The sequence below is a fragment of the Aplidium turbinatum genome, chromosome 10, assembly GCF_918807975.1.
Source record: "Aplidium turbinatum chromosome 10, kaAplTurb1.1, whole genome shotgun sequence".
In the NCBI taxonomy this organism is placed as follows: Eukaryota; Metazoa; Chordata; class Ascidiacea; order Aplousobranchia; family Polyclinidae; genus Aplidium; species Aplidium turbinatum.
The window spans coordinates 16,392,244-16,446,888 of NC_137481.1; the positions used below are offsets into that span (position 1 = coordinate 16,392,244).

A 54,645-nucleotide genomic window follows, 5' to 3' on the forward strand; every position below is an offset into this window, starting at 1 on the left:
TTAGGCTCAAGAGGCTGAAAATCTAAAGGAAGAGACTCAAAATTTACTTCTGAAGCGGGAATAGAAGGCCAGAAGTCTTCTGTTTTCCACAAGAACTTCGGAGCTTTTAGCCATCGAGACTTCAACAACTGAATTACAGATAGGCCGCGAGATGCATCGTCGGCTGGATTGATATGAGAATTGACGTGCCTCCATTGGGAAGGCGTAGTTTGTCGATGAATTTTTGCCAAACGGTTTGACACAAAGGTCCTAAATCGTTTGTTTTCATTATTAATACTCCTTCTTACCGCACTAGAGTCAGTCCAAAAGATTGACTGACAGTTTGAATAATCAAGTTGAGAACGAAGCCACTTGTCGGCTTTAACTGCCAACACCGCTGCTACAAGTTCCAGTCTTGGAATACTTTCTGATTTGGGTGGTGTAACTTTAGCTTTGCCACACACAAAAGAACAATGAATAGATCCCGTATCGTCGACCAGGCGCAAGTAAGATACAAACCCGTAACCTTGAACAGAAGCATCCGAAAAGTGATGAAGTTGATGACTAACAACTTTACCAAAGTTAAGAGGTTTAAAACAACGAAATAAATTCAACTTACCAAGATCATGCAGTTGCTTAAACCATGTTTGCCACTCAAGCACATCTGAATTCCGCAGTTGATCATCCCAGCCAAGTTTTTGCTGAATGATGTTTTGCTGCAGAATTCTAGCAGTCAGCACGACTGGAGCAATGAAACCCAATGGGTCATACAGAGAATTAACAGCAGATAGAATGGAACGTCTCGTAAACGTTTTCAACTCAAAATTGTCTGAAACCTGAAACGCAAACTGGTCATTGGAAACGTTCCAAGAAACACCTAGCACACGTTCCTTCAACGGACTGTTGAGATCAACATTCATAACAGATTTCGCTCTATCATTTTCAGGAATAGTTTTAAGAACTTCCTGACTCGTTGAAATCCATTTTGTAAGGTTAAAGCCACCAATTTGAAGCAACTCTCTAAGCTGTTTGACTAAAAGAACAGCGTCATCTACAGAAGTAGCAGACGTTAGACAATCGTCAACATAAAAATCATTTTTAACAACATCACATGTAGCAGAGTTGAAGTTTGAACCGAACTCTTGTTCAGTTTGCCTCAGACAGAAGGTCGCACAACAAGGCGAAGATGTAGCACCAAAGATGTGTACCAGCATACGATGGCTGACGGGAGGTTTAGAAAGATCTCCTCCAGGCCACCAAAGAAAACGAAATGCATCTTTGTCATGTTCTTTTATTTTAACTTGATGAAACATCGCTTCTACATCTGCTACCAAGGCAATTGGCTCTCTGCGAAAGCGTGTCAATACACTAACAAGGCTATTTACAAGATCAGGACCTTGCAGCAAGGCATCATTTAAAGCTACCCCTCTGTGCTGAGCAGCGCAGTCAAACACTATTCTGACTTTGTCTGGTTTGCGGGGATGAATCACTGGATGATGTGGCAAGTACCAAACACGTTTTTGCCCTTGTTCATCATCACTACTTGATTCGTTTACAACCTCTGCATGGTTGTTTTCTAGATACTCCTGCATTTTTGACGCATATTTTTGCTTTAATTGATCGTCACGTTCAAAGCGTTTCTTCAAAGAATTTAAGCGCTTTGTTGCCATCAAGCGACTATTTTCAGGCAAACTTACGTCCTTCCGCCAGGGTAGCGGTGCGTCATAGTGACCATCAGTGCGTGACACCTCTTCACGTAGCACTTTAAGAACATGTCTGTCTTGCACAGACGATGGAAAAGAAAGCTCTTCCGGTTTGAAATCTTCAAACCAAGACTGTTGGATGGCATTGTCCAATTTTTCATCTGAATGAATAAAATTAGATAGAATGTTGTTTTGATTTTTTGATGATCCCAAAAGTGACCAACCTAAGGGTGTTTTTATTGCACTGGATTCACCATTGTTTCCTTCTCTCTGCTCTAAAACTTTATGAGCCTTTAAAACATCGATGCCAATTAAGATTGAGACATGGGCGTTTTCTAAAGTTTCAAAATTTAAATCTTTCAAATAAGGAAATTTGGAAACATCGTCGCAAGAAAGATTAGGATTTGGAGACACTGGTATTTTGTCTATGGCGTAGGCTTGCACTGTTTCAAAGTTGACCTTTTCATCTAAAGAAGAAATTGAGACACTGACTCTTTTACTTTTAATAGTATCTAAGCTTTTATTTACAGTGCTCAGCTTTATTTGGCTGGGCTCGCCCTCTAAGTCAAGCGACGCGATCAAACTGTGATCGCAGAAAGTTGCATCCGATCCAGTGTCGAGAAAGGCGTAAGTTTTAACTTCTTTCCCATTAGCCCTTGCTTTAATAGGAACGACGTTAAAGAAACTTTTATGACCTAACACTGAATCGGAAGAAACAGAAGTTAAAAGCAACTTACCTGTGTTGACTCGAGTGACATCAGGAGACGCTTTACTAGAGACGTAGTGCATCAAAGAATGGTGATGACCTTTGCAACCCTTTTCGGTACATGTACTCTCAAACCTACAATCTGAAGTGGCATGTTTATTGAAACAATTAAAACAACGCCTCTCTTTGTTTAGAAAATCTCGGCGATCCTGTAAAGAAGTTTTGGAAAACTCATTACACTTATAAAGTATATGATTTCCAGAGCAAAAGAAACACTGGCGACCGGCAAATCGCTGTCTTTGTCGTGTTTTGCCTTCAAAGGATTGTGACGCACGATTACCACGGGTGGCTGAAACCGTAGCACAAGTTCGCTGACTGCTGATTTTTTGTCCACTACGACCAAAAGAATTTACGTGGCGCTTAGAACTTTCGCTTTCAATTTTAGTAGGATAAGCATTTAAAAGTTTTGCTTCATCTTCTACGAATTCGACGAAGTCCCGAAAGGTAGATGCCCTTTGTTGTCTGCATTGAATTTTTGCGTACTTTCTCTTCCAAGAGTTGTTTATACACGGCGGTAACTTGTCAGCAAGATCATCTAAGTAAGAGTTTAATTCGTAAGAATGTCCATGGCTATCTAAGGTTTCGTAACACTTTCTCAAAGCTGTGGAGAAGCTATGCATTGCTTCTTTGTCGAGATGTTTGATTGCAGAGATTTTAAGCAACTGTCGTTTAAAAGATTCTGCTATGACGCGCGGCTGCCCAAACAAGTCATGCAAAATTGTTAACGCTTTACTGTAGCCTTCTTCAGGCGTTTTAAGTGAAGGACAGTGACTAATCGAGTTATGCGCTTTGCCAGTTGTGTATAGAAGTAAGTAACTCAGTTTTTTGCTGGGGCTTCTATCTGCGCAATTTATAGTTTCTTCGAAATGACGGAAGAAAGAAAAATAGTCTTTAGGATCCCCTGAAAATTTGGGGCATTCATATTTTGGCATGTTCATGCCAGCGCTAACGGCAGTAACTATTCCTGCTAGAATAGCAGAGTCATTCTTCATAGAAAATTGTTCGTTAATTTTAACATTTGGCAAGGGAAGGTTCAGTGCTGGAACACCGGGATTAGGCACATCGGCATTAAAGCTAGAACACCCAGGATTTATATGACAAGAACTGGAACGAAACATTGTTGACTGTACCTTGTTTGGGTTGAGATGGTCGAAGGGTTGAGATCGAATGTTTCGCAGAGAACCTTCTTGGGAGTTGACCTCCCAGACCTCGGCTTCTAACCGGGCTGCTTCCAGAACGCGACGGTCTTCAGCGGCGGCGAGTTCGGCCTTCAACTTAGCTTCAGCGGCAGCTCGTTCGGCCTTCAACTTAGCTTCCCTTTCTTCTTCCAGACGACGTTGTTGATTGTGTTTTACCGCCAGTTGCGCAAGTTCCAACTTGGCTTGCAGCGTCTTTTGTTTAGAACTCCTGCAAGATCTCGAAGTCGTCGTCATATGGCTACCGGTTTTAGAGCCATTTTTGGAACGTTGCAAAACACGAATTATATCAATAGAAGGAGTATGACCAGGCCCGCAACCAGCAAATATTTTCGGGGGGGGCATTTAATTTTTATCAAAGAACAAACATTAAAAATGATGCATTGTGTCATTTTTATGTTTATGTCCACGCCCATTGATAGAGTGTGTGGCACTACCATGTTACGATTCAGTGATCATAACTTATGTCAATCACGTTTTTGTTTAGTAACCTACAGCATTAAAGGAAACTAGCATTTGTAACCTTTTTTCATTTAGCTATGACTACCCAAGGAAGAAAATTACGATAATACAGTAATGTGTTCAGTCGATTACAAATGAAATACAACATCTGTAGGCTACGAACTGCATTGGCACGACTGGAGTCATAAACTGACTGGAGTCTACAGTATGGCTGTACGTGTACGACGTACGTTCATAGTACATTTCATACTGCATAGAACACTTAAAAAATTTTCAAAAAATTTGGGGGGGGGCAAATGCCCCCAATGCCCCCCCCTGGTTGCGGGCTTGAGTATGACCACTCTCGTGTTCATCATCCTGCTCTCGCAACCAGCCTTCAACAAAAGTCAAGAATTCGTCTTTACCACGAGAATAGTCATCTTTACTAAAAGTACAAGATTCCAGAAGTGGTTTATCAGCAGAAATGTCAACACAAAGTGCCATAAGAGAACTGAACAAATTATCTAAATCAGGAAGACGAGCGCGTACCGTTTTTGCGCAATGGGGAGTCTTCATAAGGTTATTGATTTCAAGATAGAAATCATTTAAATTTTTAACAGCAGTTTCAATAGTTTCACAGGCCATTTTGCTATAAAATTTCCCACTTCTTAACATTCAAAGAGTTTTAAGAAAGAGGAAAAAGCGATATAACGATACTAAGTAAACTTCTTCAAGAGATCAACGAGAACTGCCAATCGTTATTCGAACGATGACAAACGAGTCGCAACTCTGCGACCAGAAAATTTCTTACTAAAAGAAATAATTCTGTACACTACCGGTTTATACTTACGACCGGATCAATCGGTTGATACCTCCGTCAACCGAGAAAAACTTTCAATGTAAGATCGTATAGCGGTGCGGGTTGTCTGATGTTAAAACACCTGATCTACACTGAGGTGATTCCACTTGAACTTGTCTGCTCGCATACCACCAACAAGCTGGGATGATTGTTCTATGTTGGAAAAACGCGCAATTGTCTTCGAAGCACTCAATTTGTCCTCGTCAGGTCGCGGTTTTTCTCTGGGGAAAATAACCGTGACTTTACGAATACGAAAACGTATAATAATAATAAACAGTTACCACAATATACAAGTAGACATCATACGTTTGGTATGTTAAACTTCATAAGAGATGTACGGCTGGTTAACAAATGAGACAAACTATGAATAAAATGAAAATCATATTTACCGGTTGTTGACAACCCCTTTTCCAGAATGCATTTACAAGGTGATACGCCTAAGCATTATATCACGACTAAATAGAATAGAATTATAGTTAACAAATACTTCAGAAAGTCTAATATAACCTTTCTTAAATTACGATCAGGAGTTCATTTCAATAGCTCAGTTAACAAATACAGTAATCTATTTCTAAACTGCTAAACAATTCTATCCATTAATACGTGTGAAATTGACACAAAGGAATGTTCGCGTAGCTGAGCTATTATTGCTGAATTAGAGAAATAACGCAAAGTTCTTCTATTTAAAGCCATGAATTAGGAAAAAGGCTATTCCTGATGCTGAATGTAAAAACGTTATAGTTGCATAAAAAGGCCGTTCGTTGACGTTAATGCTGAGTATTTCACAATACAACGAATTTTTAAGAAATTGACACAAAGGAATACGTTTACAAACAAGCGAACCCATTTAGCATAGAATCAACGTCAAACTGTGCTATGCCAACGTATACACAGATGTAATCTCACAATAATTAATCAACTGGAAGGAATCCGACAACACAGGCTATTTTCGATGCGTTGAAAGTTAAAAATAACACTATTTCAAAATATGGGCGCCACTATATGACTAAAGGAGGCATAGACTCCTTTTTAGTCTGAAAACTGTCAGAATCTAAGATAGTTAATAGACTTGTTTTTTCCGGACGCTACAGACAAAGGGAGAATTTAAATGTTGTTTCTATAATCCAACAGACAACCAAATTTCCAGATAGGAAAATTTTGATTTCGCTCACACAACTTTTATATTCACAAAAGTGATGTTACAAATAGTGCTAGTTCACATCGTAGGGTTAGATCTTGAGAAAAGTCACCGAAAAAAGTCTAACTTTACAGTGTCGCTTAGCCTAAACGTCTGCAAAAGAAGAAACACGTCGCTGATGATGAAAGCTCAGATGATGATGACGTTGTGATGATCATGGCGGATAGCAAAGATGACGGACTTGAGAAATGTGACGATGAATTTTTGGATCTAATTTATTTAGGAGGTGTGGATCCAAATGCCTTGCAAGTGGGGTCATGTGGTCTTGCAGAATTTAAAATTGAGAAAGCTCCCAATCCTGCATTCTATGTGGCTCAAGTTGAGGAAACATCTAGTGAAGATGTGGTGGTTAAATTTTTAAGGAAAACTAGTAAATTCGACAACAAATTTGTTCATCCGCAAGTCCCTGACTCCCACCCTGTTTCTCCACTTGGTATTATTATATTTCACCATTCTTTCAAAGTCATCTTCGAAAGGAACAACACTTCATACCAAGGACAGCATAATATTTGCCGTCAAGTTTAGAGATCTTGATATTCGCTAAAAGATCAAAGATATTTTTTCACAAACATGTTTGAAACATTGCATTTTTATAGTGTGCTGACTGTTAACATCATTTTCGTTGTTTGAGTTTGTTATTATTGTAATAAAACTAAAAGACAAACTTCAACAGCAAAATTTGTGTGCATTTTTTGTAGCCTACTGCCTATTTTACCCCAAGGACAAGGTGTCCCACTTCTCCTAACACTGTGTCCCAGTTCTCCTGCACGTGTCCCATATAGGCCTATACTCATTTGACTCACTGCTTTCAAATTGATGAAAGGCATCAAACTCCACAAAATAGGCTACAAGTGCTAGTAATAAAATCTCAGAAAGCAAAAAATCGTGATTTGCGTTTTTCTGAACTCTTAAAATTTTGTCCCGCTTATCCCCAGTCTCCCCTACCCCCTAATTTTATTTTTCAATGTGCTACTAAATGGAACATAGACGTTTTTTTCTCGGTTGAAATCTTTGATTCAACAGGCCACAGGTTAGTAGCCGCCAACAAAGCAGCAATAACCCAACTAAGAACGTTGTTTTTACATCAACTTTGCTAGCTTGGAAGATTTCATACTTAAAAGAAGTGTTGTTGCATATAATTCAAAACCGCATTTGCTTTAAGCCTCAACTTGTAATTGATGTTTCTCTGGACATATTAACGCAAGCTGTTTGCCTTGTCGATCTTGTCTAATGAACAAGACAGAAGACCAAAATTTGTAAAAAAAAAATCTAAGCACGAGAGATGGTGCTACTGAGGAAAGTGAAAAAACAAGGGAGGTGATAAATCATTATAATGTTCTCGTTTTGTCGCGTCTACCTTTTTCTAGATCTCTACTATGTTTGGCATATATTGTTTTTTTTTGTGATGATCAGAAATAAAAACAAACTGAAAAGCTCCTTTTCTAGACTACACTGTTCTTCTTTGTATCAAACTTCGCATGAACATTTTATCTGTTCTTACTGTAAACCATTTTACGCGTTCCAGGCTTACTGAGCAAATCTGACGGAATCGACCAATTTATGTACGGTATAGCGTATTAGAAAAAAAACTAGGAATTCTACAAAACGTCACGTTAACGGTAATTGATTCTTTCTCAGTAACCAACCATCCGAGCACATTAACCGCACTTTGTTTGCAAAAGCACAGCAGCCCACACTGAAGCTCAACAGTAAGAGTGTAACTTACCTGCCAGGCCTACTAGTAGGGGTGTTCAATTTCGATAAAGGTGATATTCGAAAATCGTTTTTCGTATCGGACATATTCGAAATTATAGCCGCCCTTTCGGCTGAACGCGGTTGAAAGCAACGCGAGTGGCGCGAAATCTGTCTTGTCGCATTTTGCAAGCGAAAAAGACTTCGACGCATGCGCATCGTCGATCACGTGACTATCACACGCTCTCGCGGGTCCAACGGCCAGTCCTGCACCAGGGATGCCAGGTTGGCATTTTTAATGCCAAATTTCTCTTAAAGGGGCAGACAACCCCATTTTCAAATGCAAATTGAGAGTTGAAATACATAAAGGGGATATTCAAAAACACGTTGCACTTGTTTTTATGAAAAAGTACCCATTTGTTCTCGCGCAATCTTAAAACAAAGTTTTGGTTTTGCAATTCGAACACACGCCGCCTCAACTGTTGTCAAAATAAAATATTTGCTTACGTGACGTCATAACCAGACTTTGGCAAAAACATTTTGCTGGTTTAAGGTGTTGAGTGCAGCTGCAGATAAGGTTTGAAGCGTTGCAGCAGTAGATAAGATTATCACAAGTAAAAATTTTAGCTCAGATTTAGTTTATTGTAGCTTTGATACTAGATTACATCATTTTAGAGACCATACTACACATTTACACTAGGCCTTGCACTGTTTGCAGGAAACAAGCAAATGCGATTATTTTGCTTCAGTGCTACAGAATGGTTTTGATGGGATTTAGTAACAAGAGGTTTAGACAGTCAAGGGTTGTAGGGGCTTAAATTTATTTATTTTTCATCTTTAGTCATGTTTGTGTACTATCAGACATGTTTGTAGGCCTATCAGACAGGTTAAACTAATATGCCTACCTCAATATACGGTACATGCTTTCCCAGTGCCATACCTTACTTGAATAGATTAAGCTAAACCTGTTACAGTTTTATACTCATCATGACAAGTCGATGTGTTGTGTATGACTGTTCAGTGTTCATCTGGTGGTTCTTCATACAAGAAAATTGAAATGGGACAAGTTTGTAAACACCACAAGAGTATGGCCAGGAGCAACAGAGACCAGCATAATAATGCCGACTCCATTTCAAGGAAACAGATTTTCAAAATCTTCAATTTAACATGGGACTTGCCACACAGCATTAAACCGCAATGCATGCCCTTCAATTATTTTCAAAAAAATCCATTTCAACAACTCTGCAACCTTTGGAGTCAAGGTCCAGTGGGGAGACAACTCCACAACAAAATTCCAATCCATCCATACGACCGGCTGTCAGGAAACGTCAAGTTCTTGAAGTAATTTTGAGTTAACAATAATGTTACTACATGTTTGTTATAAAGTACCGTACATAAATTGGGGAATGGGGAGTACTGTACCATCCTTGAGAAATTGTTTTTCATATATGATAATTTAGAATACCTTCCGGCTAAGCATATTACATTTTAGTTGCTGGCATAGCGATTCCTATCCTAGCTACATGTAATTTTAAAATGACCTATCTATAACTCACCAAGTATATTAACAAAAACAAGTCCTTGACAAACTGGTGTTTATTTCATTTACTGGCTAGCACGATATGCAACGGTAATGTAACAGTACATAAATGTGAGTTTTCTTTATTAGCCTACTGTCTTGTAATCTTGAGTTGTATTGTGCTGTTTTGTAATGTGCTTTTTGTGTTCATAGTTGTCCTGGTATACTGATGGGTCAAGCCAAACAAAAATCGTTATTTGTTATGCCGCAACACAATACAACATATCGGATTTTCGTGTTTGTTTGTCAAAAGGATGCCATGAAGCCAAGGAGTGTGGCAAAAGGTAAGAAATTTTAACTCTATAATAAACTAACATATGAAATAACGGGTGGCGATGATGTCGTCCCCTCATACATCATACATTGCTTGCTGCTTTTGAGAATCATGCTGCCAAAATGAGTTTCATTTGTAAAACTGCTTGTGTCTTGGTTGGTTTTGAATCTTTATCCTCGGACTGGCAAAGCCTTGATTGGTTATTCCTGGTAGTTTCGCATACTTGTGGAGGCTCTTGACACAGGGCTGGTTACCGAGATTAGCAAAGTTGAAGTTTTTCGATTGTTGAAGTGTTGTTGCTGGAGAATTCACTAGGTGCCACTGAATGGGAAGCAGTCCTGAAAGTGCGTTGCTCAAGCGCACACTCCGAGAGTCGAACTTGAGCCGGGCGCGTAACCACTGAGCTAACGGGGCGGGATGGGAAGGCCTATTATTGGTCAACATTTTTGTTACGGATTTGTTATAATAGATGTAATAAAAGATAAGTTTTTATTGGCTTGTAAGTGCAAACATCATTTTGGTCTGCATTTCTTTTATACTATGCATAGACAACTTGTAACTGCATTTCTTTTATATAATACTATGCATAGACAACTTGTAACTGCTATTCATTCCAACAAGAATAGCAGCAGGTCTACCGCTAGGTTTCGGGTTAGCTATCCGAAAGCAAAGCATAAGGAATGAGGCTATTCTCTAAAAACGATCAAAGAAAACCCCACTTACCATAAGTTATCTATACACCATAATTTTATGAAATTAGCAATATTCCAAAACTGCTACTTTATAATATGTGTACTGTGTAGTTGTAGTATGTGATTACCCAGTCAGCAAAATCAATCATTTTTACATTGATTCAACGTTTTGCAGACGTTGAAACAATGTAAAAATGACGGATTTGACGCAAATTTTGTCATTTTATTATTCATTTATTTGACGCAAAATTCGTCATTTTTACATTGATTCAACGTTTGCAAAACGTTGAATCAATGTAAAAAGGACTGATTTCGTTGACTGGATAAGCATGTGCGGTAAAGTGAAATGTGTGCAGCAATCATTGTGACTACCATACATTTTTATTGATTTAAAATGCATTATCTTTTTTAAAGATCATGCCAAGAGCCTTTTGAAGATTGCATTGTGTGAAAGGGAAACATTGGCAGAACACCGAGAAGAATGGGAAAGCACACCTCTTTCCATGCATTTATGCTTAGACGTTTGCATCCAGATGTTTCTGATGCAATTGCATCTTATTTTTCACGGTTTTCTAACCAAAACCCGTCTTAAATGATGTAGCAAATGCAATACCTAAACGTGGGCAATCATGTTGTATTATATTCATGTAACCAAAAGTTGCTTTTAAATACGTTATAGGCACATTGTCTACAGACAATTTGTTCGGTGGATCTGGGGTTACCTTTGTCATTCAATCCGTGTGCCTCTGCCGTCATGCGTTGTTTCGGCTGTTAGGTCGAAATTTTCAAGTGAACATAGAAAATATGTTGGATTTAAATTATCCTGATTTGAAATAAAAAGAAGTCACAATTCAAAGTCTGCTTCAAGAAAAGCTTTGCCGTGTGCATAGAGAGAGTGATTTTTGTACTTGTACACTAAAGTATACCTATCAGAGTTCTTGAGAAAAGGTTCCTAGTTCTTTATAAACTAATATTGTGCTTACCTGAAGCTAGTGGTTTGGGGTTTACTGCCCCTTTAAGAATGAAGATAGCTAGGTTGTGCAATAGCAGAAAGTGTAGGCTGAGCTTTGTCGCAGTTTTAATTTTATCCATTTTTACCGAATCCATAGGTGGGGGCAGGGCCGTAGCCAGACCGCAGAGCAAGGGGGGCAACTTTTTAGGGGGGGGCCGAAAAAATTTAAATGGGCAAAATCATTATCATTGTAGCTGTTGCCCGAGAATGTTGAGATTTTGCCAAGGGGGGCGAAATTTTTTTCAGGGGGGGAGGCCCCCCTTGACCTCTGGCTGGCTACGGGCCTGCGCATATTTCTGTGTGAGGCAAATTTTTATGCTGTATTGATACATAAAACAATAGATGAACTAGCGATCGGCAGCAGGAAAACACTTTTTGAATGCAAACCGCAACAGCTTCGCGATAAATAATCACTAGAACGAGTTGCGATGCTACAATCCAACACCAGACAACAAAATCTGTCATTTTTACATTGATTTAATGTCTGCAGACGTTGAATCAATGTAAAAATGACTGATTTTGCTTCCTGGGACATAGCAAAAATCTACCATTTTGTGTCGATTCAATGTCATCAGATGTTGAATGCACCCAAAAACAACATAATTTGCTTACGTAGACGGAGCGTGCGTTTAGCTTTATGCGCTTGCAAACATACTCGATGTCGCTTTCGAGTCGAAACCTCTGCACTCTGCAGTGAATCGCTCGCTGTGAAAATGAACTTGAAGTGTTTGGGATCCCAGCGACCTCGGCTCCAGCGGAGCGATCGTTTTCAAAAGCTGGCCTGACCGTCACGAAGCTGAGATCCCGACTGACGGGTGATCATGTCGATCAGCTTGTGTTCATAAACACCAACTTGGACCTGGAGCTGTAGACGTTATTTTGTGTTTTTTTTTGGAAATTTTCATGGCTGTTTTTAGCGTTTTCTAGCGAATTTTCATGTCGTTTCTTTCAATAAAATCACATTTTGCAGTTTTTGGTGAATAGTTGTAATATTCAAAATCGAAATTCGGAAATCGAAAATAAATTGAATTTCGAATATTGAAATAATCGAAATTGAACACCCCTACCTAGTACCTACTAGCCTCTACTATTTTTCAAGCTTTGTGGCCTAGCCTATGCCCTTTTCTGGTCAGCAAACTGCTGGAACAAAACTGCGATTGATATGAACACCAATCATTGCCACGCTGATATATTGGACCAACAATTGCACTTAGGAAGAAATGCTCATAGAGAAAATGCATATTTTGTAGCAAGGTTCAGGCAATACCGCAAATCAGGTCATGCAATGGACGGAAAATTGGCAGTACAATACACATTACACAGGTAAACATCACCAAGCAAAAATTTCGATAAATTGCTAGTACGCACAATAGCTAAATAAACATTGAGAAGCAACACAGCATAATTATTTTAACCATAAAGTGACACCGTTGATATGCTTCAGCCGTTTACCACTGCCAAGTGACATGTTTCAGGTGTTTTTTAATTAGACAACTTTCTTCTTAAATTAAAAAACAGTTTCCAAACATTTTTATTTTTACTCTGAAAGCAAAAAATGAAGATTACCAATGAGTGATGATATTTTGTTAAAAAGCAACGTAGTCCATATTTCACATGATGTCTATTCACATATTTCACATGATGTCTATTCACATATTTCACATGATGTCTATTCACATATTTCACATGATGTCTATTCACATATTTCCCATAGTCAAAAAGCAGCCTAGTTAATTTATGCACTTTTAACAGGAAATAGTTTTATCAATTTTAGACCTCTTTGTAAAGCTGGTTTCGATTATTATCACAAGCTAAAAGCAGCGCAAGTAAATTGTTCGATGCGGCACAGTAATTAAAGAATACACAGTTTCGTGTTTCCTCCTTCAGTTTGGAGTTTGACGAGACTGCCACTTGCAGGTCGCTTCTCTCCGTTGGCCCAAGTACAAAACAACCTACAATTGTATGAATGTTAAATTTCAAATCACACGACCATGGTCCACCAGGATGACTCAGTTGATAAGCGCTTTAACTGATACACGAAGAAATGCAAGATCAAGTAATGCTGGTTCAGCTGTCGGGATGTGCGCTTGAGCAACGCACTTCAAGGTTAGCTCTCCATTCAGCGACATTTGGTAGATGGAATAATTCTCAGACAACTAGACTTCAACAACAAGGGTACACTTCACTCTGTCGGTTTCGGAGACCGGCCTGCGTCAGTGCTTCAAAGCCTCCATAAGTCCATAATCATGCAAAACTGCCAGTTCTCTTTCTCAGTTCAAGAACAAAGACTTTCCCAAGCACAACCAATCAAGCTGCCACGGCTCATAAAATAACAAATAAATGAAGAAAAAGAAAGTAACGTCTGGCAAGGCAACAACGTTGTCCACAGTTATGTTTGGTATAATCTGGTTTTGTGAACATCATTTCAAATTGTTTTGATAGTCCCCAGTTTTGATGCACAAAATAACGTATTGATTTTAGACATATTATTATTAGACATATCAACACATTGTTGATTTTAGATAGCATCGAACGAACGAAATTATATTTAGAACGAGGGTATCAACCCAAACAAAAAGATTCGCCATTTTTACATTGATTTAACGTCTGCAGACGTTTAATCACAATAAAAATGACGGATTTTGCTATCTGCAAAACGAGAGATATTTAGAACCTTCTTAGCTGTATGCTGATTCATTGATTTAAGAATGTTTTCGAATTATCAAGTATTGCTGCCCAGTACCCAGTTTCACAAACCTTTTTAGATGAAAGACTTGTCTGAATAAAGTACTGTGTAGCAAAAACAAGATGGTTTCACCAAGTTTTCACAAAACAAGATTGCTGTTAAATGCTGCAGTATTGCAATTTTGTGTTTTAGAGTTTTAAAATGACAAAAACAAAACCTTACTCTACCTTGGGCTGGAAAGAAATACAGTGGGAAAATTTAGTTATCACAATTCACATGTTGCACCTGTGACTGTGTCCAATCGTTGCCTAATTTTCATTGAAGTTGTTTTAACAAGTTTCGTCGACATCCAAATATGCAAACTTGTTTAAACAACTGAAACACTCACACCATAGCCATGTGACAAAAAGAACCACCTTTTCATCGTTTCAACGTCGCTGGGCATTGAAACAAAAGAAAAAAAAATTATCACGGTGTTATTGTCGACACGTGGCTGGCCTGGTAACTACTCTAACGAATTACATCAAGCATACTGGAACACAAAGTGAATAACCGCGAAAGTTTTGATGCAACCTTTAATAAATACATACTGCTAGTTCCAATTTAACGTAAAACGACATTTTTAGCAATTTTTCATTCATTATTCCACGGTGTTTGTTAAAGTATATATGTTTTTGTGCTAACAAAAATCATGCAAGACATACATCAAGCTGGTATGTTTGATCTCAGACCGCAAATCTTCCGTTTTTCACATTGATTTTACGTCTGCATACGTCAATTGTTGAAATGGATTTGGCATTGCAGAAACGCATACATAAACCAACTCACATAATTATCAATCGCATGCGCAAGGGCTCTACGCAAATGCTTTTATCAAAAGAAATAGATTAATAACTTGTAAAAAAGCACGTTTGAGCTGCGACAAATACTAAAGAATTTGTGGTGACTCACTCTGCAACATATTCCAATGGAGTCCAGGAAGAAAAATCTGCAGATGGCATATTTTTTCGGTTCATTGGCGTATCCAACGTAATTCTTTGAAAAAGAAAAGAGGATAATTTTATTACATCCAATAAAAACATACAATTCACAACTAAACAGTATGCAAATAACGGAAGCATGATTGTCGCACTTTTGTAAATAAAAAATAAATACTTACGGCAAAATGCATATGGTGGACGACTGTTCTGGCAAGCCACTGGATGGAGACGCGAGACTTTTACAAAGCTGGTGAACTGCTGCTTTTGCCATCCCATAACCAATCATTCCTACAGAAAATTGACAAATGTGTGAACGTAGTGCACGCAGTTGTCCAACCAAATTTTAAATAAGAACCAGGATCATTTTTTTTTTTTAGAAAAGCCAACATACTGCATTTGGTTTTAATGCAAACATCACAAAAATATAAAGCTATCCATTGGCAAATGAAAAAGGATGGGAAAGATATTGTAGGGGGAAGATGTATAAGGAGTGGAGATGGGAAGTTGCATTTCAGCCCTGAAAGCTGAGAAGTGTGGAAGGAACATATGGAAAATGTTATGAATAAGGAGAATGTATGGGATCATATGACAGAGGTTGATCTGGTGGAGGGTCCAGTGGGAAAGGTGACTCGTGATGAAGTGGTGGAGGCAATGGGGCAAATGAAACTGCATAAAGCAGCCGGTCCATCAGAAGTGAGCGTAGAGATGATAAAAGCAAGTGGAGAGTTGGGAATTGAAGTAATGCTACAACTTAGCCAAAGGGTATTAGATGGAGAGGGAATGCCGGAGGAGTGGAAGCATAGTACTGTTGTTCCACTGTTCAAGAGAAAAGGGAATGTGAGAAGTTGCAGTGCATATAGAGGTGTAAAACTACTAGAGCATGGAATGAAAATTGTGGAGCGAATACTAGAAAAGAGGTTGAGAACATTGGTGAAATTAAATGATATGCAGTTTGGATTTATGCCAGGAAAAGGTACAGTGGATGCTCTGTTTATATTGAGAAGAATGCAGGAGGAATACCGAGAGAAGCAGAGAAAACTATATATGTGTTTCGTCGACTTAGAAAAGGCATTTGATAGAGTACCAAGGAAAGTGATGGAGTGGGCAATGAGGAAAAGAGGTATACCAGAGGTATTAGTGAGAGCTGTGATGTCTATGTATGAGGATGCAAGAACAAAAGTGAGAGTTGGATCAAATTATTCAAACGAGTTTTTTGTGAAGGTTGGTGTACAACAAGGATCAGTTTTGTCACCTCTGATATTTGCTATTGTGGTTGACGTTGTAACTGAAGAAGTGAGGGAGGGCTTATTGAGTGAAATTTTGTATGCAGACGACCTGGTCTTGACAAGTAATAGTATGGAGGGACTGGAGAGAAAGTTTGAGAAATGGAAAGAAGCATTTGAAACCAAGGGTATGAAGGGGAATCTTGAAAAAACAAAAGTGATGGTGAGTGGAGCAGAAGGAACAGTTGTTGAGAGCAAAGTAGATCCGTGTGGAATATGTGGCAAGAAAGTGATGAGAAATTCAATGCAATGCAAGGAATGTGGAAAGTGGGTACATGCAAGATGTGCTAATGTCAAGAGAGCCGCAACAAGATTGGCGAAGTGTTTTGTTTGTGGGAAATGCAGTAAAGGAAGGAATGAAGTGGAAGGCCATGATGATGAGTTCTGCCATGGCATCGAAACAGTGACAGACTTCTGTTATCTGGGTGATCGGATAGATGGAAGTGGTGGATGTGAAGCAGCGGTGACAACAAGGGCAAGATTGGGCTGGGCAAAGTTCAGGGAATGTGGGGAAATGTTGTAGGGCAGAAAATTTTCACTAAGGATGAAAGGAAAAGTATATCGGAGCTGTGTGCGGCCTGCAATGCTATATGGTAGCGAGACATGGGTATTGAGAGAGAGTGAACTGGCAATCCTGAGAAGAACGGAAAGGTCAATGGTGAGAGCAATGTGTGGGGTCAAAACGAGAAGGAAAAAAAGGACTGAAGAGTGAAGAATTGTTGGATATGCTAGAGATGAGAGAGACCATAGACCAAATGGCAAGGGCAAATGGAGTAAGATGGTATGGACATGTGATAAGGAGGGAGGAAGGAAGTTTTCTTAGAAAGGCACTAGATCTAAAGGTGGATGGGAAGAGGAAACGCGGTCGTCCAAGAAGAACGTGGAAACAACAAGTGAAGGATGAATTTAAAAAAGTCGGACTGAAGGAGGAAGATGCAAGGGACAGGGTGAAATGGAGAAAAGGGATAAAAACAATTGCTGCGCGGAAACAATCGGCCACCCCCACTAGTGGGGAACAAACCGACGATGGATTATGATGATGATGATTGGCACATATCATATATGTTACAATTTATTTTATTAAAACTCTATAAATAAATCGAAGAAGCAATAGATTGAGTTTCGTTGGTAGCAGCATGATCGTTGTTAAGCATGTATCTACATTTGTGAGGTAATTTTAAGAAGTTGTTAAAGCAAATCAGTGGAACGTATCACTGTATGAGTCATGTATAGATGTATTGTATTGTATTGTATATGAATGAAAATCATCTGTTTTCTTCTTTTAATAACAACCTATTGATATAAAGCTAACCCATTGAGATTAACAAAAAAAAAATTGTTGCTATTTGTTCATCTAAAAACACTATTTTAAATCTTTGATTTTATCGGCTTATATTTCATATTTGTGCTGATACCAGATGTCGCCTCTGTAGCAGGAGATGCTCCTGTGAGTGTCAGGACTCCACCAGGTTTCAAAAACTTTGCTGCCAAGCCACCAGCTATGGTTGAGCTCCATACACTTTGCTTCCACATCATGTCGCAGTTCTTAATATAATCTGTAAAATTGTTCAAATATATATAGTTTATAAACATACTGCGACTATACTATACACATCACACAAGGTATTGGCAAGAAGTCAGATGTTTAGGCTAGAGAATTGTAACATTATCTTAAAAGTGCTGTATGCGAATTAAGATAAGCTGAAAAATAAATTTATATATATAAGAAATAATTCCTTTTTAATATTGTAATAATTTCAAATTAGAAAAACACACTTGGTGGAAAAAATTGGCTCTAACCAACAAAATATTAAATAATTTAATAAACAAACCCAGACAGCAAAATCTGGACTTTGCTGTCTGGGGAATACTCATTTCATTGACTCAGATCAGGGCTCAGATTCAGAAAACGCATACTTTCTGTCTCTAATTCTAAAAATAATTTTACAAACTTTCTTATATTTTTTCAATTTTCTGTACTACCGGTATACCTAGCAAACTTCCATGTACACCAATTAAGAAGCGTTGCTTTATTGGGCAAAGTTCAGGGAATGTGGGGAAATGTTGTATGGCAGAAAATTTTCACTAAGGATGAAAGGAAAAGTATATATATCGGAGCTGTGTGCGGCCTGCAATGCTATATGGTAGCGAGACATGGGTATTGAGCTGGGTTTTTTTTTTTCGCTGAGACTTTTCGGTCATTTGTCCGAAATGACTTGAAAAAATTCGGTCGATTTTATTTATTTCGATCATTTTTAGTCATTTTTGGTCATATATAGTCAATTGACTATAAAAAACAATGAAAACTATTAATACTACAAAAAGTGCTCAATGCCAAGCAAAAAGGCAAAGCAGAGCGAATTAAATCAAATATAGTTATTACTATCTGAAGCCTTTACAAATTGTTTCACCTAACGGATCATCAGAAGGTCTTATTCAAATAGAATCTATTTGAATTCTATTATTCTAATTCTATTTATATTAATCTAGTTGATTCTATTTGAATAAGACCTTCTGATGATCCGTTAGGTGAAACAATTTGTAAAGGTTTCAGATAGTAATAACTATATTTGAGTCAATTGACTATATATTTTTTCGGACATTTTGATCAATTTGACTATATTTTTTTCGGACATTTTGCTAAAAAATCGGTCAATGACCGATAAATGAGCGAAAAAAAAACCCCAGGTATTGAGAGAGAGTGAACTGGCAATCCTGAGAAGAACGGAAAGGTCAATGGTGAGAGCAATGTGTGGGGTGAAAACGAGAAGGGAAAAAAGGACTAAAGAATTGTTGGATATGCTAGAGATGAGAGAGACCATAGACCAACTGGCAAGGGCAAATGGAGTAAGATGGTATGGACATGTGATAAGGAGGGAGGAAGGAAGTTTTCTTAGAAAGGCACTAGATCTAAAGGTGGATGGGAAGAGGAAACGCGGTCGTCCAAGAAAAACGTGGAAACAACAAGTGAAGGATGAGTTTAAAAAAGTCGGACTGAAGGAGGAAGATGCAAGGGACAGGGTGAAATGGAGAAAAGGGATTAAGACAATTGCTGCGCGGAAACAATCGGCCACCCCCACTAGTGGGGAACAAACCGACGATGGATTATGATGATGATGCTTTATATAAAATTTGAAACAACACACAACTTACTTTGGCTTGCTGCATTTCCACCAGCCCATCCACCAGCCACACAAAACAAAGCGTCAAGTTTGTTGGTTCCTAAAAGAGAGCTTATGCCATCTTCCACTTCTTGCTGTTGCCCAGTCCATGAAGTCAGATTTTGAATCACAATGTTATGGTCTGCATTGTCATTTTTGACCAGATCAATTGAAGTTACGACCTTAAAAGAATAAAATATTGAGTTAGTGAGCTTGTGGCAATAGTGCACACTTTTAAATCAGTAAGAATAAATAAGTTTGTTTCTCGGCAGCCGATTTGTAACAAGAATTGACAGCGATAGACACCGTGTTTCGCCCATGAGGCTGGGCTCGTCTTCTTAATAAAAATGACACTTAGCATTAAGAAAATGGCATTAAGTTTATTTGTCATATCCAGGCTTACACCAGCATTAAGTAACGAAGTATACACTGGACCTCCATACAGTTTAATTAAAATTCTAGAGCACTGAAAATATTGTAATGAAGTATAACATTATACTAAACAAATTTTACTCTCAAAATGTGCAGATGAGCAATGCATTTGAAGGACAGCTCGTACCACCTATGAAGACATTTAATAAAATCACAAGATGGAGATTGCAAAAACTTAAAAGTATTAACACTTTGACACCAATGACAGCCTTCACACTTTAAACCTTGGTGAATGGCTTGCATCTGCTATTTGAAGTCACTACATACAAGCATGCAAAATCTCCAGAAATGAGCATTTAATGTCTCAGTCAATGAATATATAAATGTTCCTATAACCTAAGCAATTGAATCCAACATTCTTTCATGTACACAATTTTCTAATTTAAAAATATTTATAGACCTTCACAACCCACATGCTTATTTGCCTTGCAAGAAACAACAATTGATCTTCCTAGTGCACCACATCCTCCATAGACTGCAATGTTTAAAGCCATTATTGTACTTTAACTTTACTATAATCTGTAAATACATGTTTTTAACATTCAAGTCAATAGCTAGATCAGTGGTTGCCAACCTTTTTTATCCAGTGGACATTTTTGTCGATATTTCAATTTAAATCCCCCCCCCCTATATATTTAGTTTGTTAAAAATTCATTTATATTAATATTGTAATCTAAGTCTTGGAAGATAAAGTAAACTTTTACTAGTAGTAATACACTTTTTAGCCTGTAGGCCTAATATACATTCCTTTTCATACTAAAATAATTTAATTAATGAAGAACGTTGCTGAAAAGTATTTTATTCAAAGAATACATTCAAAACTTTAGAGTCATTGCAGGCCTCAAAGTTTGTACTTTTTTCCGGCGGTCAAGCATGTCCTACCGGTCTGGCCCTTTCAGCGGACATTTAATATCTCAACCGGACATATGTTTTGCATCTAGATTTTGCACAAAATCACACTACAGTATTGTGTAGTCGTGTTTGTAGAAGGTTTTCTACAACAGAATAACTCTGCAATGGTTGATGACTTAATTAACCGACCCTGAAGTATACTGGAGCAGATTAAGGGTGAATAAGGTTGCCACATTCGCCTAAGCACGTGCGAAACCCAGCTGAGACTACCACCGTCATTCTGGCAGAATAGTTTTTCCGCTTTCCGCCTAAAAAAGTCATCCGTGAATAAGTGCGAGGCATAAAGTGCGACCTGACATACCTTCGAAAAACCTTAAATAAAACAATAACTCGCAACACGTGCCACTTAAATTTTACATGCATCGGATTCAGTATTAAATTACCTTTGCAGGGATGTGCACCAATAGGTGGGCATTTGGAAGGAACTATCAGCAGAACGCTCCAAAGATGGAGGATATATTTACAATAAACATTAAAATAATATGATTTTTGCATAATTGACACCACTTCAAACATCTTCGAATAGAACTATAATCCGCAACACGTGCCACTTAAATTTTGCATGCATCGGATTCAGTATTAAATTACCTTTCTAGGGATGTGCACCAATAGGTGGGCATTTGGAAGGAACTCCCAGCAGAACGCTTCAAAGATGGAGGATATATTTACGATAAACATTAAAATAATATGATTTTTGCATAATTGACACCTCTTCAAACATCTTGAAATAAAACTTTAATCCGCAACACGTGCCACTTAAATTTTGCATGCATTGGATTCAGTAGTAAATTACCTTTCCAGGGATGTGCATCAATAGGTGGGCATTTGGAAGGAACTCCCAGCAGAACGCTCCAAAGATGGAGGATAAATTTACAATAAGCATTAAAATAATACGATTTTTGCATAATAGACACCACTTCAAACATCTTCGAATAGAACTTTAATCCGCAACACGTGCCACTTAAATTTTGCATGCATCGGATTCAGTATTAAATTACCTTTCCAGGGATGTGCACCAATAGGTGGGCATTTGGAAGGAACTCCCAGCAGAACGCTTCAAAAATTGGAGGATATATTTACAATAAACATTAAAATAATACGATTTTTGCATAATAGACACCACTTCAAACATCTTGAAATAAAACTTTAATCCGCAACACGTGCCACTTAAATTTTGCATGCATCGGATTCAGTATTAAATTACCTTTCCAGGGATGTGCACCAATAGGTGGGCATTTGGAAGGAACTCCCAGCAGAACGCTTCAAAGATGGAGGATATATTTACGATAAACATTAAAATAATATGATTTTTGCATAATTGACACCTCTTCAAACATCTTAAAATAAAACTTTAATCCGCAACACGTGCCACTTAAATTTTGCATTCATCGGATTTAGTATTAAATTACCTTTCCAGGGATGTACATCAATAGGTGGGCATTTGGAAGGAACTCCCAGCAGAACGCTCCAAAGATGGAGGATATATTTACGATAAACATTAAAATAATATGATTTTTGCATAATAGACACCACTTCAAACATCTTCGAATAGAACTTTAATCCGCAACACGTGCCACTTAAATTTTGCATTCATCGGATTCAGTATTAAATTACCTTTCCAGGGATGTGCACCAATAGGTGGGCATTTGGAAGGAACTCCCAGCAGAACGCTTCAAAGATGGAGGATATATTTACGATAAACATTAAAATAATATGATTTTTGCATAATTGACACCTCTTCAAACATCTTGAAATAAAACTTTAATCCGCAACACGTGCCACTTAAATTTTGCATGCATCGGATTCAGTATTAAACTACCTTTCCAGGGATGTGCATCAATAGGTGGGCATTTAGAAGGAACTCCCAGCAGAACGCTCCAAAGATGAAGGATAAATTTACAATAAACATTAAAATAATACGATTTTTGCATAATAGACACCACTTCAAACATCTTCGAATAGAACTATAATCCGCAACACGTGCCACTTAAATTTTGCATGCATCGGAATCAGTATTAAATTACCTTTCCAGGGATGTGCACCAATAGGTGGGCATTTGGAAGGAACTCCCAGCAGAACGCTCCAAAGATGGAGGATATATTTACGATAAACATTAAAATAATGCGATTTTTGCATAATAGACACCACTTCAAACATCTTGAAATAAAACTTTAATCCGCAACACGTGCCACTTAAATTTTGCATGCATCTGATTTAGTAATAAATTACCTTTCCAGGGATGTGCACCAATAGGTGGGCATTTGGAAGGAACTCCCAGCAGAACGCTTCAAAGATGGAGGATATATTTACGATAAACATTAAAATAATATGATTTTTGCATAATTGACACCTCTTCAAACATCTTGAAATAAAACTTTAATCCGCAACACGTGCCACTTAAATTTTGCATGCATCGGATTTAGTATTAAATTACCTTTCCAGGGATGTACATCAATAGGTGGGCATTTGGAAGGAACTCCCAGCAGAACGCTCCAAAGATGGAGGATATATTTACGATAAACATTAAAATAATACGATTTTTGCATAATAGACACCACTTCAAACATCTTCGAATAGAACTATAATCCGCAACACGTGCCACTTAAATTTTGCATGCATCGGATTCAGTATTAAATTACCTTTCCAGGGATGTGCATCAATAGGTGGGCATTTGGAAGGAACTCCCAGCAGAACGCTTCAAAGATGGAGGATATATTTACGATAAACATTAAAATAATATGATTTTTGCATAATTGACACCTCTTCAAACATCTTAAAATAAAACTTTAATCCGCAACACGTGCCACTTAAATTTTGCATGCATCGGATTCAGTATTAAATTACCTTTCCAGGGATGTGCATCAATAGGTGGGCATTTAGAAGGAACTCCCAGCAAAACGCTTCAAAGATGGAGGATATATTTACGATAAACATTAAAATAATATGATTTTTGCATAATTGACACCTCTTCAAACATCTTGAAATAAAACTTTAATTCGCAACACGTGCCACTTAAATTTTGCATGCATCGGATTCAGTATTAAATTACCTTTCTAGGGATGTGCATCAATAGGTGGGCATTTGGAAGGAACTCCCAGCAGAACGGTTCAAAAATGCTGGAGGAAATTTTTGCGATATTCAAGAGAATAATACGATTTTTGCATAATTGACACTTTTCTAAACATCTTCGAATAGAACTATTATCGGTGTGATATACAAGGTTTTCCTACCGCGCCATTGAGGCAACCTCATGCGGTCGCTGGGTTTTTTGTTGAGGCAGGACCTATCGCCAGTAGCCATATTCTACCTGCCTGGTGTGAATCTGACTGAACAATGACGACAACCATGCATAGATACGTGACAATTAATTGTGTCAGGATTTACATTAAACTTGCTATTGGCGAGGTTGTATGCAAGTGCACTTTCTACTAATGATTCCACATCGCTCTCATTTGCAGTTTTTACAATTTAGGCCAGGGTTGTTGCCGGGGAAATATTCCATTCACTAGGTGCAGCTGAATGGAGAGCAGTCCTAAAAAGGCATTTCTCAAGCGCACACCCCGAGAGTTCAACTTGCGCCGAATGATCTTGAGCCAGGCGCGTAACCACTGAGCTAACGGGGCGGACAAGCATATTGACCCCATAACCATGAAATTTTGGTTTTACACTTTTTTTATTAATTGGTACAACTAAAAAAAAGTAACTTTAGTGACAAAAAAAAATCGCTTTTGTAATGAGTGATAGGCGAGCATTTATTGATTTTTCTGCTATAGCGAATTCAACGACTGCTTTCGCAATTTCGCTGTAATTGACAAAGACTTCAACATAGACCATTAGGCTACTCTGTGCAATGGAGAAAAAACATCAAGAAACGCTTAGAAAACAGTGTAAAGGTGAGTAGACCAGACATTTCTCCATCATTGTATGGCAAAATTGTTCCTACTTTAGCATATGTGGAGCGATGATTTTCCTTTTTGAAATCAATGCTATATCCAAACATAAATTTTGCAGACGCAAACATTGTATATGCATATAGGTCCAATAAATGAAATTGTACTTAGATGCATTAGAGTTAGACATTTGAATTCTTCTTGAGATTTTGAAGTGATATAACGTAAAAGTTTGGGTTCGTTGTTCGAATATGTTATTAGAATTCGAATATGTTATTCTTAATTATGAAAATTAGCATAAACTTGATGTTTAAAAATTAAAGTCATATATTGTCATATACAGGGTGACCCAAAAAGATTCGTACCCATGAAAATTTCAATTGTGACTTTGATTGAAAAGCTATTTATTTCAAATTACAACCACACATTATTCAGTTTATGAAAGACCATTGACCAGAGTTTTAGCTTTTTCTGTCAATTTTTAGTCAATTTATGGCTTTTCCAAGATGTGTTCCAAATGTGAAAAAATCGAATAAAACATGGGTACGAATCTTTTTGGGTCACCCTGTATCTCAAAAAATAAAGTCATATCTTTTGATTTTTTAGATCATAAAAAAGCCCTTTATTAAAGCCCTTGATTAATGATGTAACAAAAGCAAACGTGCTTCCAACTTCTTATCAGCAACAATGATTCTAGCTAATTAATTATGTGAAAACAGATAAAAATGAATATGAGAAATAGCTCGCGGCACCCCAGAGTAGGCTGTTGTAAATGGCACCCAGGTTGAGAACCACTAAATTAGACAATGGAGAATTAGTTGGAGCGAAGTTTTTCGGTAGATCTGTAGGCTATCCTATTCATAACAGCGGATTAAGTTTGGTGCAAAAATAGTAATTCTTGAAATAAGTTGGTTAATCAGCACAATTGCTATATTGGTGAATAATAACATATTTCGAGAATTACTATTTTTGCACCAAACTTAACCCGCTGTTGTTACATGGAACCCTTATTGTTTAAAAGTTGAGTACATAGGCTAGGCCTACCTCTTAAAAGTTTCAATTTGCATAGCCTAAACCAAAGTATAGGCTACTAAAACGTGTAAATGTTGATAAACAAGTTAGCCGATCTAAAATGCAGAACTAAGTCTGTGACTCGATAAAGACACAAATAATAATGATAACTATAGACATGTTGGCGTAGCATGGTGACTTTAGAAATTGAGAGCACAAGACAATGCTTTCAGATTAGTTTACTGAATTATCATTGACATCAGTTAAATGCAAAAATAGTAAATGTTTTAACTCATGTGTCACAAATAGTCTCCTCACCACTCTTGTTTGAAATTTCTATAAATGTGTACGTGTCTATTCACGTTTTGTATCGTTTACGCTTTTAGTTTGTACGTAAAAATACATGTATCCGCAATCTTGTATTGTTTTTACCATGTCACTGTATGAAATCGATCGAACTAATTTGTCATCAAATTTCCAAACCGCATTGTATTTTTCGATGCAATAGCAGATATAATGGCCATTCTCCTTTTCCTCACCTAAATGTGCAATGACACTTACGAGTTTATAGTTATATTGAAGCCCGTGTGCATCTTCAAGAGTTAAATTTTTGTCTGCTTTGACTTGTCTTTTGGATTTGCGCAGGCCAGTATTTCTAGCTAAACACAATACTAGAGCTTTGGGTAAACGTAAAAATTTTGTATTTGTGGTATGAATCACCATTTTGCAATTATTACAAAGTGAGAGTTCTTTACTATTGAGAAACGTTTTAATATAAAGCGATAAAAAATTATTCTCCTGAATAGAATCATACATTGGTAACATCAGCAAGACTTCTTCGCTTCTTTTCTCATCAAGCCTACTTTTTCTGCCACAAGAATTGCACTGATGAACTGTGACGTATTTCGATATCGATGTCACGTCACAGTGCTTCAATAGCAATGGTAATGATGACTCGGCAAAAAACTCTGCTGGATCATGTTGACGCCCCAATGGAAATTTTTTTTTAATATCATTCAAAGCATTTTTAATTTGTTTTTCCTCTACAGTCGCATTACCAACAAGATTACGTAATAACAGAAACATATTTTTGTCCAGTGTTTCAATATGTTTGTCGTTTTCATAATGCAACATTGAAACATCACATGCTGCTATTACACATTTAAGTGCTTGCAATACAGCATTAAACCAGCAAGAGTTTCCTACGTTCATCAAGCCCAGTGGTAAATTGGCATTACATTTGAATGCATTTATTAAATCAGAATGAACATTTATAGCATTTGAAACAATATAATAAATCATCCAATGTCGATAAGATGTGAAAAAATTAAGATCCATTTTTGAATGTTGAGATTTCAGATCCATGTCGCTGCAAAGAATATCAGCAGTTATGCAAACTGCCACCCCACAAGTATTACTGTCCGGTTGCATCACGATATGTTTAGAACTTACACTGTAATTCCCTGTGTATAACTGATTAGTTACCAAGAAATCTACTAGGAAATCTGCACCATCATGTAGAAACTTTGAAAAGGCTGTACTCATTTCTTTATTCGAAGAATCGTAACAATGTATGAATTTATTTTGGGTGGAAAAGTGTAACAAACGAAAGTGGCCATTGCACAAGAAAGGAAGGAGAACGACCGGTAGCAATTTTTCCTCAGTTTTTGTCATCGCTGTTTTGAAAAATTTCACGGACTTTATTGGGGATTTTTGCAAAATCTTCCCTGTGGAGTCGCAATCTAAAACCCCTATGGCGTTTCGGTTTCTTGGTTCACTGGCTTTTAGTAAAAAGTAGGCGTCTACGAGACGTTTGCTTAACCAACCAACTGCAGAAGAATTTTGGTAATGCTTGGCAAGTTCGTTCGTAATTTTACTGCAAGGATTGTTACATGCTGTGAGTAAATCTAGCCAAGACACTTCGTGGTTTTTATCGATTACAACGGCGGTATCCGACAAACAGTTACGATTTATTGCCAAACCGTTCCATACCCAAGTTGAAAATTCAGCCATGTATTCAAAATCTTTGGCTGTTGCTGTCCAAAAGTCACGAATCTTTGCATAATTGCATTTCGAGTGGGCAAAAGCAGTCGCATTGCACATAGAAATTGTGGGTGCGGACTCGCTAACAGCATTGACATATCGAATATGTTTTTTAGATTCATTTGTAGTATAAAATCCATCGTTCTGCTGGGAGTTCCTTCCAAATGCCCACCTATTGGTGCACATCCCTGGAAAGGTAATTTATTACTAAATCCGATGCATGCAAAATTTAAGTGGCACGTGTTGCGGATTAAAGTTTTATTTCAAGATGTTTGAAGTGGTGTCAATTATGCAAAAATCGTATTATTTTAATGTTTATCGTAAATATATCCTCCATCTTTGAAGCGTTCTGCTGGGAGTTCCTTCCAAATGCCCACCTATTGATGCACATCCCTGGAAAGGTAATTTAATACTGAATCCGATGCATGCAAAATTTAAGTGGCACGTGTTGCGGATTAAAGTTTTATTTCAAGATGTTTGAAGAGGTGTCAATTATGCAAAAATCATATTATTTTAATGTTTATCGTAAATATATCCTCCATGTTTGAAGCGTTCTGCTGGGAGTTCCTTCCAAATGCCCACCTATTGGTGCACATCCCTGCAAAGGTAATTTAATACTGAATCCGATGCATGCAAAATTTAAGTGGCACGTGTTGCGGATTATAGTTCTATTCGAAGATGTTTGAAGTGGTGTCTATTATGCAAAAATCGTATTATTTTAATGTTTATCGTAAATATATCCTCCATCTTTGGAGCGTTCTGCTGGGAGTTCCTTCCAAATGCCCACCTATTGATGTACATCCCTGGAAAGGTAATTTAATACTAAATCCGATGAATGCAAAATTTAAGTGGCACGTGTTGCGGATTAAAGTTTTATTTCAAGATGTTTGAAGAGGTGTCAATTATGCAAAAATCATATTATTTTAATGTTTATCGTAAATATATCCTCCATCTTTGAAGCGTTCTGCTGGGAGTTCCTTCCAAATGCCCACCTATTGGTGCACATCCCTGGAAAGGTAATTTATTACTGAATCTGATGCATGCAAAATTTAAGTGGCACGTGTTGCGGATTAAAGTTTTATTTCAAGATGTTTGAAGTGGTGTCTATTATGCAAAAATCGCATTATTTTAATGTTTATCGTAAATATATTCTCCATCTTTGGAGCGTTCTGCTGGGAGTTCCTTCCAAATGCCCACCTATTGGTGCACATCCCTGGAAAGGTAATTTAATACTGATTCCGATGCATGCAAAATTTAAGTGGCACGTGTTGCGGATTATAGTTCTATTTGAAGATGTTTGAAGTGGTGTCTATTATGCAAAAATCGTATTATTTTAATGTTTATTGTAAATTTATCCTTCATCTTTGGAGCGTTCTGCTGGGAGTTCCTTCCAAATGCCCACCTTTGATGCACATCCCTGGAAAGGTAGTTTAATACTGAATCCGATGCATGCAAAATTTAAGTGGCACGTGTTGCGGATTAAAGTTTTATTTCAAGATGTTTGAAGAGGTGTCAATTATGCAAAAATCATATAATTTTAATGTTTATCGTAAATATATCCTCCATCTTTGAAGCGTTCTGCTGGGAGTTCCTTCCAAATGCCCACCTATTGGTGCACATCCCTGGAAAGGTAATTTATTACTAAATCCGATGCATGCAAAATTTAAGTGGCACGTGTTGCGGATTAAAGTTTTATTTCAAGATGTTTGAAGTGGTGTCAATTATGCAAAAATCGTATTATTTTAATGTTTATCGTAAATATATCCTCCATCTTTGAAGCGTTCTGCTGGGAGTTCCTTCCAAATGCCCACCTATTGATGCACATCCCTGGAAAGGTAATTTAATACTGAATCCGATGCATGCAAAATTTAAGTGGCACGTGTTGCGGATTAAAGTTTTATTTCAAGATGTTTGAAGAGGTGTCTATTATGCAAAAATCGTATTATTTTAATGTTTATCGTAAATATATCCTCCATCTTTGGAGCGTTCTGCTGGGAGTTCCTTCCAAATGCCCACCTATTGATGTACATCCCTGGAAAGGTAATTTAATACTAAATCCGATGAATGCAAAATTTAAGTGGCACGTGTTGCGGATTAAAGTTTTATTTCAAGATGTTTGAAGAGGTGTCAATTATGCAAAAATCATATTATTTTAATGTTTATCGTAAATATATCCTCCATCTTTGAAGCGTTCTGCTGGGAGTTCCTTCCAAATGCCCACCTATTGGTGCACATCCCTGGAAAGGTAATTTATTACTGAATCTGATGCATGCAAAATTTAAGTGGCACGTGTTGCGGATTAAAGTTTTATTTCAAGATGTTTGAAGTGGTGTCTATTATGCAAAAATCGCATTATTTTAATGTTTATCGTAAATATATTCTCCATCTTTGGAGCGTTCTGCTGGGAGTTCCTTCCAAATGCCCACCTATTGGTGCACATCCCTGGAAAGGTAATTTAATACTGATTCCGATGCATGCAAAATTTAAGTGGCACGTGTTGCGGATTATAGTTCTATTTGAAGATGTTTGAAGTGGTGTCTATTATGCAAAAATCGTATTATTTTAATGTTTATTGTAAATTTATCCTTCATCTTTGGAGCGTTCTGCTGGGAGTTCCTTCCAAATGCCCACCTTTGATGCACATCCCTGGAAAGGTAGTTTAATACTGAATCCGATGCATGCAAAATTTAAGTGGCACGTGTTGCGGATTAAAGTTTTATTTCAAGATGTTTGAAGAGGTGTCAATTATGCAAAAATCATATAATTTTAATGTTTATCGTAAATATATCCTCCATCTTTGAAGCGTTCTGCTGGGAGTTCCTTCCAAATGCCCACCTATTGGTGCACATCCCTGGAAAGGTAATTTATTACTAAATCCGATGCATGCAAAATTTAAGTGGCACGTGTTGCGGATTAAAGTTTTATTTCAAGATGTTTGAAGTGGTGTCAATTATGCAAAAATCGTATTATTTTAATGTTTATCGTAAATATATCCTCCATCTTTGAAGCGTTCTGCTGGGAGTTCCTTCCAAATGCCCACCTATTGATGCACATCCCTGGAAAGGTAATTTAATACTGAATCCGATGCATGCAAAATTTAAGTGGCACGTGTTGCGGATTAAAGTTTTATTTCAAGATGTTTGAAGAGGTGTCAATTATGCAAAAATCGTATTATTTTAATGTTTATCGTAAATATATCCTCCATCTTTGAAGCGTTCTGCTGGGAGTTCCTTCCAAATGCCCACCTATTGGTGCACATCCCTGCAAAGGTAATTTAATACTGAATCCGATGCATGCAAAATTTAAGTGGCACGTGTTGCGGATTATAGTTCTATTCGAAGATGTTTGAAGTGGTGTCTATTATGCAAAAATCGTATTATTTTAATGTTTATCGTAAATATATCCTCCATCTTTGGAGCGTTCTGCTGGGAGTTCCTTCCAAATGCCCACCTATTGATGCACATCCCTGGAAAGGTAATTTAATACTAAATCCGATGCATGCAAAATTTAAGTGGCACGTGTTGCGGATTAAAGTTTTATTTCAAGATGTTTGAAGAGGTGTCAATTATGCAAAAATCATGTTTATTTTAATGTTTATCGTAAATATATCCTCCATCTTTGAAGCGTTCTGCTGGGAGTTCCTTCCAAATGCCCACCTATTGATGCACATCCCTGGAAAGGTAATTTAATACTAAATCCGATGCATGCAAAATTTAAGTGGCACGTGTTGCGGATTAAAGTTTTATTTCAAGATGTTTGAAGTGGTGTCTATTATGCAAAAATCGTATTATTTTAATGTTTATTGTAAATATATCCTCCAATTTTTGAAGCGTTCTGCTGGGAGTTCCTTCCAAATGCCCACCTATTGGTGCACATCCCTGGAAAGGTAATTTAATACTGATTCCGATGCATGCAAAATTTAAGTGGCACGTGTTGCGGATTATAGTTCTATTCGAAGATGTTTGAAGTGGTGTCTATTATGCAAAAATCGTATTATTTTAATGCTTATTGTAAATTTATCCTCCATCTTTGAAGCGTTCTGCTGGGAGTTCCTTCCAAATGCCCACCTATTGATGCACATCCCTGGAAAGGTAATTTAATACTGAATCCAATGCATGCAAAATTTAAGTGGCACGTGTTGCGGATTAAAGTTTTATTTCAAGATGTTTGAAGAGGTGTCAATTATGCAAAAATCATATTATTTTAATGTTTATCGTAAATATATCCTCCATCTTTGAAGCGTTCTGCTGATAGTTCCTTCCAAATGCCCACCTATTGGTGCACATCCCTGCAAAGGTAATTTAATACTGAATCCGATGCATGTAAAATTTAAGTGGCACGTGTTGCGAGTTATTGTTTTATTTAAGGTTTTTTTTCGAAGGTATGTCAGGTCGCACTTTATGCCTCGCACTTATTCACGGATGACTTTTTTAGGCGGAAAGCGGAAAAACTATTCTGCCAGAATGACGGTGGTCTGAGACTTGCTTCTCTGTGACGTTTCTTTTTAACAAACGATCAATGTAACGCAATAATCCTCATTGTTAAAATTAGAATACATATCCTGCCGAAAAGTTCAGACAACTTTATTTTAAGGCAACATTGAAAGGCATTGAAATGATGTAAAAATGGCTACTTTTGCCATCAGCTTGTTAAACACGCCACTCTAATGTGATTTTTAAAGCAATTGCCTGTACTATTGTTGTTTCAGCTCTCCGTATTTGTTCGCGTTAAACAAACAATTGTAACAATTCAAATTTAAAATATAGTTTTGCTGCATTAGCTCAATTTTTGTCAAGAATTTTGCGGCGATCATTTACAGTATGACCGACCAATGAGTCGGCTTCAGCAGACACTCGGGGTCATTCCAGAGGTCATGTCCGCCGGATATTTCGAGGCCTGCATTGCATTTAACAGTCTGTGTGAAGCTTATGATTCTTTGTTTCGCCAACTCATGAATGCTGGAAGAGTATTGGAAAGAGCACAACGAATATCATTCTCCATGTCTAAGCTGTTTCTCTGTTTTGTTTTCATTTGCAAGAGTTGAAAAAACTGATTTACATACATAAGTGGAAGCAAATGGAAAGATACTTCTCTGCCACTTTGGAATAGGAATTACACATTAATGGCCCAAATCCAGTGATTGATTTTTCTCTGAATCTCGAATAAGTCTCTTGCAAGAATCCGTTTTGAGTTCTAAAAATTTATCCTACAATTTATCGTTAAGTTTTTCTATCAACAATAGGAATGAATTTTGTATTAAATCAAGATCATCGTCATAAATGTCAGGAAAACATCGAATGAATTCCAGTTCTGATGCTGCTGTGAGATGTTGCAAAATCAATTCTTTTTCCAACTCTAGAAGAACTTGTTCTTTGCCGTCAACAACCAGCACCGATGATAATTCTTTAAACATAGTAACATGTTCATTGTTCAATTATTCATTCTAACTTTTCTCTTTCAATTATCAAGCTTGCAGGTGAAAGCTTCCAAAGCATCTTTAAATAATGCTGAGGGGGAATGGTATTTGCTCTTGGAAGCGCCACTCAAGCCTGGGTGGTCGAAAGGTAAAGGCCAGACAAAACGTAGTCCCCCCACGACCAGGACAGCAGAGCCTTCTAGTACCTTAAGACAACCTCCTAATGACAGTGACATAAATCAATTGTAACTCTCTTCCAACCTGACTTGAGCCAAAAGGAAGCAATACGGTACCAGCCTACAGTTTGTAAATTCACATGGTATCAATATGTCAATAACTCATGGATACAGATAACTCATGTTGATGCGCAATCTGCTTTGAACGGAGATGGCGATTGAATAAAACCATATATTGGTGTTTTTCCCTTGCATTTTCAGATTTAGTTTATTCAATGGACAATCAATTGAATCAACCAAATAAGCAAGGAATCTAATCCATCTGTCATCATTCAGCAATGTTGCCACTCCCTTGTCATGGAAAAGTACTAGATTTGACTAAAAAAAACAGTAGATTCACAAAAAAAAAACACTAGTATCATAAATACACCATCATTTACTTGCATAATGTACAAAAATGACAGAAAATGGCGTCAGTGAGTGTTAAAAGTCCTTAAAATGTCAAAATATAACTGAATTTTCTTGAAAGTGAGCCCTGAAGTCATGGCTGTAGGAGAGTAAAACATTTTGGGGGGCGAACAAACTTTGCCCAAATTTGTCATTTGCAAATATATTGCCAAAAGCGCGATATTACTCACAATCTCTGAGGTAGTGTAGTCTAAGAACGCCAAACTGATCAAATGTAAGCCTACCATTTAAGGTAGGCTACACTACCTACTTTAGTCTACTTTGAACATTTTGCACATTCCTTTGTGTGTATTCTTTAAAGTATTTATGCTAAATATCTCAAATTTAGTCATCATTGGGTGTTACCAGACAAAAAACTCGCTGTCCATTTTGAAAAGCAATACAAACACATTGATGCAGCCAAACAAAAAATAGGTGGGGCTACTTTTAAAGGGCGGGGAAACCCAAATTAACTTTGCGAGTTTTTTGTTTCAGCGTGATGTCATTGTGTACAACATGCGTTTTAGCAATAAAAAAATCCAAATTTTGTTGCCCTCGTCTCGCTAGGGCCGCTTTTGTTTGATACCCGTTTGCGAGGTCTCGTTGCGCATCAAGCTGTGATTCTGTTCGCTGTGACTTCACAAGGTACATATAGTTGTGGACAAAAGTTTAAGACCAGACTTGATTTATGACGATTTTTGCATTACTTCAAAATACTGCATCAGATATAAGATGATGCATAAAGATGATGCAACTGAAACAATATATGATGCAGTATTTTGAAGTAATGCAAAAATCGTCATAAATCAAGTCTGGTCTTAAAGTTTTGGCCACAACTATATGTACCTTGTGAAGTCACAGCGAACAGAATCACAGCTTGATGCGCGCGAGACCTCGCAAACGGGTATCAAACAAAAGCGGCCTTAGCGAGACGAGGGAAACAAAATTTGGATTTTTTTTTTTGCTAAAACGCATGTTGTACACAATGACATCACGCTGAAACAAAAAACTCGCAAAAAGTGAATTTGGGTTTCCCCGCCCTTTAATACTCATGCACACCAACATAGCGCTAAATCGCTAAAAAAACACTAGATAGCAAAAAAAACACTAGAACAGTAGATCTAGTGGAAAAACACTAGGAGTGGCACCAACTGTCATTCAGCAATAAAACAAATTCCAATTTTATATAAAGGTCAAAAAATAATTTAAACCCTGGTCACAACGGTAAACCATAATCTCTTCGTGGGAAAATTGTAACATAAATTTCCCGGATCCGCTCGTCTGTATGCAATGACCGAAAGAAACACTCTTCTGAAAACTTCTATTCAAGAATTGTATTTCTGTAAAAATAGCCTAAAGGCTGTCGAAGAATGGAACAACACCGTACCCACTAAAACTTGTCACTACAGTACAAATTACTGAGATAAAAGCGGAAATTTCGTCCAGTTGGTAAACACAAACAAAATCGTTCCAATATGCGACTAACTTTTCAAGCAACAGTTTTAAGAATGAGAGAATAGATTACGATATTTCAAACGCACGTAACCACCTTCTGTGACGTAATAATGATAAGCATTATGAAGCTATTCAAGCACCTGTTAAATTTGGCTTACACCAGTGCCGGATTAAGGGGGGGGGGCGGACTGGGCTGAAGCCCAGGGCCCCACTTTTGGGGGGCCCCACCTCAAAGAAAAAAATCTACTAATTTTTTTAGTTGCACAGCTGGAGATTGCTGCTTTAATTCGTATCTCAAACAAGCAAGGGCGGCTCACCCATATGTGCTGCGGTGCTGCAGCACCCCTGCCCAACCCCACTTATTCAATTTTTCTTTGTTTTTTTAACAAAAAAAAACACATTTATTTGATAAGTTACTTTCATATCCGAAAATGGTACGGATTACGGGTCAAAGTTATGATAATGCTGCCAATATGAGTGGCAAGTATAACGGTATTCAAGCTCTTCTGCGCGAGAAATGTAGTGTAGCTCATTATGTCCCTTGCACAGCACATTCACTTAATTTAATCGGTAGCCTAAATGTCCTGTAGAAACATGCCGTTCTGCCGCCGAGCTTTTTGAATTGTTGCAAAGCCTTTACTCATGGCTCGTCTTGTCTACTCATCGTTGGCAAGTCCATCGAAAATTCCTAGATGGTTTGCCTGTTTTGAAGACATTATCTGATACAAGATGGTCAGTTAGATGTGAATAATGATGCAGTTCTTCTTCTATCGAGTCTTCTAAAGTTCGTTGATACACCACAGATTGACACATTCTTCCGCAACGGAGTTATAGGCCTACAGTGACAGGTCCCACCTACTGCACCGGGTGGCAAGCCGAGGGCAAACAAGAAGGTGATCCGCTGCATAGGCGTAGCCAGGGGGGCGAAAGAGGCCATGCCCCCCCCCCAATTTTCCAAGTTTAGATTCCAAAGTTGAGCCCTTTGTTGAAAATATAATAAAGTTTGTAGAAATTTATATCGTTTTCCAAGACATCTGGCTATTAGGCCTAACACCCCCAAGGACTTGTTTTAGACACACAAAAAGACACCAATAAATTTTGCAAATCGTAAATCGCGCAAAATTTACGCGATTTACGTTTCTTTGAACTAATTTGTGGAAGCAATTTCAGAATGGCTTAGGTTACTCTGTTGGGTTTTTGCGTAGTTATTGAGTTTTTGTGTAGCTGAGTTTTAGTGTTCTCTAATTTTAGCCGCAGTTTTTGCCCGTTTGTGTGTAAGAGCTATCTTTAATAAGTTAATAGCTGTTTATCTGCTAATAAATTTCATACAAATATTACCCTAAAAGTGTTTTCAGAAAGCGCTATAATCCATTGTTTGAGTGTAATTTTTCAAAAAATTTTCGGGGGAGCATGCCCCCGGACCCCCCTAGAATACGCGTGCCTTCGGCACGCTCATACCCCCCTACCACTTTTATTGCTTCAACCCACCAGGATATGCCACTGCACATCAAGTGGCGATGGCTTTAAATCAAACACTTTGTTGTTCTCTTCAAAACATCAAATACTTGGCCCCCCCAAAAAAAATTTTCTGGCTACGCCACTGGTCCGCTGTTTGGGGCTCGGTGCCACAGATACATGTAACTGGGCCCGTGTCAATAGCCCCACTCCACCATTAATTATTAGCGAAAAATGTCACTTGATAAGGGTCCCCACTTTCAGCTCAGCCCAGGGCCCCATAAAACCTTAATCCGGCTCTGGCTTACACCATATCTCGTAATTCAAGATTTAACGATTATGTAATGTTTCACAGGTGTGACAAAGGTAGGCTTACCATACGTCCCGTTTTAGGCGGGACAGTCCCGCTTTTGAACGTCTTGTCCCAGCGTCCCGACTGTTTTGTCTGCCTAGCCTGCTTTACACAACTTGATAGTTCAGATTTAACTTACTTGTCATAGCACTTGTAGTTGCGTGGCGGACCAAAAGAATCCAAACAGCGAGACACGAGTCATTTATATACTAGCACGTTACGGCAGGGGCGTATCCTCAATGGAAGCAAGGGAAGCATTGCTTCCCCTGTCAAAATTGAAAAAAGAGAAGCTGATATTTTTCAGTAAAACGATTTCGTAATTTCTTTACCTAAATGCGATTTAGAACGGTTTTTAACTCATGCCCCCCGTATGATTTTGAACTCGGTTTTAATTTTAAAAAAGTTGGAAGCCAACGGAAGCGAAGATTCGTATTGCATCCGTTGCTCTCGTTTTTGCAATAAGAAGAAACAAGTTTGAAAGAAAGGAAAAAAGCAGCGCAAAGTTTTCGCAATTTACGTTTCTTTTAACTAATCGCTGGAAGCGATTTAAAAATTGCTTCCAGTCGCGGGGTTGCCAGATTAGCCAAATTCCGCGAATTAGTTTTTTTTAAAATAACTTTTCAAAATGCATAATAATCAGTATTTCTCTAATATTGTAACCTTACCAGATGAAACCATATTCAACATTGTTCAATACATGTTCTATACTTGTTTAATACTCGTAATGTGGCGGATCAAAACTCATCCGCTACTTTTATAGGCTAACTTGCTATTTTTTGGGCTACTTTCAGAATTATTTTTGCTACAATTTATTAAAATCCACTACAAGTTATAAAATATATATGTAAATTTTATTATTTTTGATAGAAACAGGTAAATATATCCATTTGGCCTTTTTTGTCTAATATTTTCCTTGTTTTGGCCTTTTCTTTGTATTATTTTGGCTTTAAGACTTTTTTATAGTCTGGCAACTCTGCTCTGTTGGATGTTGTGCCAGTGAGCTATGTAATGAGAAAATCTAGGGCACTGTTATGGTTATAATATTCAATTCAATTCAATTTATTTTTCTTTGTCGGAAAACAACAGTAATGATAAAGTTACAAATAGTGAACGGGAACAAAACCAACAAAAGGAAAAGGTGGCAAAACTACAAAAGTTTTATTTTACAAAAGTTAATATCGGCCTTGTAAGCAAAAGTTTGAGCCAAATGTTGGCTTTACACTGTTATCCTGGCTGGATAGACTTTGGAATAAGACAGGATATGTGAGGTCTAAGCTAGACTTGACTTTGTAGCTGAGTTTTTGGTGTTCTCTAATTATAGTCGCATTTTTGCCCTTTGCCCGTTCGTGTGTAAGAGCTACCTTTAATAAGTTAATAGCTGTTTATCTGCTAATAAATTTCATACAAAAATTACCCTAAAAGTGTTTCCAGAAAGCAGTATAATTCATTATTTGAGTGTAATTTTGCAAAAATTTTCCGGGGGAGCATGCCCCCGGACCCCCCTAGAAAACACGTGCCTTCGGCACGCTCTATTCCCCCACGAGTTTTGTTGCTTCCCTTGCTCAACCAACCAGAATACGCCACTGCGTTACGGGTTTCCAATACAGATTATGTAAATACACAGACACTACATTTCTTTCCTTTTTAGAATCAAACACTATTTCGAAATGTAGTCAACAGATCAAGAATTAAACATAACAGTTCTGGTTAAACACAACACAGTAAATTACATAACAAAGTCTTTAAACCGTTGCGGTGGTTTGATGTTGCGATGCGGCCTTGTTAAAATAACAGCGTCAGTAAGGTTATCAGGCGAAACATTTTGTTCAGGTATTACATCAGTTGAATCAGAGAAAGCCTCAGTCGAGACATTATGTCTCGAACACACATCAATGGTTAGGTCATTGTTTGAATCATGAAATTTCTTAAAGGCATAGGCTACTAAATGAAATTTTCAAACGGGAATTAAGCATTAAAATGCGTAAACTGAACACTCAAGAATACATTTCATAAAAAATTAATGAAAAAAAATTGTTTTCAATGGCGCTGGCAAGGCGCAAAGTCCAGTGTTTCATTTATTTTTTATTTTTTGCAAAGTGACCAAGAAGTGGAAAAACTGCTCGAGAATACGTCACCAGCGACAGCAGTAGCTGTAGCGATATCAAAAGTCTTTTCGAGCGTTGGTTGGAAAGTTCAGACGTGTTGCGTTCTAAGGATTTTCTCATTGATTCAAGGCCTGGACACGTTGAATCCATGTAAAAAATGCTGATTACTCCACGCCTTCTGAATTGCCTAGCTGAAATCGTTTCACATGCCTTTGTGGAATTTGCCTTCAAAAACTTGTTTTTTTACATTGATTGAAGGCCTGAATACGTTAAATCTATGTAAAAGAGGCTGATTTACTGTTTGAAGAACAATATCTGCCATTTGAAACTCACGCAGTAAAAACTCTTGCCCGATCAGCTGATTGCTAGTCGCTGGAGACGTAGGCTGCTGAAGCCCATTCCCGTTTTGAAAACTCAGACAAAAGCACGCGCGAAATGGTGATCAGGCCGCAAAGGGGCCAAATTTTTTTCAAAATCGTTTTATGGTAGCATGTTAAACACAAAGAACGTGGAAAATCGCCAAGTCAGGTTTTTCCTTTAGTATGACTTTAACATGGGTTACGTTTCTTTTATACTTTGCGTCATCATTTTCAACAATCACACAATTTTCATGCTTCTCTGTGACAATAAACGGATCTTTACGAAAGGTAGTAGAAAGTTTATCACGGCCATGTTGTTTCAATAGTACAGTGTCACCAGGTTTAATATCAGCTTGAAGTTGAACTGCACCACGTCTACGATCAGCATATAACTTTCCCTTTTCCTTCATTTCTGAATCTCTGTCACGAACAGACTTAGAATCATGGTCATAAGAACGATCAATGCATGGTAACTTAGTACGCAATTTTCGTTTGAACAACAATTCGGCTGGACTAACTCCAGTCGTTGAATGTGGTGTAGAGCGATACATAAGTAAATACGAATACAATTCATTTTTCCAGTTTTTTCCTTCAGCTTGTGCTATTTTAATGCGTTTAAGCAATGAACGATTTTGAATTTCAACTTCTCCGTTGGCTTGAGGCCATAATGGAGTTACTCTACGATGCAATATTCCACATTCGCTCAAAAATGAATGAAATTCGTTGCTAATAAATTGCGGACCATTATCAGAAGTTATTGAACAAGGTAAACCATGCGTTGCAAACATTTTCTTTAAACTTCCAATCACTTTTTCACTAGTAGGCCTAACTGTTTTCATAACATCAATTTCAAAGTAACGACTAAAATAATCGATCACAACAAAAACATAATCACCAGAAGGCAAAGGTCCCATTAAATCAATAGTAAGATCTTGCCAGGGTCCTTCCGGCAAGTCGGTACGTTTCATGGGTTCAGGGGATACAGGTTTTGAAACAAGTTGACACCCAAAACAATTTTTACAAAAACGATCGGCATCTTTGTCTATGCCAGGCCACCATACTTTGGTACGAAGACGTCTCTTCATGACAACGATACCAGGATGACCCTCGTGAGCTAACGTAAGAACATGTTGTCTCAATGTTTTTGGAATCACAATACGTGTACCTCGTAATAGAAGACGGCCAATGACAGCAAATTTACTTCGAACTGTTAGATAAGATTTACATTCAAGTTCACACCAGTCGTTCGAAAGAATGCAATCCATGACATTGCGCAACTCAAAATCAGCGTTTGTTGCACGCTCGATGTCACGTGTGCTCATGGCAATAGGCGTCGCTTCTTTTGCTACAAATTTCACATACTCATGCGTGTCATCAACGTGTTTGCATAGCACTTTTGAAGAAAATAAGCGAGATAAGCAATCAGCAATGTTTTTCCTCCCTGGGATATACTTCATTTCATACTGATAAGGCATTAATCTTAAAATCCAGCGTTCAATTCTAGCATTTGGCTTGGAGTGGGGAGTGAAAATGAATTTTAACGGTTTATGATCGGTCAATAAATCAAATCTGCTCCCATACAAATAAACATGAAATCTTTCGCATGCCCACACAATAGCTAAAGCTTCTTTTTCAGATTGCGAATATTTACGTTCAATTTCGGTCAAAGTACGGCAAGCATAACTAATAACATAATTTTTCCCATTTTGGTTTTGCACCAGCACTCCAGCTAAACCACAAGGACTAGCATCAGCAATTACTTGAGTTTTAGCATGTTTGTCATAATAACCCAAAGTTACACAATTGCACAATAAAGATTTTAGCTTTTCAAAAGATTGCTGTTGAGCTTTATCCAATGAAAATCAACACTTTTACGAGTTAACATACGAAGCGGTTCCGACACCGTTGCTAAATCAGGTATAAATCTAGCGTTATAATTCACCAGTCCTAAAAAACTTATTACTTCAGCAGCATTTTCAGGTGCTCTTGCTTACTTAACAGCTTCAACTTTTGCCTCTTCCGGGTCAATTCCTTTAGACGACAGCACATGTCCCATAAATACAAGTTTGTCTTTGTTGAATTCGCACTTTTCTTTGTTCAGCGTGAACCCACTATCTCGAATTCTTTCAAGTACCTTCTCGAGTCTTCGGTCATGCTCTTCTTGAGTCGACCCGTACACGATAATGTCATCAAGGATATTCTTGACTCCTGCACAGCCTTGTAGCGTTTGTTGCATTACTCGTTGGTACATCTCCGGAGCACAACTAACTCCAAACATCAGTCTCTTGTATCGATATAATCCTTCATGCGTCACAAATGTAGTAATATTTCTAGAACTAGATTGTAATTCAATTTGGTGATACGCCCATTTGACATCTAGTTTAGTGAATACCTTGCTTTGGTTCATGTCATGCAGCACTTCTTCAATAGTAGGCATCGGGTGACGTTCTCTTCTGACAGCTTTGTTAGCTTGGCGCATATCGACAGTCTCATCAAGAACAAATCATTTTCGTGTTAAGGTAGGCGATGTTGAACAGCTTCAAGACGTAAAATCTGAAGCTGAAATGATTTCTGTATCACTGAACGGTTTCAATTGTATTGATAGTGTCAACTTGAAAACTGGTGCTGTTTTAGCTAAACGGGAACTATTTTTGCTTGACAACTGAACCTTAACTTCAAAATCTGCGTTGGCCAGGCATAGGATGTTGTATCCAACATAAGTTATCTGGGAAAATTAAAGGTATCAGTCCAAGCACGATTAAAGAAAGTAAATCCTGTATATTTTTTGTTTATGGATCATCATCATCAGTCATCATCTCCGCCCTCAGCAGATTGTGCATCAACATGAGTTATTTGCTTCTAAGAGTGGCGATTTTGAGCCAGCTCGCCCAGTGTCGCCAAGTTGAGTCCGGTCCATGATTGGATGTTGTCTTGCCATCGTTTTGGTTGTCTGCCACATTTCTTTTTCCTTCTACTTTTCCTTCTGTGCAAACTTTGCTGATTCCGAATTGTGATCTTTTAGTGTGGCCGAACAGTTTTAAAACTTTTGATTTTATTAACTTATTGCTACAATTGAATGTAATTTTGTCATAGTTAAAAGATCTTCTGTTTTCGTGTGGTCAAGTAGCCTTTTGTTGGTCATGCTTCTCATGATGTGATTTAGGAAGGTAGTGAGTTTTTTCTTTAGCCTATTTGAGTTTTTTGTTTATGGATGTTGTTGCTTATATCTAGTTGGAATTCATAAAGTTGTCTACAGACAGCGTTGTTCAAATGTCTTATCATTTTTGAAGTAATTGATCATCTGTAAGCTAGTAGCATCTTTAAAGTTATAGCCCAGTCAGAGGAAAAATTTTGAAAAATCTAAAGAAAGCTGTCCTATCATCTTGCAAAGAAAATTGACTTCGAGAGGGTAATCAAGGCGTGGTGCAGACAAACCCAATGCTTTACATTACCCTTTTGCAATTGAAGACCAAAAATAGCTTAATCGGAAGCTAAGTCAATGCTAAAGTAGCCTACATTACAACTAGCAGTTTTAAATTTATGACTGCTTTGCATTATGTGGATTACGATCCTAAACAAGATTCAATGATGAATTTAATGAAATAAAGGAAGATGTAATCTAAGTAAGAGAAAGCTGAGAAGAGTAGGCTACTACTCGCAAGCTAAAGTTGCAGTGGCAACTATAAATTTAAAAGAAAATGATTTTCTATTCCTGAGGACAGAACGCTTTTATAACTCCACTTAACTAGCTGAACCATTCGAAGGAAATGTATTCTACCGTACATTGCAAAGCATTCGATAGTTGTTGGAATGAACAAATGTATCAACAAACTCAAACATATCGTCGATGAGTTTGAAGTTCCATGAAAATTTCATCGTATGTCTGTTGTGCAGTTGCGGGCAGGTGGGACAAATTTAAACCATTTGTAGGCTACAACAATGACATTTTGCAAGACATTTTAGATGAGTTGGTAGCCTACTTTTCACAGAAAGCCACACAGCAAACTTCAGCTGCAAACCATCAGAAGGAACCACCCCATAATCTCTACACAAGGAATCATTGATTGCAACTTTCGAAAGGTTTTTCCAAATAGTTTTGTTCTGATTTTTTTTTGTGTTCCAGTAGCTACCTCCAACGGTTGCGCTTTGAAAACGTGGTTTTAGCAATTACTGAAATTTGTAAAGAATTGTTTGCGCTCCAGTAGGCCTATGACTCAAAACCGATTGAAAAGCCTAACTATACACGATGTGCATCAATTCAGATGTCGCAAAATTTTATTATTTGATGCTGTGATCCGTAACTTTGCATTGCAAAAAGTCCAGAAAGGGTTGAATTCAATCAGGGATGTCCAAATTTCGGCCCGCGGCCAACTCCAGCCCACGAGACGTTTTTGTATGACCCGCGCCTGTTGTTGTACAATGTGCTATGTTTGGCCTGCAGACACACAAAAATCATATAAATTCAACTTGCAGTTTTCAGAAAAATTATTGTGGCTGTTGGCCCTCTAACACTTATTATCAAATCTGGCTCGCGTGGGAAAAAGTTTAGACACTCTTGAATTAAATGCTTGGTTGAACTATATTCGTTGCCTGTAGGCCTATTGTGTGTTTACAAAGCTTTCTCGACAAAATAGTTAGCCTCAATGGCATTTTTGCTGCAAGTGTAATCCTTTCCGAGATGTACGTATACGCCGCAAATTCTACGCCGCAGTCTTGCGGCGTAGAGTTTTTATTTACGCTAACGCTTGCGGCGACATTTTCTTGGATAGTTTGCGCTTGAGGCTACGCCGTAAAGTTTTCGCGGTTTTTTAGCGCATAGCGTCAACGTATACTTTTTAATGTTTTTTTTCGCTACAACACGCCAATACCTTCCAGCACTGCAGTTGAAAGAATGTTTTCAATGGGCAAAGACATAGCCTATTGGAACCAAAACACAGCAAAATGTCAAATGAACACTTTCAAATGCTTGTGTATCTTCGTGAAAATTCAAAATAAAACTTGTTTGTTTCGAGTGGTTTATACCGTGTGAATGTTTGGCACCTAGCAAACAAAATTAGTTTACGCTAGTGTATGCGCTGACGTTGACGCCGCCAACTTTTTTTACAAGTTACGTTGACGCATACGGCATATGGTTTTTCGAACGTTTGCGTTTATGCTGACGGCGTCAATATATTTTGTAAGCGCGTAGCCTACATCACTGAATCCAGTGATTAATTATTATTGATGATTTTTACATTGAACGAAGTTCTTTTCATGCTGAGGAAAGTAGGCTAATTTCAGCTTAACACGAACATGCAAAGCAATATTTGCTAAAAAATATTATGGGGCCCATTTTTCGTATTGTTTCCCGACCGGTGCTGACTTCTCTCGGAGGCCCTGGATGAGAAGGATCGAGAGTGACATTTAGCCTACAATGATTGAGAAATACTTGGAACTACGCACTTCATTTAAGATTTTGTTGATTATGTAGTTGGTACATTTTTACTTTAGTACTAAAAATGGGCCCCCTCAAAAGTGCAAAAACAAAAAACTAATCGTTTTTCCTTTACAATGTTTTGCTAGGGGGGAAACTGGCCCGACTTCCCCCCCCTCTCGGAGCCACTGGGCCTATGTAATAATATCGGAAAATGTAAAGTTAAAAAATCACAGCTAAGTGGTCTTGGTCTTTGGAGGCGTACCGTTTTGAAGTCACAAAAATATGGTAAGCCTAGACAAAGGTGATGCAATCTTTGCTTATTTCTAGCAACAGTCCATGACGTCAGGTTCAGTAGACAACGGTTCTATGCATAGGCGTAGCCAGGGAGGGGCGAACGGGGCCATGGCCCCCCCCAAATTTTCAAAGTTTGGATTCCGAAGTTGAACCCTTTGTTGAAAATATAATATAATTTGTATAAATTTATATTGTTTTCCAAGACATCTGGCTATTAACACCCCCCAGGACTTGTTTTAGACACACAAAAAGACACCAATAAATTTTGCAAATCGTAAATCGCGCAAAGTTTACGCGATTTACGCTTCTTTTAACTAATCTGTGGAAGCAATTTCAGAATCGCTTACTCTGTAGGGTTTTTGTGTAGCTGAGTTTTTTGTGTTCTCTAAGTTTAGCCGCAGTTTTTGCCCGTTTGTGTGTAGATAAGAGCTACCTTTAATAAGTTAATAGCTGTTTATCTGCTAATAAGTTTCATACAAATATTACCCTGAAATTGTTTCCAGAAAGCGTTATAATCCATTATTTAAGGGTTATTTTGCAAAAATTTTCCAGGGGAGCATGCCCCCGGACCCCCTAGAATACGCGTGCCTTCGGCACGCTCTAACCCCCACCAGCTTTATTGCTTCCCTTGCTTAACCCACCAGGATGCGCCACTGCACATCAGGTGGCGATGTCTTAAATCAAACATTTTGTCGTTCTCTTCAATTCATCAAATATTTGGCCCCCCCCAAAATTTTTTTCTGGCTACGCCACTGGTTCTATGTGACGTTTGATTTGAAGATTGTTCGTAACAAACACGTCTCTGTGCTCAAACATTAGCTTGGTTACGTTTCCTCTTGAAAGCCACCGAGTATTTAAATGAGAAAGAAGTAGGCCTACGTGATGGTCTGCAATTGCATTCATGTCAGTGCACTGCACAGAGGCTTAAATAATATGGAGTTAATTTAATAACAATTTCCTCCCTAACGCTCTAGTCTTGGCCAACTTACTAGGCTTAAAAAGGTTTACAATGTTATAGCCAAATTTCCCCCTGAAAATTGCAAAATTCGGTGCTCTTTTACAATTCGCTCTATTGGTCAACTGGATGATGATGTCATCATACGTTCCACACGTTGGAATAGACTATTATAAAGGAGGAAGTACGGGGTGGGTTAGTAACACGGAGTTCTTTTAATTGGCTGTCGTTAAATGTTTTTATCATTTAAAGTAAACTTTTGATAATGGTTTGAATTTGGTCAAGTTTTGGTGGTCACCAGATAGAGCTAGTACTATTTTGGGACTTGGTACTAACTTAGTTGGTTAGATCTATGCATGTGCTTTCAAACTTCAAACGATAGCAAATTTGTTGAAATTGAACAACAAATGAAATGAAGAAATGGGAGACAATTTTCTTCAGGTGGTTTTCAGTGCATTTCCAAGGTTCCCGAAATAATGTTAATATATAACCAAAAAGCGACGTCTGGCCCCAAATTAAAGTCTGAAAGTAGCCCTAAAAAGCACAAGTGGTAAACCAACATTTTTTGGCGCCAAACCCAACTAAAAGTAGCCCAATTACAGAGAAATCGCCCAATCTGGCAACACTGAACTATAAAAGCTATTGTTAATGCTATTGCTATTGCTTATATGATAAACTCATTGTCAATGTGGTTGTGGACAAGTTTAAAGACTTGGGGAATAAATTTTTCAATGGAGTTCTTAAAAATTTATATGATTTATGTTTTCATACTTTGTCGATAACCACTTTAACAAGAAAAAATTCAGCCATTGTCACTGAAACCTCGAACCAATCATAAGCTACGTTTTCCATGATGTGAAAAAGGGCAAAAAGAAGATAATACAAAAGAAATCAAGTGATGGATTCTCTGTCAGTTAGTTGGCTTTGGGGAAAGGTTAGGGCAGGGCCGTAGCATCAAAGAATGTGGACCGCTCCGAACATAAGTTCAGGGCCCCTTACTGGTAATGTACCACGCAGAAACTGGAATGCGGTAGCGGTATTTATTTTACAGGGTGCAACCTAGTTCGTACCTTGAACCATTCGTACAGTCAGTTCGTACCCTGAAAAGATCAAGAAAAAAATTTAAAAAAGCCGAAGTCGCTGATCGCAGTTTAATAGCACAATTTAGCTGAAGTCGCTGATTGGAGTGTTCCCAAACAATTTGAAACAAACTCGAGGGTTATGGATAGCAGAAACTGCGGTTAGCGGAAACTGCAGAAAAATGTTTGCGAAAACTGCGATCAGCGATGGTTAGGGTTAGAGCATAGATTACTCGGTGCTGGTTTAGGATCGGCCGCCTTGGTTAGTGACGTCACAAAAATCTGTGACGTCATGCAAAAAAACGCAACTACTTTTAGGAAGGGTGCAAAAACGCGGAATAGAAGTAAAACCGGAATGCCTATTGATTTTTATATTTGTAGGCTATTTTGTAACAATTCTCAGCAATTCAATTTTTACAATAAAAATACCAAACCAACACAAATTAAAAGAGTATGTCTTGTTTTATTAACCTAACAACTTTCACGTTTATATGTTATCTACAAAACGAGCAATCGTTGTTCAAACATAACCGCTCGACGAAGCTTTTTTCCAATGCATTTTTCAAGGCGATTCGATCGTGGTTCAGTATAACCCGCCCACAGTTTCATGTGATCGATAAATACTGCCTCCACCAAATGTGCTGTAGCTTGCTCATTTCTGCTCGGATTTGAGAAATTTTACTATCGTTGGAAAGCACGATACTGCATCTATCCGAATTCATTAATTGCAAGTTTAAAGTAGGTATTATATTGATCTAGCGCTAACTTAAACTTTACTATTTTGTACCAATTCTCAGCAATTCATTTTTTACAATAAAAATACCAAACCAACACAAATTAAAAGAGTATGTCTTGCTTTATTCACCTAACAACTTTCACATTTATATCTAATCCACAAAACGAGCAATCGTTGTTCAAACGTAACCGCTCGACGAAGCTTTTTACCAAAACAATGCAAACACAAAGCGATCAGTTTCGAGTGTTCATTACAAGCCGCCCCCAGTTTGATGCGATCGGTGAATACTGCCTCCACCAAATATGCTGTAGCTTTCTCATTTCTGCTCGGATTTTAACAATTGTACTATCGTTGTATGGCATTATGCTTCATCTACCCAAAGGGATTAATTGCCAATCTAAAGTAGGCACTATATTTATGTAGCGCTAACCTAAACTTTACTATTTTGTACCAATTCTCAGCAATTCAATTTTTACAATAAAAATACCAAACCAACACAAATTAAAAGAGTATGTCTTGTTTTATTAACCTAACAACTTTCACGTTTATATGTTATCCACAAAACGAGAAATCGTTGTTCAAACGTAACCGCTCGACGAAGCTTTTTTTCAATGCATTTTTCAAGGCGATTCGATCGTGGTTCAGTATAAGCCGCCCACAGTTTGCTGTGATCGATGAATACTGCCTCCACCAAATATGCTGTAGCTTGCTCATTTCTGCTCGGATTCTAACAATTTTACCATCGTTGGATGGCATTATGCTTCATCTACTCGAATGGATTAATTGCCAATCTAAAGTAGGCATTACATTTATGTAGCGCTAACCTAAACTTTACTATTTTGTACCAATTCTCAGCAATTCATTTATTACAATAAAAATACCAAACCAACACAAATTAAAATTGAGTATGTCTTGGTTTATTCAAATGTTAACTTTCACATTTATATCTAATCCACAAAACGAGCAATCGTTGTTCAAACGTAACCGCTCGACGAAGCTTTTTACCAAAACAATGCAAACACAAAGCGATCAGTTTCCAGTGTTCATTACAAGCCGCCCACAGTTTGCTGTGATCAGTGAATACTGCCTCCACCAAATGTGCTGTAGCTTTCTCATTTCTGCTCGGATTTGAAAAATTTTACCATCGTTGGAATGCACGATACTGCATCTATCCGAATTCATTGGTTGCAAGTTTAAAGTATGCATTATATTGATCTAGCGTTAACTTAAACTTTACTATTTTGTACCAATTCTCAGAAATTCATTTTTTACAATAAAAATATCAAACCAACACAAATTAAAAGAGTATGTCTTGCTTTATTTATATGTTAACTTTCACATTTATATCTAATCCACAAAACGAGCAATCGCTGTTCAAACGTAACCGCTCGACGAAGCTTTTTACCAAAACAATGCAAACACAAAGCGATCAGTTTCGAGTGTTCATTACAAGCCGCCCCCAGTTTGATGCGATCGGTGAATAGTGCCTCCACCAAATATGCTGTAGCTTTCTTATTTCTGCTCGGATTTTAACAATTTTACTATCGTTGGATGGCATTATGCTTCATCTACCCGAAGGGATTAATTGCCAATCTAAAGTAGGCACTATATTTATGTAGCGCTAACCTAAACTTTACTATTTTGTACCAATTCTCAACAATTCAATTTTTACAATAAAAATACCAAACCAACACAAATTAAAAGAGTATGTCTTGTTTTATTAACCTAACAACTTTCACGTTTATATGTTATCCACAAAACGAGAAATCGTTGTTCAAACGTAACCGCTCGACGAAGCTTTTTTTCAATGCATTTTTCAAGGCGATTCGATCGTGGTTCAGTATAAGCCGCCCACAGTTTGCTGTGATCGATGAATACTGCCTCCACCAAATATGCTGTAGCTTGCTCATTTCTGCTCGGATTCTAACAATTTTACTATCGTTGGATGGCATTATGCTTCATCTATACGAATCAGTTAACCCTAATTCACAAATAAACACTGGAGCCATTAACTGAATGTTTAAACTTTACTATTTTGTACCAATTCTCAGCAATTCATTTTTTACAATAAAAATACCAAACCAACACAAATTAAAAGAGTATGTCTTGCTTTATTCACCTAACAACTTTCACATTTATATCTAATCCACAAAACGAGCAATCGTTGTTCAAACGTAACCGCTCGACGAAGCTTTTTACCAAAACAATGCAAACACAAAGCGATCAGTTTCGAGTGTTCATTACAAGCCGCCCCCAGTTTGATGCGATCGGTGAATAGTGCCTCCACCAAATATGCTGTAGCTTTCTCATTTCTGCTCGGATTTTAACAATTGTACTATCGTTGTATGGCATTATGCTTCATCTACCCGAAGGGATTAATTGCCAATCTAAAGTAGGCACTATATTTATGTAGCGCTAACCTAAACTTTACTATTTTGTACCAATTCTCAGCAATTCAATTTTTACAATAAAAATACCAAACCAACACAAATTAAAAGAGTATGTCTTGTTTTATTAACCTAACAACTTTCACGTTTATATGTTATCCACAAAACGAGAAATCGTTGTTCAAACGTAACCGCTCGACGAAGCTTTTTTTCAATGCATTTTTCAAGGCGATTCGATCGTGGTTCAGTATAAGCCGCCCACAGTTTGCTGTGATCGATGAATACTGCCTCCACCAAATATGCTGTAGCTTGCTCATTTCTGCTCGGAATCTAACAATTTTACTATCGTTGGATGGCATTATGCTTCTTCTATACGAATCAGTTAACCCTAATTCACAAATAAACACTGGAGCCATTAACTGATGGTTTAAACTTTACTATTTTGTACCAATTCTCAGCAATTCAATTTTTACAATATAAACATCTAATCGACAAAAAAATTATGTGATTTAACAAGTCACGGATTTGCTGATTGGGTGACTAGACTAAGTTGTCAGATGTCCCGCTCTCTTGTGACATCACAAACCGGCCTACTTTTTTTGATTGTATGAATTTTTGAGACTGCACATAAAGGTTTCTTTTGCATTTTACTATACATGCTTCGGACATTCAAAAATAATGGCTTCCAGAAATTTGCATGAACTAAATTACAGTGATATGCACTCAATGGGAGTGTTTTCTTCCACAAGCAATGCAATTGCATGGTTAGGGAGTACAGATTGCTTGCTACAAGATGCATTTGCCCTAAATGTGGAAGCAACATGTTTGATGGAGTGAAAAGTAGTGTCGCGGATGGAATAGTGTGGCGTTGCAGACAAAAGGTAAGAGTTAAATCAGTTTCCAAAGAGTCTGATAAATGTATTTTACAATGTACAATGCCCAGTCGGGGGCCGCAGATAGTGTTCTCGCGTGTTGCATGCGGCCCGCGGGCTGCACTTTAAACACTACCGGTTTATGGTTACTTTGATTCCGCTTAATGACCTTTGTTATGTTGTATTGTTGCTCATGCCAACGCAGACGTTTCACTGAATTCTACTTCTCTCCATAGGTGCTCACTGCCCATGAAGAGAAATAGGGGGAAGGCGGGGCAAGTTGTGCAACGGGGCAAGTCCCTGTTTGAAAGGAAATAAAGAGCGTAATGAATCTTTAACGCCGTTATTATATTTTACCTATAATGCCTTTGAAGCCTTGAATCGCAGTTATCAGATTTTTGGGCAGGTCAGGCTTGATCAACGATATAAGGTGTTTAGGTCTTAGGATCTGAATTCGGATGCAAACAAAATTTTGATTTTTGGGATGCACAGTAGAACTAGTCAAACTTTAGCAGTAGGGGTCAGTAGACATGATGTAGTTGTATTTTTGCAGGTAAAATTTCTTCGTGCATTTGTTAGTTTACTTGAAATTTTTTGTTCTTTAAAAAAAAGTGTGAATGGGGCAAGTTGTGCAATTGATGACGGGGCAAGTTGTGCAACTGTTCGTGTAAACCGCCTTTGTTAATTTACAAATGTTGTAGCCTATTAACCATTTTAACACAGTTTCAAAGTCTGGAGATAGTGAATGAATGTAAAAATAGCTGATTTGTTAAATTGTCTGTACTTTTGCTGGCCGTAATATGTTGCTCCACTTTCCCCTAGACCCTACTGTTGCTCAACTTACCCCATGGTGCTACACAGCTTGCCCCATGGTGCTGCACAACTTGCCCCGGAAAAATAATCCGGGGCAAGTTGTGCAATCGTTACTTAAACTTGAATACAGTGCAAAGTAATAAATAAAACCAACCAGTTTCTGTCTTAAAACTTGGTTTATTAGCATGTTTTTGAAATGCAATACTTGAGTCTTCGAAAAAGTTAGTGAAATAAAAAAGATTAGATTTGAAAAAAAACCTGCTCAACTTGCCCCGCCTTCTCCTACCGGAGACAAAGTTATATTTAACCTTAAAAGTTTAATTATATCTTTGAAATTTTTTTTCAATATTTAACCATTTTTATTTATTACATTTCTGTGTAGACTTGCAGAACCACGAGTTCTATTCACAAGGGTTCGTTTTTTGAAAAATCTAATTTGAACCTCACAACTGGCATTGAATTAATTTTTCTTTGGGCCGAAGACGAGTTACTACAAAGAGGAATTCGTCGCTATGCGAGAGTTAGCAAAGCAACAGTGGTGCAGTGGATGGCTTTTCTACGTGAGGTTTGTTAATTTAATGCAGCTATAGGTTATATGTTGTACCAGTGGCGTAGCCAGGAATTTTTAAAAAGGGGGTTAAGCCCGACGGCGTCTTCGCCAAAGGCGACACTCAGCGGCGGGGGATATGGGGGCCTCCCCCAGAAATTTGTTAAAAATTACTTTGAATTTGGTGCATTCTGAAAGCATTTTCAACAAAAATGTGGGTATAAATATTCCTGTAAAATGGTGCTGTACGGTGGCATAGCAAAAGGATAACATCATGTTTTCTTGGGCATTTTTCGGTAATAATGCTAAGTCTCTATGTTTTCTTGTTGCTAATTCCTGGCTGAGATATTTGAATGCTTGGTATTGGCAAAACTCGCTCTTTCAATGCAGTTTCGTTTAAAATAAGGCAAACTTTGTTTTAGGGACATAGAAACTGAAAGCATTATTCTCAATGTCGTGACGTCACACGCGTGCCAAAGGGGGAGTTGTAACCCTCCAATTTAAAGTAGAGAATAATAAATCGTTTTAGAAATTTTAGATTGACTGTTTAATTATTTTGGATTTGATTCACTGATTTTTGATTAAACTGTTAGTGAATTTGCTCAATGTACACTTGCAAAACTAAGATTGGCCTTGTTATAGCTATTTTTTTTTTGAAATGTGTGAAGGTACGCCGAATGACAATAAGACCTCTGCCGGTACGCTGTATAAAAAAGTTTGAGTAGCACTGATCTACGCCACTGCCCAATCGTTACGTTGCTAAGGTTTCAAGGGGATTCTAGCCTAGCTCTCGATTACGCCTTTGAGGTAGTTTCAATAGTGATATATTTTGGTAACGTTGCAGGTCTGTTCTGAAGATCTGTTGCGAAATATCCATCAGATCGGTGGACCGGGGCACGTCGTGGCCATTGACGAATCTCTCGTCGCACGACGGAAACCTGGGAACGCACAAGGGCGTCCAGTGCCCCAACAGTGGATGTTCGGTGGAATTGATACCACAACAAAGTAGGTGACAATACTAACATGTCACGTACTTTCTTGATATGTTTGATTTATCTAAGTCCAAAATATCACTAACATTCTGGTATGGGGTAAGAATTATATTCTAACTAAACAATTTCGAAATAAAAAGCAAAGCAATTGAGCTTTTACGGTCAACGACCTGTTATTTTGGCGCCTTCAACCTCTGAAACATGCTTAGCCCAACAAGATTTTACATTGCCTGTTTCGATCGGAAAGAAGAAGGTTACTCAGCCTTGTTAATCGTTAAGTTATGATAACAGTTTTCAGTCAACATCTTTGTGGTGAAAATTCTGCATGGTAATAATTGCTTAGTGGTTAAGTCTAGCGAACACAGTTGATACAACAATTGGCCAATATCTTGTAATCGATAGGCTACTTGTTATTTGTAGACAATAAACTATGATACGTCAATAAACACCATGTTTAAAGTGGTTGTAATTCCAATTTTTGTTAGGGAATGTTTCATCAAACTGGTGCCACGCCGAGACCGAGCCACTCTCGAGGCGGAAATTGTACGCTACATTGCTCCTGGCACTGAAATCCATTCCGACGAATGGGGCGCATACTCCAATTTATCTAGTGAGTGTTTGTTTCTCTTTCACTTTCATTGCAAAGATGCAATAAAGTCAATAGGCCTGTGTTAGCCTAGTGTCCCCGTTAAATAAATAACAAGGGGCTGCGTCTAATCATCTGCAGTTCTCGACACGTAGACTAACCACAAGTTTCTTAGTGTATTTGATAGAAAGAATTTCAAGAAGTTTTAATGACCGTAGCCTAGTGATACGGGATTGTGGGTAATAATCGTCTAAACGAATTTATGTCAAAACAATCATTTAGCATGCTACTTGCCAGATGAATGGAACGTTTTGTAGCAAATCTTTTAATTTAAAAAAGGATTATAGATCATTTTGAATACATCATTTTTAATAGATCATTCATAAAACAAAACATTATAGCCTAATTATACAG

The 54,645-nt window shown here is 37.8% G+C and overlaps 4 protein-coding genes across 4 annotated transcripts in view; 2 read left to right on the top strand and 2 right to left on the bottom strand.

Moving 5' to 3' along the window:
• The window catches only part of LOC145779007 (uncharacterized), a 5,439-nt gene extending 1,558 nt beyond the window's left edge, over positions 1 to 3,881 (bottom strand). The window contains exon 1 of the mRNA XM_082590589.1: positions 1 to 3,881. This exon is cut by the window's left edge and continues 1,558 nt beyond it. Within this exon, the coding sequence (XP_082446715.1) occupies positions 1 to 3,881 (3,881 nt within the window).
• Positions 3,882 to 8,199: 4,318 nt separating this feature from the next.
• LOC145778713 (uncharacterized) lies at positions 8,200 to 11,228 on the top strand. The gene is made up of 3 exons (XM_082590270.1): positions 8,200 to 9,175; positions 9,567 to 9,697; positions 10,794 to 11,228. The coding sequence occupies exons 1-3, from the start codon at positions 8,844 to 8,846 to the stop codon at positions 10,973 to 10,975; spliced, it is 645 nt and encodes a 214-aa protein (XP_082446396.1). The 5' UTR covers positions 8,200 to 8,843; the 3' UTR covers positions 10,976 to 11,228.
• A 1,229-nt stretch (positions 11,229 to 12,457) lies between these two features.
• LOC145778555 (dihydropteridine reductase-like) lies at positions 12,458 to 20,454 on the bottom strand. Its single transcript, XM_082590063.1, has 6 exons — positions 20,347 to 20,454; positions 19,494 to 19,683; positions 17,756 to 17,896; positions 15,237 to 15,345; positions 15,029 to 15,112; positions 12,458 to 13,343 (listed from the first exon to the last, which is right to left on the bottom strand). Exons 1-6 carry the CDS (start codon positions 20,425 to 20,427, stop codon positions 13,244 to 13,246), a joined length of 705 nt encoding a protein of 234 aa, XP_082446189.1. The 5' UTR covers positions 20,428 to 20,454; the 3' UTR covers positions 12,458 to 13,243.
• Positions 20,455 to 51,242: 30,788 nt separating this feature from the next.
• Positions 51,243 to 54,645, top strand: part of LOC145778297 (uncharacterized) — a 3,670-nt gene continuing 267 nt past the window's right edge. The window contains exons 1-4 of the mRNA XM_082589759.1: positions 51,243 to 51,302; positions 52,489 to 52,671; positions 53,498 to 53,658; positions 54,131 to 54,255. Coding sequence (XP_082445885.1) covers positions 51,243 to 51,302; positions 52,489 to 52,671; positions 53,498 to 53,658; positions 54,131 to 54,255 — 529 coding nt within the window. The remainder of the gene's footprint in view (positions 51,303 to 52,488; positions 52,672 to 53,497; positions 53,659 to 54,130; positions 54,256 to 54,645) is intronic.

What these genes read in the sequence shown, in the direction of transcription:
- LOC145778713 (XM_082590270.1), top strand. Translation starts at nt 8,844, where the DNA reads ATGACTGTTCAGTGTTCATCTGGTGGTTCTTCATACAAGAAAATTGAA. An exon ending in GGAAACGTCAAGTTCTTGAA is followed by an intron (nt 9,176 to 9,566) that starts GTAATTTTGAGT and finishes TTGTGTTCATAG; the next exon opens with TTGTCCTGGTATACTGATGG. An exon ending in GCCAAGGAGTGTGGCAAAAG is followed by an intron (nt 9,698 to 10,793) that starts GTAAGAAATTTT and finishes TCTTTTTTAAAG; the next exon opens with ATCATGCCAAGAGCCTTTTG.
- LOC145778555 (XM_082590063.1), bottom strand. Translation starts at nt 20,427, where the DNA reads ATGGCTTTAAACATTGCAGTCTATGGAGGATGTGGTGCACTAGGAAGA. An exon ending in TGGAAATGCAGCAAGCCAAA is followed by an intron (nt 17,897 to 19,493) that starts GTAAGTTGTGTG and finishes ACAATTTTACAG; the next exon opens with ATTATATTAAGAACTGCGAC. An exon ending in TGCTACAGAGGCGACATCTG is followed by an intron (nt 15,346 to 17,755) that starts GTATCAGCACAA and finishes AATTTTCTGTAG; the next exon opens with GAATGATTGGTTATGGGATG.